The sequence below is a fragment of the Abrus precatorius genome, unplaced genomic scaffold (assembly GCF_003935025.1).
Source record: "Abrus precatorius isolate BTA unplaced genomic scaffold, Abrus_2018 Scaffold3, whole genome shotgun sequence".
Lineage (NCBI taxonomy): Eukaryota > Viridiplantae > Streptophyta > Magnoliopsida > Fabales > Fabaceae > Abrus > Abrus precatorius.
The window spans coordinates 18699278-18771366 of NW_020874373.1; the positions used below are offsets into that span (position 1 = coordinate 18699278).

Sequence of the window (72089 nt, forward strand, 5' to 3'; positions counted from 1 at the left end):
CATTCAAATGCAAGTAAGTTTCTTGAAGCTTTGTTCTCCAACTTCATTCTTCTCAATTATATTTGGTCTAAAGTGTATGTTTTGCAATACCCAAGGGAACCTTCACCTTCAAACTGATTTTCTCTACCGGGACGTTGTGCCTCTTCCTTAGATCTCTAGGAAAACTTGATTTAAGAGACTCATTTCTAAGTAAGGGGAGTATTCTTGTGCTTTAGTTTTATATACATATATAGTGATCTTAGGAGAATTTGAATAACCTATTTTTGTAATAATCTATAATTTTTATAAAATCATATGGGAAAAATGTATTTTTGGTATAAAGAAAGGTTTTGAGTTTATTTGAAACTAATGAAATTAGATTCTTAGAAAAAGATATGGGCTAGAGTAGCATTAAGAAGTTTTAGAACTAAGTCACTTAAGACATATATGAGTTAAGTAATAAAGGACACAAAATAATGAACTTTAGGTTAGAAGACCATATTGAGATTGTACTAGTTGGACTGAGTCCTGCCCTTCAGCATATTGTTTGATTGTATGCTGTGAGATTTGTGGTAATTTCTATGCTAGATTGATATATTATACTGATTATATGGTGTGATGTTGTGTGATAACTTTCTTAGTAGACTAGTATAATGCTATATATATATATATTTATTTATATATTTATATATATATGAATTGATAACTGTAATATATTTAGATTGAGTAAATTCACATGAATAATTGAAATGTTGATTAATTTTGAAAGTATGTGATGTATGAAAGAGAAAGAAAGAGATGTATGATTATGATGCGTGGATCAAAATAACTTGAAAAGGATGATTACGATATATATTATAACACATTGAGGGGTGTATTATAATATATTTTATGATCCACAAGTTTATATAAATCATAACTCACGTATTATGACATGTTGATCAATAAAAAGAATATGGAAATAAGAAATGCTAAGAGAAAGAGAATAAGTATAGATAGTACAGAGATACACAGGGGTATAGAGTCCGGAGAAGATTTGAAAAATCTTGGGGAAATGAAGATGGTGAATGCTAACAATAAAAGGGTACACAATAATTTGCTAAAAAATAGATATTCACAAGCCACACCCTTATTTCTTGATGAAACTCTTGACTATATCTTTGCTAAAAGGGGTCGAGGCGGCACACGTGTATCCATGATGTTGTGGCCAACTAGCAGCTATCTATGTTATGAAGTCCTCAAGGGATCTCAGGGGCAATTATTATGAAAGTGTTATAGGTGTGAAATGGTATATATAGAATTTGTATGATTATTATATATTTATCGTAACAGATCGATTTATAATGTTATGATATGTGTGTTGTAGTACATCGACTGGTGTGACTGAGACACATGTATTGCGACATATTAATTGAAATGATATGATACATGTATAATACCATACAGGTTAACATAAAAATGTATGTATAATGAGTGAATTGTTGTATATGCTCTGATTGATAGTTGTCTTATTGCATGTGTTTGGATATGATGAGTCTTAATATCAATTGTTCACTATTGGTTAGGAATTAGAATAGGATATTAGACAATAACTTTAGTTTCTTTTAAAATAATTTATAATAAAAGAGAATTAGTGGGGTGGGAAATACTCACTCTTGCTGATATTTTTTAGGTAATGAAGGAAAAAGAAATGGAGACGGTTGATCCGTTCTAGGGTCATACTCGTCAAGGATTGTGGGAAAAGAACTGCTCATATAATTAATTTAATGTAATAGATGTATAAATCCATTTATGTATCTTTATTTCATTGACACATAAATTTTAAATTGATAATAATTGTAAATTCGTCAAATTTTATTAGTTTATATTTTCATATAGTATCATTTTTATAAAGTTAATAATTTCTACGAATTTTCTTAATCATGTTTTAATAATATAAGTCATTAAAGTAAATTATTTATATATAAAAGAAGGATGTTATAGCATCCACCCTATGCCCTCTTGCTTGCACGAGAGGATAGTTAGGGCGACATTATTCTTTCTCGCCTGGACGAGACCCATCTTGCCTAAGCGAGAATGCTCTGAAACACCTTGTTCAGAAAGGCTTGTCTTACTTAAGCAAGACAAATCACGCATGAGCAAGATCATCTGCAACTTCTCAAAAATGGAACTTTTCTATTTAAAAACAACAAATAATAATAAATGAAATAAATATGCTATAATTAAATTTGAGGGTGTTACAAGTCAAATCCTCCCATGTTATGATGGAACCATATGTTCACCTTTTCCGTGATATAGAAAGGGAGAAAGCAAAGCATAATAGCATCATTGGTAACCTCGTTGTACTTTATAGTACTTGTGAGCAAGAGAAATTCTTAATATTGTAAAACAATCCTTAACGATAGTGCCAATAACTTGTTTGTGGGCAAGTGCACTTTTTAGAAAGTAATAAAAGGTTTTAAAATAAGTTTCGAGAATATTGTCCCCTAAGGATTGTTCTCAAGTACCAAGAATACCTTAATTTAATTATTTAAAATAAAAAGATGCATAATGAATTAAAATAAAGAAGGATTCAGATATAAATGTAATTAAAAGGAAATAAAACAATGCAACCTATAATAATAAACTACTTCGAGATGAATTCTAGGGCATGAGTTTACCTTTACACTTCTTTATGTTCACTTTTAGATTAATTCTAATTTCAATTTTTTTATGATTGCTAATCATTCCTACTAAATTTATTAACCCCCAATGGTCATGCAAAATAAGGAAGAGAAAATGTAAAGAGCCTATAAGCTTGTTAATTTAGTATGATTGAAAGATAAAAACTAAGTTTAATCCTCTTAATTCTTTGTTTCATTTTACCTTATAAATTTATTAACTATATGTGGTATGATTATCTACGATATAATGAATTATGGTATGTTTAAAAGTTGTCACTTTTGAACATACGAATATAGTGTAATAAGATAAACATCAATTAAGAAAGAAAATTGAAATTATTATCAAATAGAAGTTGTGTAATGTATTGCCTCTTGCTCAGGCAAGAATATAAGAAAACTAGGTAAAACGATTGACTAGTTTTCTTGCCTAGGCGAGGAGGGTCTCACCTAGGGATGGAAACAAATCAGGCCAGGTCAGGCTTTACTTTAAACAGACTTGACCTGTAACATAATTATTAGATCTGAGTCTGACCTAATATCTGTTAAAGGCTTTATTTTCAACCTAGCCTGACCTAGCTTGCCCTGTTTAGGTGGCCTGGCCTGGCCTAAAGCCTGTTAAAAAAATTTGTTACAAAAAAAAAATATTAATATTAATGAAAATATAAATATTTCATTATCAAATTAGTTTACATATTTTTCTACTTTTCATCTGTATAATTGATAATTACTAAATAATTCTAATAATTTTTAAAATATTATTTGAGCACTAATTATAAATGTTTCATATTATATAAATTTTTATTTATATTTTTTATTTATTTTTAAAAATTATTAAATTATTAAATATTTTAGTTTTTTTTAGATCATATTTTTTTTTAAAGACATCTTCTATTTAATAAATAAAGTCATAGTAAACACATAAAATTGATCACAAAAAATAACATTCACATAATTTGTTGAATCAGCTAAAAGAAAATTATTATATTTTAAAAAAATAAATTTAATGTGATGTGTGTGTGTGTGTGTATGTATACATATATATAATGACAATAATAATAACTATTAAATTAAAGTATAAATAAAATAATTACAAAATATTTAATTTTATTTATTTCATTAATTTGTTATTTTAAATTAATAAATACACGTAAAATTAACAACACTATAACATTAATATAATATAAAAAATATTACTGATACAATAAATTAAAATATATATTTATATATAAAATATAAATTGATATATTATCTAATAATTTAATTTTTTATTTATGTAAATATTTATAAATTATTAAATTTCAAATGTATGTTAATAACTATCATTAAAGTATTAAAGATTTTAATTATTTTTTAATGATAATTATATTTTGTTTGTGTAAAGATATCTTATATTTAATAAAAAAAATTACAATAAACAAATAAAATTAATAAAAAAAATAATACTCACAAAATTTGTTGAATCAGCTAAAAAAAATTATTATATTTAAAAAAGTAAATATTTATATTATAAAATTCAAGGATGCAAAAAAATAACATATGAGCATAGTAAGAATTAATAAAATTTATATTTAAATTAAAATAACTTATATTTCTAAACTTTTATCTTAATAAAAAAATATGTAATAAAACTTTATATATATATATATATATATATATATATATATATAAAGACAATAATAATAACTATTAAATTAAAAAAATAATTACAAAATATTTAATTTTATTTATTTTATTAGTTTTTATTTTAAATTAACAAATATATGTAAAATTAACTACACTATAACATTAATATAATATAGAAAATATTACTGATACAAAATTAAAAAAAAATATATATATATATATATATATATTATAAATTGATAAATTAATTAATAATGTAATTTTTTATTTATACTTTTTTGTAAATATTTATTAAATATTGAATTTTGAATGTATATTAACAGCTATATTTTTTTAAAAAAAATCTATTTATATCTATGTTAAATTTGTGAAAAATAATTATTTAAAATTTGACATATTTATATTTAGGTATGTTACTGTGTGCTGTGTATTTGATATGTAAAATTTTTTTATAAGTACTTTACTCAAAAAATTTATACTAATAAAAATAAAATACATATTAAGTTACAAAAAACATATATTATTATATATAATTTATTTAAAATTATATTTTTTATATTATTTACTATATGGTCCTATTATATATATATATATTGTATATAAAATTTTTTATTTTATTTTTTGATTATTTTTTAATAAAATTTTAGTTTCGAATAAAATATAATTCATATTTATAGAATTTTTATTTATTATAAAAAAATAATTAAACATAATATATTAATATAATAATTAAATAGTAATAATAATAAAATTAAGAATATAACAAATATATTAATATAATTTTATGATTTCATTTTTTAATTTTATTTCGTTCAATTTTAATTGTGTCTTGTTTCTGTTCAAAGATTTAACCACTCTTTAACTTATTTAAATGTAACAAATATGATAATTTATTATTTAAAAAGTGTAATCGTGTATTAATATTTCTAATAAAATATAATTTTTATTTATTATAATTATAAATAAAAAGAATTATAACATAATATATTAATTTAATATAAAAAAATTAAAAATATATTATTAAATAACTTTATTATTTAAACATATTTTGACAACTGTATTTTTAATATATATATATATATACGGGCCGACTTGTTAGGCTTAACAAGCTTTGAAAACAGCTTAGGCTTGGTTTGTTTACTTAAACAGATCTTAAAAAAAACTTAAGTCTTGTTTGTTTATTAAAAAGGCCAAGACAGGTCAGGCCTAAACTAGGTCAGGTTGCAGGCTCCTGTTAGGCGGCCTGACCTATTTTCATCTCTAGTCTCACCCAAGCTAGAGTAGGTTTCGCTCAAGCGAGAGTGTGCGAATTTGATAGGTATTTAAGGAACTTCAGTCCTAAAAGTTTTCTTTTAGAACCAAATAAACCCCCCTTTCATTTCTCTCTATTCTCTCACATTCTCTTCTTATAGAAAACTTTCCTAAACCGTAAACCTCTTCCAAATTCGAGCTTAAATGCCTATTCTATTCGATTCCAAGTAAGTTTCTTGGAGTTTAGTTCTTTAACTTCAATCCTATTTTTGTGTTTTCTCTTTATCTAAAGTTTCCCACTTTGTAATACTCAAGGAAATCTTGATCTTCAGGATAAAATCTTTCATAAAAAATCGTTGTACCTCTCTTTTGGATGTCACAAAGAACTTGATCTTACAACCTATTTTTAGGTAAAGAGAGTTGATCCTTAACCTTAACTCATATTATGTGTTTTGACTTAAAAATTCCAATTGTTTCCATTTTAATTCATAGAACCTTGATGTTTCTTATAACCTCAGTATTTAGAATGAAATTTTAGGAATGAAAAACCTATTTTTTCTTATTTTAAATAATAAAGCTTTAAGGATTCTTAAGGTTTGAGTGTTAAGAATGGAATTTTTGAGTGTAAAAAATTGATGATTTATTTCAAAAAAATACCTAGATAGGATTTTTATAGCAAAATTTATGAATAGAAATAGCTTTTAAATTTTTTTTATGATTTTTGTTATTATTATTATGTACATACAATAAATTATGTATTATTTTTCTGAATAATATGTGTTAGAAGATGTTAAACCTTAATTTAGATTATTTTATTAAGACTAAGAGAGTGTGATATCTGGTAGTATATTTTTGAACCATTCGATTGGTTTGAATCTAAAGGTGTCTTACCTTTGGCACATTACATTGATTTATATGATGTGAAATTGATTGTATGATATTTTCATTTTGAGAGACTTGTATGATAGATATCAAAATGTATAGTATTAAATGATACGTTATGGTGATTTTGGATTTTTTTTTTGAAAGTTAATGCTTGTTTTAAAAGGTTGAATTCATGTTATGATAAAAGAAAATTATAGAAAAAGAATTGATGAAATGTATTTTATTATGTATATGTGAATTAAACTAAGTTTAGATGTGTGAAATCTTAGACATGTTTTATTTAATCAAATGATCAGAAAGAAATGAAGAAAAGTAATGAAAGGAAATGGATGTGAATATTAGAGAAGTGCTGCGAAAACATGTATCAAGAAAAAGTGATGAGAATATGTATAGATAGTCACAGAGATACAGAGGGAGTGTGAAAAAAAGAGACGATTTTGAAAATCTGGGAAAAACAAGGGTAGTGGATGCTTTCTTTGATTGCGCATAATCAATGAGATTAGAAGCACCACAGACCTCACATTCATTTCCTAACCTAAAATCCTGATCATGCTTTTACTAAAAGGGATCAGATTGTCACATGTTGTATCTATGTTGCAGCGGTTAACCAGCAACTATCTATACTTATGGAAGACCTCAAGAGATCTCAGGAGCAATGATTGTGGAATAGTGAAATGTGTGATTATAATACGTGAGTTATGATAAATTAATTGATGTGATTATAATACTGCTCGATGTAAGAATATATGAAATGATATGAGCCTAGTATATGTTTGAAAGTATTGATTATATGGTTATTATCATGTTTGATTTGCTGTAAAATTCGTTAATACAATAGTTGACATTATCTTAGTGCATATTGTATTAGATGATATTTCTATATTATATGATTTATTTATGAAATAAATGATTTAGTGGGCAGAGAATACTCACCTTTACTAGTTATTTTTAGGAAGTGAAATTGAAAGAATTAAAGGAAGGTTGATTCGTCCCAAGATCATATCCTCGGTAAAGAAAAAGGAAAGACTACTGTGTTAGGATTTAAAATTATTCTAAAGATTGTAATATTTTATAAAATTTCTATTTGAAATTGACAAGGATATGAAATATTTTAATGTCAATTCTAGAATTTATAATACTTAGTTAAATCGTGTTGTAACTAGTAATTTAAAGTGTTTGTAATATTGATAAATTATTTTGATTCTAGTCTACATTTAATTTTAGATAGAAATTTACTTTGTAAGAAATAATGTTGTTTATGTTTTAAGCCTATATGTATATATTATTAATTAAGTAAATTATTAAGATGAAAATTTAGTTTTCTCTTTTAATAAATTGAAAATTTCAAAACTATTTCCTTTTTAAAAGTTTTGAATATCTTTGAATTTTCCTAAATCAAATAATAGGAATACAAGTTTTACTCTTCTTCAATTCTTTAAACTATAAATATAAAAGAAATTCACTAAATTTTCTTTTCTCATTATAAATTATTATCTATATTGAATAAATAATTAAGGATGTTATAGTAACTTTTTGAAAACATCAATAAATCTTATCAAATTCTTTGCCTTGTTTTTTCAATCTTAGGGGAAAATGGATGCTAACATAAGGAGATGATGCCTTTTTTCTTGTATCTTCTTCACAAATTTACTTTTTACATTTTCAATAGGACACATTTTCCTTTTCCATTCTTTAACTTTATAAGAACAAGATTGACTTGTATTTGAAATCTCTTCTCCATTTTTCTACCTATCATCTCTTTGTCTAAGCAATCGTGGACAAAGTCATCAATCTTTTTTTTTTTTCATAATTGTTAATTGAGGTGGTACAAACATTTCTACTCCTTATTTTATTTGCAGTCATGTTAGTATGACTTTTTTAATCAATTATATACATTTTAAAATGATAATTCTATTAGTAAGCATTACTACACAACACAAGGTCTTAATCCGTGATTTTTGTTTTAAGAATTACAAATAGAAAACTTGATAAGATATAGATCCATAATTAAAATGATGGTAACTCAAAGGCGATAAACAATTAAATTTAAAAAGAGGTTATTGGAAGAAGATAAATGAAAAATTTAAGGTAATGTTAACCTCATTTGAGATGAGATGTGCAATAAGGTTAGAAGAGTTGTAAAACTATACTGAGAGAATCTAAAGATTTTGGTTTGAGATAAGAAATCTTTGTGGTAGAATGAAAGTGTGTAAAAAAAAATAAGTAAAGAGACAAGGAAGTATTCTAGAACTTTATGTGTATGCAATGATGCAAAAAATTGTGCAAACAATTAGTATGTTAGAAATAAGACAAGGAAAGTTGTCAGTGAGGCATGACCCAAGGGTTTTGAGGATCTTGATACAAAGAATAGGGAACAAAATATATAAATGTTTATTAAAAATAGTAACAAAAAATACAAAGATTTAAATCAAATAAGATACATCGATATGAAAAAGAAAAAGTTTAGGTTACATAGCAAGATATTAAAAAAGGATGAAAGATATATTTTTATGAACTTTTCAATAAAGATCAATTAGAAATTTAGAAGGTTTAGAAATCCAAGCAAATAATTAAAATTTAGCATTCAATCACAAAATTCAAGTTCGAGACATGAAAGAAACCCTTAAGATGATGAATAGTAGTAAAGTTATTGTCTTTGATGGTATTCTTATTAAAGTTTGAAAATAGATGATAGAATAAAGTACTTTTTGCTAACTAATTCATTTAATGTGATTTTAAAAAATATTAAATAAGTAGAGGAACACTTCGATTCTTATATACAAAAATAAATGTAATATTTAGAATTATGTTAAATATAGAGAAATAAAAATTATTAGTCATACTAAAATAATGAAAAAAAAGTGATTGAATATAGATTAAGATAAAAAAAATCTAAAATTGTAGAGAATCAATTTAACTTTATACTAAGATGATTTACAATAGAGGTTATATATGATATATGATTGAGTAAATACAAGTGTGATAACTTTCAAAGGCATGAGTAAGAACTTTCTTATAAGAATATGTTTTATCGGGATTCACCCTTAAATTCTTTCTTATTTCATCTAATCTTGATTGTGCTTACTATTAAAGACAAATAAAAGATTGTTCCTAAATGCATATCTATTGCAAATGACATAATCTTGGTTGATGAGTCGAGGGAAGAGGTTAACTAGAATTTAATTTCAGAGACATATTGAAATCAAAGGATTTTCACTTACATTAGAGTAAAATAGAATATATGCATTACAATTATATAAAGAAATGACATTAAAATAATTTGGAAGTTAAAATTGAGGATGGTGTCATATTACAGATTTTTAAATTTAAATATTTTGAATATATTTACATAATGGTGAAAATTTTAACAAAAATATTATATATGATATAAACTGAGTGATTAAAATGAAGAAAGAAATTAATTTATTTATGAATGTAAAGTGTTGTAAGAAAATAGTATGCAGGAAGAAGATGAGAAAAAGAAAATTGAATTTTTGTATATGTTCACTTCTTAAATAAAAAAAGCTCAATACAAGAATCTATAGACTTAATTGATTAATCATGTTTGTTACAAGAGGTAACTAATTATCTAAATATCTAACTGTCTAACCAATTTGTTCTAAAAGATATTGAAATGGAAATTACAATTATGTGACAATTATAGTTCTTCACCTTCCCTCAAAACCAATGTCTTTACAGAATGGACACTGAGTTTTGGTCTTAGACTTAGGAATATGCCACTGGATGGTGCCTTGGTTAATAAGTCTACAATCTAAAACTGTGAAGGTATATGGCTGACTATGATGTCTCCTTGTGCCACTTGTTTTTGCATGAACCATGAGTCTAACTCAAAATGTTTAGATTTTGAATGTAAGATAGGATGTCTTTTGATCAGTACTGTACTTTAATTGTCACATTATTAATGGTGCTTCTGAGGACATAATTTGAGTTCTGTAAAAAGAGATTTGAGCCATCCAATTTCTGCTACAACTACTGCAATAGCTCAAAATTTTGCTTCTGTCATAAACTTGTTGACAACATGCTACTTCTTGGCAATCCATGAGACCAAGTTTTTGCCAATGTACACACAATATCCTGTGGTTGATCTCATATCAGTTCTGTAAGATGCCTAATCTGGATCTGAGTAATTAGTGATGTGCAAGTTTTCTTATTTTTAGAAGAGAAGCCCATGATTTTTTGTATCATTCAAGTATCTAAGTACCCTTATTGCAGCCTTTCATTGTTCTTCTAAAGGCCTGTGCATGTATTGACATAATTTGTTTACTACATAGGAGACATCTGGTCTTATTATTGTTGCATATTGCATTGCTCCAATAACACTTTTGTATAGACTAGAATCATGAAAAATAGTTGTGCCATCCACTATGAACTTGCAATTTGGAGCTAACAATGTCTTGATTGGTTTGCTTTTCTGCATATTAACTTTCTCTAGTAAGTCACTTATGTATTTAGTTTGATTTAGAAGAAGCTTACCATCCTTTATTCCTTTGCTTGTATGCCAAGAAAATAATGTAACTTTCCTATGTCTTTCAATGGAAACATACGGCTCAATCGTTGAATAATGTGTTGTATCAGGTTAGGTGAGCTGTTTGTAATTAGTATGTCATCTATATAGATAAAAAAAAATTAGTAGAAACAGCAGGAACAAAACTAACAGATTAAAGTAGAGGCTAATTTTGCAAACCAAACTCTTGGAGCTTGTTTCAAGCTATAGATGGCCTTTTGTAACTTATAAACTAGATCAAGATTTTTGTTCTTGAAGCTTGGAGGCTGTCTCATATAGACCTTTTCTCTGAGAGGTCCATTCAAGAAGGCATTATTAATGTCTATTTGTCTAATAGACCAGCCCTTAGTTAAAACAATAGAGAGTATAACACGTATAGTGACAGATTTGACTACAAGACTAAAAGTTTCACTGTTGTCAATTCTCTCTTTTTGATTAAAATCTTGGGCAACTAAACGTGCATTGTATTTAGAAATAGAGTCAACTGGATTTCTTTTTATTCTAAAAATCCACTTACAACCTATAGCTTTCCTGTTCTTTAGAAGGGTTACTAGTTGCCAAGTTCTGTTTCTAATGAGAGCATTAATCTCTTCCTACTTTGTTGTGCACCATTTTGAGTTGTCCAAGGCTTGATTCTTTATAGAAGGCTTTATTTTAGACAATAGTGCCTTTAGTTTGAAAATGTCTGCTTTACCAGGTGTTATCATGGAGTATGTATTTGTTGTGGTAGTTTGTGTATGGATAGGCTCGGATGGTGGAGATTCAGAAACTGGATGAATAATGTTTAGATTAGGTGCACTAGGTACAAAAGTATATCATACGGTTGTGGTAGGAATAACAAGAATGCTAGTTAATTTTGTAAGAATAGTTCCTATAGAATATCATCGTTAAAGAAGTTGTTAGTCTTAACAGGAAAACATGATTTATAAAAAATTATATGCCGTATAATATACGTTTTGTCATTTACATTTATGCATTTATAATTTAATGAAAATGCATGGTTCTGACCTAAAATCCATTTTATGTTTGTTATAAGGTCGGATGTAAGGATAAAAAAGGCAACCAAAACATTTAAAAATAAAATAATCAGGTATTCTATTGAATAAATTTTCAAAAGGACTTTTTATTTTTAGAATAAGAGAAGGTAATCTATTGACTATGAACATAGCAGTAGAGAAAGCATGTATCTAATAATCAGATGATAAATATGATTCAACTAATAAAGTCAGACCAACCTCAATGATGTGTTTGTGCTTTCTCTCTGCAGAGCCATTCTACTCGTGAGTGTAAGCACAACTCATTCTATGATTTATACTATTTGCAGCTAGATAATTCTTAAAATGTAGATATTCCTTAGCATTATCAATTTATATGCATTTGATTTGCTTGTCTAATTGTAACTCTATCATATTTTTGAAAGTAAGAAAAGACTGTAATGCTTCAGATTTGTTATGTAAAAAATAAAGCCATGTAAATTTTGTGCAGGCATATAAACAAGACATATTACCTATGATCATTATATGAAGGAATGGGACTTGGTCCCCATATATCAGAGTATATCATTTACAATGGTTGAGTATATCAAGTCTCAGGCATAGAAAATAAATGCTTATGTATTTCTCTAAACAACATGCTGAACAAACACTAGTAATATTAATAGAATATGATATATTACACTAATTTAGTACATGTCTAGTAATTCTCTTAATGCAGTGTCCTAGTTTATAATGCCATAGATCAAAATTATTCAAATCTATAAAACTAGTAAGGGCAGTAATTGATGTTGAATTGGAACAAGAAACTAGTTAAAGATCTTCAAAAGCATATAGTCCTTCAGGTGATACATCTCCCTCAAGCAAGACCTTCTTGGTTTCCTGTGATTTCATGAAATATTTTTCAAGGTGAAACTCAAAAAATACTGCATTATCTCTAGCAAACTTTACTACACTAATCATATTTTTTGTTATTGCTAAAACATGAAGTAAATTTTTCAAATCAAATAAATTTTTAAATTTAAAAGACATAAAATTAAAATTTCCTTTGTGGAGTTATGCTAAGTTTGTTGTCATTTCCAACTTGAACTTTAGAGTTACCATTGTAATCATATCTGTTGGTGACATTATTAATGTCATGAGTATGAGTAACATCAATGTCAAGATACCAAGTATCCTCAAAGTTAGAGATATTACTTGAAAAGGTTAGCATTGCTTTAGGATTGTGTGATCAGTCATGTGAGTTGTTGCAGCATTAGAAGATTCTGAATTAGGTAATTCTTCATCCTATCGATGCCAACAATAGTATACTAAGTGTCCAATCTCACCACATAATTGACATTTTGGTCTTGAGCCTCTGCCAACATTTTTCAAAGTGAAATTGGATCTATGTGTTCTGCCATGGCCTCTTCCGTGCTTGCAGCCTTGACCTCTTCCTCTCGAAAAGGTGAAAGATTGGTTCTTAGCCTTGTTCTGCTATTGAACAAGATTTGCTTGCACCAATGTGGTGTCTTTGCTATGATGCCTCTGAAGCCTTTCTTCTTGATGCATCATAGTTGTCTCAATTTCTGAGACAGTATAAGAGTGTGTCCTTGTGATGCATGAGGTAATCATGGAGTCATATTCCTTTGCAAACCATCAAAAATTGCATCAATGTGCCCCTCAACAAATAATGGAGAACCTATTGCAGCAAGAGTTTCTACCAATTGTTTACTTTGAACAGTATAAGAGTGTGTCCTTGTGATGCATGAGGTAATCATGGAGTCATATTCCTCTGCAAACCATCAAAAATTGCATCAATGTGCCCCTCAACAAATAATGGAGAACCTATTGCAGCAAGAGTTTCTACCAATTGTTTAATTTGAACAAGATATTCAAAGATAGAATTACCTTTCTTGATGTTTCTCAATACAAGCTTGAGTTGTTTAACCCTAGCTTTGGTTTGACCAACGAAATAGGTTTTGAGGATCTGTCATATTTGGTAACTCCATTCACAACCCACGACTTGCACTTTGAATTGTGCATCCAATGACTCAAGAATTCAAGATTTCAATAGGTTGTCGTGTTGGTCAAAGTTCTCGAAGGCAGTGTTCATGATTCCTTTGGCTTCATCTTCTATGGAGAGATAATCCTTAATCGTGGATTCAACATGTTTCATCCACGTTAGGTGATTATCTTTGTTCAATTTGGTAGAAATCGCAGAAGAAAACGTTCAAAGGATAAATGTTGTGGACTTGAAAGTCATTGATGGATCTTGGAGACTCTGATGATATCATGTAAAAGAACAGTGTGAAAGATGAAGACAAGAGAAAGAAAACTGAATTTTTGTGTATGTTCACTTTTCAAATCAAAAAGGCTCAATACAAGAATCTATAGACCTAGTTGGTTAATCTTGTTTGTTATAAAAGGTAACTAATTCCCTAATATTTAACTGTATAACCAACTTGTTCTAAAAGAAATTAAAATAGAAATTATAATTAAGTGACAGTTATAGTTCTTTCAAGTATCTATCAAAGTTAGAAAAAAAAATTATTGAATTGCAATATAGTCAATCTTCCTCTATGAAGTGCATGTTAGGTTTTAAAGAGGTTACAAAAGAAAAAAAAGCTAGTAATAAAATTGAGAATGTTAAAATCAGTGTGTGACCATTGAAAAAAGATAAAATAAGAAATAATTTACTATAGGAAAAGATTGAGATAAAATCATAAAAGAAAAGATGATAAAAATTTGGTTAAAGTAGTTTGGACATGTAAAAAAATACCGTCAAAAGTGCCAATGAAGAAGGTTAATTGCATAAATTTTAATCTTATGAAAAAAGTGTAGAAGCCAAAAAGAATGTTAAAAATAATTATAAATAAAGATTTTATAATAAAAAATCTAAGAATATTGGTTTTTATTTATACCAAATCCAGTGACTTCATATGATACGTGTAGCCAATTTGTTGTTTTGTTAAACTTCTGAATGATAAATTTGTCTCACAAGTTTTAAACTCTTGGATGCATTACACCATATTGTCGCTTATGACAAAAGGAAAATATGTGTAAGACATAATAAAATAATGAAATAGTTTTTCACAAGATCAAAACTATCCCAAATTAGTAAATATTTTTTACATTTCTTGATAAATAGTTTCTAAGAATGTCCAAAATTGTTTTAAATACCCAATATAAAAATCAAGTCAACATCGAACTTGAAATATTGAAGTGATGTTCTGACCAAAAACTTAAAAGAAACGAGAAGAAATTTATACTGAAGCGAAAACGAGAAGAAATTTATACTGAAGCGATGTTATGACCAAAAACTAGCAACATTTAAAGTGTTGTAACCTGGCACCCATTGCTTCTGGACCAATATCTATATTTTACTATTCGTGTATGGATTGTTCAGTCCCATCTTCCATAGTTCATTCACTTTAATTACATTTATAAGAGATTGATGACTGTAGTAACTGGAGGAAAAAAAGACTACAGAGGATACGGATTTGTTTTATTCGGTATGACCAAGGTAGTTACGAAGCACCGTCTACCTCTCTGGTATTGTGAAAATAACAGTAGTAGAAGGATGGTTCAATTTCACATCAGTGTTTGGGTTGATAGAAAGTTTTTTTTTTTTTTGTAAAAGTTGTTTCCATCTGATAGCTTGGTTTGAAAACAAAAACATGACTACTCTTATAAATGAATTATTACTTTCCATATGCTTGCATCAGAAATTCTGTTAATGTTTCATATCACACTTGCACTGCGTTTTTTTCCTACGCGCCCGCCCAACATAAGTGCAAGGAATGAGGCTGTTAATATTAATAATTTTGGATACAAAAAATAATTTCTTAAATTTATATTGAACATCGTTTTACAAGGCACATTCATATCCCTCCCAGACAAAACCCAGTACAAACGTGTGCAGTTCTTACCAGTTCAACCCATAATCTTTACCAAAATATAGGTGAGATTAACACTGATCAAGCCATGCGAAAATATTAAAGAGCTGCAGACACAAGAAATGTGCGAATCCTCTGCAACAACTCTGCCTTTATGGAATCAGGAACAGAAGCTGCAAAAAACAAGTTTGACAAGTTCTCTATCTTGTCAGTTAAATTCAGTGCAAGAGAAAATCAACACCATGATACAATTTTTCAGCTTCCAATGTTCAAACACATAATACTCTGCTCATTAAGATACTTCAACCAAGTAACCACCATTTTTCTAAATGCAGAAAAGAAAAGCAATTCAATTTATGAAACGATTAATTTAGTACCGCGTCCCTTTGGAGTGATTACATGTACAAGTTCATCAACAGTAACATTATTCCTCCCTTTCTTCTTCACAACATCTCTGCAGTAAAAGAGCACAATAAATTTCAACTTTCAGTAGTCACACAAAAAAGAGACATGTTAAAGCACAAACATGAAAAAGGTGGAAACAGTCAGAAAAGAACAGCAAGGAGAGACAAAACGTCAAAGTTGAAAGAATGTGCAGCGTGGGAAAATATCAGATATTACCATGAAATCATGAACAATTAAGTGCTAACTAAAGCTTGTACCAGTGAGCCTAAAACAACATACACAAAGCAAGCACCAAGCCAAAAGTAATTCACTAATCCCTTCTGTCAAACAACACAGCTTAAATAAAATTAACGCTGCAGCTTATATGGCTCCACAACAACAATAGTCTCATCCTATCGAGTGAGGTCGGTTATATGAATCATACAAAGCCATTAGGTTCGGTCAACAACCAAATTCCGGCATATATTACTTACATACAACGAGATCCCTTTTAATAATATATCTATATGGCTGTACAATTAAAGAGGACACCTTTGTTGAGCCAGTACAATATAAAACAACTTGAACTTGTTCAGAAAAGGACACAATTACAGGGCTAATGAATTTTTCATTTATGATTGAAAAGAAGCGACTTAAATTATTTGATATATTAACCCAAACAGCATATGTGAGATGCCTAAAGTGCCCAGGATTCATGAACAATTCATATATCTTTGTTTATACATATTATAATAAAGAGAATAAGCAAAGCTGCATAAGAGAAAATAATTGTGTGGTGGCTCCCTGAATTACAAGTACCCACATAGAAAACAAAGGAGTGAGCCTTGTGCTAATGCTGAGAATGGGAAAAGTTGAATCTATAAATAGAATGGCAATGAATATTTAATTTAAAATGTGAATCATTCAGTTTTGCCTTTTAATTAAAAAAACAAAAATACCTGCAAAGAGCTTTCATTTCATCCTTCCAACCACAATCAACAAGTCTTTCCCTCAAGAGCTCCATGAGGCGCTCCTTCTCTCCAGTCTCAATCAACTTAAAGAACACAAACAACAATCGTAACATCAGAAGTGTAAAACTTAGCAATTCAATTAAAGAGGCATAGAAGAAAAAGAATGAGACCTTGATGTTGATGAGTTCTTGAAGAGTGGGTTCCCTTTCGACTACATCTGGTGTCGGTGGTCGATTCACCGATGCCTTTGTCTTCCTTATTTTCAAAAAGCAAACCACAAAACCCAATCAATGACTAACATCTTCATTTAAGAAAAAGGAAGCAGTAACCATGATACAGATGGTGAGTGCTCACATGGTGGTTCAAGTTGAAGTTTCTAGCAGAATGGATCCTACTATATACTTGTCGATCGCTCCGGGAACCTAAACGCACTGTTGCCTATGCCCTATCTTCGTCTTAGCGTTCTCTACTGGGAAACGATTCTTTCTTTTTCACCTTAAAACGACGAGGAATTGTATTCCGGAAACTGGAACCGCGTTATATTATTGTTTTTTTTTTTTTTTCCATTTCGTTTCTTTTTTCCGTTATTTTTCATAAATATCTTCTCGATATACCTTTGAGTTCAGTTTTGAAAATGAAGAAAATATTTTTTAATAAATTTTTAAATTTATAGTTTTTAAAATAAAATAATGAATTGTCATAAGTTTAATGTCCTATTAATTTATATATTTTTATAAATATTCTATGACTTTTTAATACAAAAATAAAAAATATATATTCTCCTTTTTATTTTTCTCCAAAAGTTCAATTCCAAGTGTATGTTTGATACACGATTGAAATCAATTCTTTCCGTTTGATCAACAAATGAAATAATTTCTTTCAATGGTAATATATGTTTTAACTAGAAAATATATTCGTTTTTTTATTAGATTAATTTATTTTAAAATATAAAATATATAATTTAAAATAAAAATATATATATAAATATAATAAAAAATTATATTATTTTTAAAAATAAATTATTATTTAAAATTATCTAAAATATGTATAATTTAGTATTTTTTTAGTATAAAACAAAAAAATGTAAAAATAATATTTATATTATTTCATAATATCATAAATTATTTATTATTATAAAATTTTAAATAAATAATTATAACAATAAATTATTAAATATAATAAATTTATTAATATACATTATAAAATTTAAATAAAAGGTCTTATAATTTTTTATTTATATATTTATTGAATTAAATTTATACGATAAACTATCTATTTATAATTATAATTTAAAATTATTAATAAAATTTTACTATATAATTATTAAAACATAATGTCATATTTTTTAAAAATAATTTATTAGACTAATATATAAAAAATAAAGTATTTATTCAACTAATATATGAAATTTTAAAAATCTGTTTTGAATATCAATATGTACAAAATTATATGTTAATATTTAAAAATAAAAATATATTAAATTTTTTATATATAAATAAAATTACCATACAAAAATATCGTAAATAAAAATTAATAATATATAATATATACATTGAATTTTAGAAGTTTATTTTTAGATAAAAAAAATATAGAATTGAGTTTTTTTTTAAATGATTAAATTATTTTATATTTTTTATAACTTAATAAAATTAATATTGATTGATATTATAAATAAATTAATTTTATTTAATAACTAATTAAGTATAACAAAATTATGTTATTTAGATTATAAAATTAAAATAATAAATTTATTAATTTTTTATATAATTATTTTTTAAAATAATTAATACAGTTTGTTTATTATTTATCATTTTAATTAAAAATATAAATATATCTATAAACTAGTTTAATAATAAAATAATATTTTAAAAATTTTATTAAAAGAACAAATATTAATTTAAATCAAATTTAAAAATTAAATTTAAAATGTTATATAAAAAGAAACATAAATTAAATAAAAAATAAGTAAAAACAAGTATATTATTATTAAGTCTCTAATTATTTTAAAGATATATAAATATAACTTTAATATAAATATATTAAAATATTATATCGTCATTAAAAAAATAAATGTGTTCTAACTATTTTGACACAAATATAATAATTAGAGATTTAATTTTTGTTTTTAGATATTTTTTTTTTCTATCTCTCTCATACATTATCTAATTTTAGAAAAAGAAGTTAATATTGAGTGAATCTGATTTAATTTTTTTAATTAAAAAATGTATAATTTTAAGAATATAACATAATAAATAATTATATTAATAAAAAAATATTTGTACTGATTTCTTATTTTTATGTATAATATCTGTATTTTGATTTATATCTTGAAAACTAATTATAAATTCACAAAATGACTAAATTTTTTCATTAGAAAATACTCTTCTTTGTGTTTGTAATTGAATGTTATCATAAAAAATTTCAAAAGCATTAGAATTTATATTCCAATTTTAAAATTTTAAATAATCATATAGTTAGAATATGAAATTCTAATAAATAAATATAATTTGATATGTTAATATAAAAATATTTTTATAACATTTTAAACACTAACTTCTATTTTTCTTGAATTTAAAGTTTTTTAATAGTTGTAAAGATTTAGACTTCGTACTCATAAAATTTTAAAATAAATAATATATATAGAAATTAAATACAACATTTGAACTTAATTTAGAGTTAAAATATTATATTTTCTTTACTTGTTCATTCATTATGATATAAAATTATTAAATATAAAAATAGAACAATTAAATCATATTCATTTTTATTGTTATAATATTTAATAATTTTTAATTTATTTCAATTATTATAATTAATTAATTTTAATTGAATAATTTTAAATTTATCATCATCATTATATTATTTTATAAAAAAATGTAACAAAATCATTAAGTATGAATATTGTTAATTTTTAAATTTAAAAAAATTAAATTTGTCATTATAATTATTATAATAAAAAATATAAATAAAATATTGTCTATGTTAATAGGTTATACATAATTTTGATATATAAATTTCTATTAAATTATTTTCTAAAAAAATTAAAATAATAGAAGAAGAGAAAATAAGAGTAGTTAAAAATTTTCAATTAATATTTAGGTAGAAACTAAAAGAAAAAAATTGTTGTATTTAATACAAAAATTAATCATTATATTAATTAAATTTACAGAGATATCGATATAATATAAAATTTATGAATCATATATAAAACTTGTCCAAGAATAAAGTCAATACATAATATATAATAATAAAATAAGGAAGATATATATAATAAAATAATAAAAAAAAATTATAAAAGATTTAAATGTTTGGTGACATTTTACTTTTCAAACTCTACATAATATTAAAAGTATTTATACAATATTGTAATAAAAATGGTTCAATCTTCTAAATCTTCCATTATTACCTTTTGTTCACAATTTTTTATTTTGTCTTCCTTAAGTTACAACCTAAAAGAAAATATCAAATATAAATTACTAATCTAAGAAATTTGAACAATACATGATAAATTTATAATTTATATATTAATTTTTTCCCTTTCTTTTGGTAAATTTGGTATTTCCATAGTTAGAGATATAGGTGAACATCTTATTGCCAAATTATTATTTTTTTGTTTTTGCATTTGTATTGTCTAAACATTCTTCCTTCTTAATATGTAAATATAAAAATAAAGTTATTCATCATTGTATTAGAAACATTATAAATGAAAGTAATGAAACTCTAATATAATTTTCTATATTACCTTCACTATCGGCTTCACAATTTTATTTGCAGTGAAACTTTATCTTCCACGACTTTTAAAGTAAGTACTCATTTTTATTTGAACAATATGTAAAGTGTCAATAATCTTTAAAAGTTGTGGAGACAACTTTAACACTTCACCATTACTTTTAAAAAAATTATCACATAAAAATAGTTATATGTTTTAATATATTTTATTTATATAATCAATTATTTGATAGATTGTTTAGGAAGTTAGAAATTAACACATTTACTTATAATTTTAGATGTTACAATAAGATTTGTTAACTTTACTTGTACTAATTGTTCAACAACTTCATCAAATGAAACAAATATAGTTGAATTTGTAGAATTTTTAATATCAAGCTCAAGACAAAACCTGTAATGTATATAAATTAAGGTAATAATATATAATTTAATTTATTTTAATATAAAAATTTAAAAATTAGAATACATAGTGATAAATAAATTACATTGTCATTGGATACTCTACGTCTTTATAACAGGATTCACATTTTAAATTTGTAGTTGTAAAAGTATTTTATTTTTTGTTGTTTTAAAATTCACACATATAAATATGACTTTATATATGATTCACATAGTTATAAAATAATAATCACATTTAAAATATGTTGCACACATAAGGATTGTTTTCAACCACAACAAATCTATCTTTATTCTGTCACTCAAAAAATTGTTATACAATATATGTCACAACCGGGCGATCGCAACGGTACGACGGATGACAAACTTGTTCCAAAATATCAGAGGAGTCACCACCAAAGTTTATTTTTAAAAAAAAAAACCTTGGAAAAACTTAAATATAATACGATCTTTGAAACCAAAAAAATGAGTTCGGGAGTCATTTACGTGTAGGGAAGGTATTAGCACCCTACAACGTCCGTTTAAAAAACGGTTACCTAAAATTAATTGTACAAAATTATTCTAATTTTGAAAAATATTTATTTAACCCCTAAACATTAATTATTTTATTTTAGAAGAAGAAATATTATTTATTGAAATATTATTCGGGTTATTTAAAAAATATTTTGACTTGACGGGTACGGTTCTCACTCCTACGTATCTCCGGATGCAATGGGGAACTCAAAGCCACGTAGTTCTATCTAAAAATTATGAAATTAGTTGATTATAATTAAGTTTAGTAAAAGAAAAATTTATTTTAGAATTAAAATCATTTTTCGTAAAAATTATAATGTTTAGGATACAAGATAATGCAATTATACATGTACCCTACGAGAAAATAATACAGAAAGTGAAGGAAGATCACACAACTATACTGCAAATCATTAAGAAATATTTTATTCGTAAATGGAGTATTTGAATTTTAATTTTGATTATGATTAATACTGAAAGAAATTTAAGATAGCGTAAGCTATACATAAACTTTTTATAATTTATTAGACTATCGAAGGCAATGTAAATTACACATCGATATTATAAAAATTTATAAAATGAATAAATTATAGTAATTTAATTTATCAAAATTTGAAACATGACTTAAGAAAATAAAAAATAAAAAAAAATAATTTTATTTGAATTGATTAAAGAAGATACTCATTTAATAAAAAACATTAAAAATTTTATTTGATAGATTTATATTATATAAAACCTAAGGTAACGTTGGTACACATAGATTTTGACAATTTATAACGCATAAAGGTAGAATCGCTACACATTAGCATTATAAATTATTTCTTAATAAAATAATTTAGATTTAAATTAGTTGATTGATTTGTAAATTAGTATTTAGAAGAGAAATACATCTTGCATTATTATTAAAGTGATTAACTAATTAATTAATGACAATATGTGATAAGTTAATATTGCATAAAGTTTTGGTAACGTAGGTACACATAGACTTTATCAATTTATAATACATGACGATAGAGAAGTTATACGTTAGTATTATAAATTGATACAATTATATTATTATTTATTAATTAATTATAAAAAATAAGTAATTTAGTATTCACAATATAAAATAAAATAATCATAAATATAAAATTAAATCGCATTAATATGATACAAATATACAATAAATAAAATAAAAGATAACGATCCTTAAAAAGAAGATATAAATAATGAAATATAAAAAAGGAAATAATTTAAAAAAATCAACTCAGATATGATATTGTAAAGTAAACAGTATCAAGAGATTTTAAATAAATAAAATAAAATAAAATAATTTAAACAAAGTTAACATAAAAAAAAAAATAAATAATAAAAACTCTTTCATTAAATAAATTAATAATTATCATAATAACAAATAATAATGATGATGAATAAATAAATAAAACTAAAACAATAAATTATATGTTGAACTAAATAATGATAAAAATAAAATAAATAAATAAATTCGGACAAAAAAAATAAAATAAAAAAATAAAAAAAGGATAAAATGGTCTCAAATTTTAAATTTTCAAATTTGAGAGGGAAGGACTTTGGGGTTAGGGATGTGCTTTTTTCCAAGAAAAACAAAAAAAAGGTTATGAAAGGGTGGAGGTGAGGTTAATGGAGGCCATGGTTTTGAGTGGTGAAGGTTATTGAGAGCAAAAGGAAGAGGAATGAGACAAGGTAGGGAAAGAGTTTTTTTTATGGTGAGTTTTGTGTTTGTGGATGATGATAGATGGAGGAATGAGTGGAGAGGTGGTGAGACATGGATATTTGAAATGGTGGTTTAAAATATTTTTTTATCATTTGAGATTGATTTGATATAGGAAATGTTTATTCAAAATATAAATATGTATGAAGAAGAATAATGTGTAAAATGTATGATGAAGCTTACTTGATGTTCTTAAAAATTTTTGCTTGCCTCTTATTCTTCCTCCTTTCCACTAACCTTTCTTTCTCTCTATTTTCTCTTTTTCTCTCCCCGTTTTAGAATGCCTCCTCTCAAAAATTTTTTAGCCTCCTCTGATGTCTCTCCCTGCTCCATGGTCCTCTTTTCCTTTTATTGTTAGGGTTTTCACAAAAGGCCCAAAATTCTGAATTTTTCTTTTTTTATGTATAAAGTAACATTGGTTCAAGAATTTAATTATTTGTCATATTCTATTTTCCTTTTAAAAATTAATTCTGAAAATTTCCTATTTTATTAAGACAAATTTTTATTTTTTTGTTTTTTTTTTGTTTTTTGTTTTTTTTTAAAACCTTTTGATTCCATTCTTCTTTTGTAATATTAAAATTCAGATTTTTTATTTTTTATTTTTTCATTTTTATTTTTATTTAAAAAAAAATTTAAATCAAAATTTTAGTGTTCACAGTTGCCCCTCTTTACTCATTTTTTATCAAAAAATATGTATGAACAAGTTTCATATTAAAGTGATAAAAATTGAGTAAAGAAGTGAACTAATTTTGGTTTAAAAATGATAAGATACATAAAAAAAGAGTCAACATCAGAAGCTATTAGAGAAACCATGATTTTTGATGGTTTGTGCTTAACAAATAATAACAAGAATTATGAGACAACATTATGCTTTGACTAAAAACTAAGATTGCCCGGCAGATAATGGACTTTAGCCAAAAATAAAAGTTGCACGTAAAGTAAATCAAGTTCTAAACTTTTGACAATAAAGTAAAAGGAACCAGTCAGGTTCTGGGGTTTTGACAAAGAAGTGAAATGTGCTAGTTAGATGCTGAGTTTTTTGAGAGAAAAGTAAAATGTGTCATTTAGGTTCCGGACTTTGATAGAAAAGTGAAAGGTGTCAGTCAAGTTCTGAGACTTTAACAGAAAAGTGAAATGTGCCAGACAGGTTCTGGGCTTTGACAGAAGAGTGAAATGTACCAGGCAGGTTCTAGGCTTTGACAGAAAAGTAAAATGTGCCAGTCAGGTTCTGGGTGTTGACAGAAAAGTGAAAAATGTGCCAGTCAGGTTCTGGGCTTTGACAGAAAATAAAATGTGCCAGTCAGGTTCTGGGCATTGACAGAAAAGCAAAAAATGCCAGTCAGGTTCTGGGCTTTGAGAGAATGCGAAAGATGCTGTCAAGTTTTAGGCTTCGATAAAAACATAAGGGACCAGGACAAGAAAGGTAAAAACAAAGACAGAAAAATAAACGGTTGATCATGTTCTGGATTGCAAAAGAAAATAAAAGGATAGTCATCCTCTGAACTTTAATAGTAAGAGTAAGACAGAAAAATAAAGACATCAATCAACTTCTGAATTTTGATGAAAATTAAAGAACTCAGTTAGATCATAGTCTTGGACTGCACATAAAAATTGTAAAGTAGATAATGAATTTAAATTAAACTTCACAAGGTGATAATAGATAAAAACAAATGCATGCTAATGTAATGATGCGATTGCATAAACTGGATGAATGTTAACACTTGGAATGAAATTTACTGAATGATGAGGTCCAACGCAATAATAAGACTTATTAAATCAAAACAAGCTTTGTCCCTTTTATTTTATTTTATTATTATTTTTTATTTTTTTCGGGGATGATAATTCTTCCAACCTTATCGAAACATGCACATCAAGGTTCATGAATGAGTAACTTCTTTAGTCAGGATCAATTCTTTCATGAAATTTGAGCTAGGTAAGACATCAATCAAATTGGACTGCCATCTATTTTTGCATCGTCAAGAGGAGTCAACTTCTTCTGTCATGCTAAACTTATCAGGAGATTCATCGAACTTACTGTGTGAATTTTTAAGCTTCCAACTGTAATCATATTTTCTTATTACCCTTTTAACAATTTGCATGTTTCCTTTTAGTATATAATTATTGGAATGACAATAAAAATTCTATTGAAGAAGTTGAGTAAACAAAGTGGTGTATATAAGCTGAATGGAAGGTGACTAAAGACAAAGATAAATATTTTTGGAACATAGGAATGACTGTAATAAGGAAATGGTCAATTTACAAAGAAGACTTATGACATGAGTAACGAAAAAATACATCAAAGGATCGAAATGACTATGAAAATAGTGAAATATTATGCCGATTAAGTGACGTCTTCCAGATGAACAGTGCTAATCTCTCATGTAAATTGATCATCCATTAACAAAACTGCCAAAATGAAATTACCCCAGTAAGGTATTTTGAATCCATCTTTCGTTTGACTCAACTTTAACCTCTCAAAATTTGCCCTAGTTTAGTATTCTAGTCGATCATATTTCTCGATTTGAAGCCCTTTCTTGCGACTGAAGTTAGTGCCCCTATGAACCGCCCTTTTAGGTTTTCAGTTCAGTGTAGTATTTATTTGACCTTAACTTTTGCCTGAGCCGCTCTTTCGAGTTTTCAGCTCACCAGGTCGCTCTAACTTTTGCCTAGGTTGCCCTTTCGGGTTTTCAACCTAGCGAGCTCTTTTTTTTTTTAATTATTTTTTCCTCTTTTTTAATTATTATATATATATATATATATATATTTTAAGCATAGTATTTTTTTACAGCATCAGAATTGATGGGGTTTGGAAGATCTTGTCCATCCATGTTTGTGAGGATTAGAGCCCCTCCTGAGAAAGCCTTTTTCACCACATATGGTCCTTCATAATTCGGGGACTACTTGCCACGATAATCTTTATGCGTTGGCAAAATCTTTTTAAGTACCATATCTCCCTCACTGAATTCTCTCGGGCGAACCTTTTTATCGAAAGCCTTCTTCATCCTTCTCTGGTATAGTTGACCGTGACATAACGCATTCAACCGTTTTCCTTCAATGAGATTCAATTGATCAAAACGAGATTGCACCCATTCTGCTTCTTCCAATTTGGTCTCCATTATTATCCTTAAAGAGGGAATTTCGACTTCAATAGGAAGTACTGCTTCCATTCCATATACCAAAGAGTATGGAGTTGCCCCAGTTGAAGTACGAACCGAAGTTCGGTATCCATGCAAGGCAAATGGCAGCATTTCATGCCAATCCCTGTATATCACTACCATCTTTTGGATAATTTTTTAATATTTTTATTGGCTGCTTCAACTGCTTCATTCATCTTTGGGCGATAGGGAGAGAAATTATGATGTCGAATCTTGAAGTTGTCACACAATTCTTTCATCATTTTGTTGTTCAAATTAGTGCCATTGTCTGTTATCAACTTGCTTGGGAGGCCATACCGACAGATCAAATCCTTTTTAATGAATCTCACCACCACATTTCGGGTCACACTAGCATACGAGGCAGCCTCAACCCATTTTGTGAAATAGTCAATAGCAACTAAAATGAAGCGGTGACCATTAGAGGCTTTAGGCTCAATGGGTCCAATTACATCAATTCCCCATATTGAAAAAGGCCAGGGCGATGATAAGACATTCAAATTTGTTGGAGGAACATTAATATTGTCAGCATATGTCTGACATTTATGACATGTCTTTACATAACGAAAGCAATCGGCCTCCATCGTCAACCAGTAATATCCCGCTCGTAGAATCTTCTTTGCCATAGCATGTCCATTAGCATGAGTCCCAAATGAGCCCTCATGAATCTCTTCCATGATCTTTTGTGCCTCTGAAGCATCTACACATCTAAGCAGAACCATATCATGATTCCTTTTGTAGAGCACATCTCTGTTTAGAAAGAAACTCATTGCTAACCTCCTCAACGTCTTTTTGTCATTTTCAGCAGCATTTAATGGATATTCTTGGTGTTTGAGGAAATTTTTAATGTCATTATACCAAGGTTTACCATCAGATTCTTCTTCAACCATTTGACAATAGGCAGGATGATCAAGCTGTTGCATCTTTATGAATGGCATATCTTCCTTTTGACTTACTACAAACATTGATGACAAAGTGGCTAAAGCATCGGCTAATTGATTCTCCTCACGAGGAATATGCTGGAAAGTAATTTCGTCGAAATACCCCACCAATTCCTTGATATAGGTTTGATAAGGGATCAATTTGGCATCTCGGGTTTCCCATTCACCTTTCAGCTGGTGAATAACTGAAGCTGAGTCACCATATACCTCGAAAATTTTAATCTTTGACTGTATAGCTGCTTGAATTCCCATAGCACATGCTTCATATTCAGCTACATTATTCATACAATCAAATAATAATCTAGCCGTGACTGGGATATATTGCCTCTCTGGGGAAATCAGTATAGCACCAATCCCGTGTCCGAGTGCATTAGAAGCACCATCAAACATCATGACCCATTCATCTTTTACTGAAGATCCTTTCTCGTTAAACAACGCCATTATATTTTCATCAGGAAATTCATACTGTATTGACTGGTAATTATTCACCAGTTGATGAGCTAGAAAATCTGCGAGAGCACTGCCTTTGATTGCCTTTTGAGTAACATACAAAATATCATATTCTGACAATAGGACCTGCCAACGAGCAATCCTTCCAGTAAGGGCTGGTTTCTCAAAGATATATTTGATTGGGTCCATTTTTTACACCAACCAAGTCGTGTGACTCAACATATATTGCCTCAATCTACGAGCTGCCCAAGCCAAGGCACAACAAGTTTGCTCTAACAAAGAGTATCTAGCTTCATAATCGGTGAATTTTTTGCTCAAGTAATAAATGGCGTGCTCTTTCCGACCCGATTCATCATGTTGACCTAAAACACACCCCATGATCCTTCTAACACTGTCAAATACATAATGAGCGGCCTCCCTGACACTGGCGGCACTAGTATCGGGGGATTTTGTGAATACTGCTTTATCTTCTCAAAAGCTTCTTGACAATCTTCATTCCATTCCATCGGCTGATTTTTCCGTAGCAACTTAAAAATTGGTTCACAAGTGGCAGTTAGTTGGCATATGAATCGAGCAATATAATTCAGTCTCCCCAAAAATTCGCGAACCTCCTTTTCAGTGCGAGGAGGCGGCATTTCCATGATTGCTTTTGCCTTGTCAGGATCAACCTCTATTCCCTTTTGACTTACTATGAATCCCAACAATTTGCCTGATTTCACCCCAAAGGTACATTTGGCAGAGTTCAAGCGTAATTTGAATTTCCTCAACCGCTCAAACAACTTGTGTAAATTCATAACATGGTCTTCTTCGGTCCTTGATTTGGCAATCATATCATCCACATAGACTTCAACCTCCTTATGCATCATATCATGAAATAATGTCACCATCGCCCTTTGATATGTTGCCCCGGCATTTTTCAAACCGAAAGGCATGACCTTGTAGCAAAAGGTGCCCCAAGGTGTAATGAATGTGGTTTTCTCCATATCCTCTTCAGCCATTTTGATCTGATTATAACCCGAGTAACCATCCATAAAAGAGAAAAATGAATGTTGAGCTGTATTATCTACTAGCATATCAATGTGAGGCAATGGAAAATCATCTTTAGGGCTGGCTCTATTTAGATCCCGATAGTCAACACACATCCGAACCTTTCCATCTTTCTTGGGAACTGGCACAATGTTAGCAACCCATTGAGGGTATTTGGCCACAGCAAGAAAACCTGCATCAAATTGCTTCTTGACCTCCTTTCTAATCTTCAATGACATCTCAGGCTTCATTCTCCTTAATTTCTGCTTAACTGGGAAACACTCTGGTTTTAGTGGCAATTTATGCTCGACTATGTCAACATCTAGACCTGGCATATCTTGATAAGACCATGCAAAGATATCATTATAATCATGCAAGAGTTTAATCAACTTGTCGTGCTCTTGTTTTTTCATGAGGGTGCCTATTTTGATTTCTCTCTTATCATCCTCAGTCCCTAAATTGATTGTCTCAGTGGGTTCATCATGAGGTTGGATCTCTTTCACTTCTTGATCAACCAATCTTAGAAATTCTGAGGGTAAATCAACATCACTATCATCTTCGACAGCTTGATTAATGGGACAATCAAAATTAGTGGATGAGATATTAGCACTGTTACTTTCAGACATGTCACTTTCGAATCTGCATTGTGCGAGAGTTGAGACAAAAAGAAAATAAACGACAAGATTCAACTGATAAAGAAAAAGACACGAAAGATTACTGAGAATTCAAATCGCATTTCATTTAAATATACTTAAAAGGAAACATGTGTCCTAATTTACAAAAAGAAATCATATATCAGCGTTTTCAAAAAGTAATGATATCCTAAAGCTTTGAAACCAAACAATAAGATTAACTTCAAGGATTACTTTGAATAGCTATTAAAAATCACAGGTAACTCAATGATCTCCCAATTGCCAACTTCTGTGTTTGGCGGGCAAGTACGGACTAGGTCCACAACCTCTTCTTCAGGTGTATCCACGTCAGCAGCAGCAGCCACTGAGTCTTGAAACTCAAATCCAGCACTATAGAAGCTTTTCAGAAGATCACAAATGGGGACCCCTTCAGTCTTAGGCTCTCTACCTTCTAACCTGGCTAATCTTCTTTCTTTCTTTTCCTCCATGACTCTTCTCTTATCAGCTTTAGTGGGCATGTATCCCAACCCAAATCTATCCTTATTATCATGGAGCTGTAATCAGTTTGTTGCTTTCGATATGACTTGCCCTAACATGTATCCATACTGACAACCTCCATCGAGCATGACTTTAGCAGTCATTATGGATGTATTAGACAATCGAGGCTTTAAGATTGGAGCTCCCTCTCCAACATAAGTAGCATTTGCAATCTCTAAAGCCTGAGAAGAGGTCTCTAGAGCTTCTTCAGCAGCTTCAATATAAGGAGTGGACGAAGGCTTACTCACCAACACATCTTCTTCACCATAGACAATCACCAACTTATTATCAATGATAAACTTCAGTTTCTGATGCAATGTGGATGGTACAACTCCTGCAGAATGAATCCAAGGCCTCCCCAAAAGACAGCTATAAGCTGGCGCGATGTCCATTACTTGAAACAAAATCTGAAAAGTGCAAGGACCGATTTGGATTGGGATTTCAATTTCTCCAATGACCTCTCTTCTTGTTCCATCAAAAGCTCTTACTATCATGGCACTGGGTTTCATATGCGACCCATCATAAGGTAATTTTGACAATGTTGCTTTTGGCATCACATTCAGAGAAGACCCATTGTCAATAAGCACTCTAGCAATAATGTGATCTCGACATTTCACAGAAATATGCAGTGCTTTATTGTGCTCCATTCCTTCGGCAGGTACTTCATCATCAGCGAAGGTGAGATAATTGTTTGAAACAATATTACCAACAATGCCTCCAAACTTGTCGGTAGTGATATCATGGCTGACATGAGCCTCATTCAATACTTTCAAAAGAGTCCTCTTATGTGGCTCAAAGTTCAACAGCAGCGATAAAAGAGATATCCGTGCTGGAGTTCTGTTTAATTGTTCCACAACTTGATATTCACTTTGCCGAATAAATTTCAAAAACTCACAAGCTTCTTCATCTGACACTGTTTTCTTTATTTCAGGCATTTTCTCTTCGTCAGCGTCTTCAAACTCGCCCACTTTGGCTTTCCCTTTTGAGGATCTCTCTATCTCTTTTGTTCGCTCCTTTCTCAGCTTCTCAGGTGTGTAAATACGACCGCTACGGGTCATCCCACCAACACCAGCAATGTTTGAGACGGCGACAGTATCAGAATTGACACCTTGTGTTTGGTTTTCCTTAAAATTGCCAACGTAAACCCCTGCACCATACTTCCATGGTACTGCTTTGTTGTCCTTGTAAGTGAATGGAGCCGGTACTTGTATAGTGATGGGTCTAGGTCCATTGGTAGTTGGGGTATTCATACATTTGGTGTAATGAATGACCAAAGGTTTCGGGAAAGCCGAGGATTGCCCATCGACAGTCAAAACTTCATTTTTCTCTTTAGGGTGTCCAATTTGGACCAGATGCTTGTCCATCAAGGTTTGTAGAACATGCTTGAATTCTTCACAATCTTCAATGGAGTGGTCTGCATCAGGGTGCAAATCACATATATTTCCTTCATGTACAAAACCCTTGATCAAGTCAGTCTTGCACAGCTCAGCAAAAATAATCTTAAGAGAAGTGGTAACCTTTTCAACTTTCCTCTTTAAAACATATGTAGACTCTTCCTCGACGGCATTTACCGATGATCCTCCATGCCTGGGTAGGGGATTACTCCTAATGTTAGGATTATCCTCCTTGAAATTTAGCCATTTGGCATTAATTAAGTCTTGCACTTTGAACTTTAATGCCCTACAATTCTCTGTTGAATGACCAATGCCACCAGCATGATACTCGCACTTAGCGTTTGGGTCATACCCTCTTGGATAGGGCGGTTCTACAGGTTTCATTGGGCAGGGTACAACTAATGAACTTTGGAATAGGCGAGGTAGTAACTCAGTGTAGGACATGGGGATTGGGTCGAATTGAACTTGCTTCCTTTCCTGATTGTTTTGGGGTCTTATTTGGTTGGGATTTGGGTTTTGGTTCCAATGCTGGGGTGGTCTCATGGGTGGTGCTATGGGAAAAGTAGGCGGAGCAGGTTGGTAGGGTCGCGGCTGATAAGATTGGAGACTTGGATTCTGTGAAACAGCATTGACATATGGGTAAGACATTTGAGGGACAGGAAATGTGGGTTGGAATTGAAAAGGTGCAGGGTTAGGTCTGATGAAAGGAACTTCTCTTGGGTGAAAGGCTATAGCATTAGTCTCTCCCTCCTTCTTTCTTCCTGGACCATTTGTAAATTTCTTCAAACTAGAGGGTCCGCTCGAATTGTGAAATATCTTACCACTCCTCATTCCTCCTTCCACTCTTTCTCCGATAATCACAATATCAGAGAAGTTTGACGAAACACTTCCAATCATTCTATCATAGAAAGGTGATTGAACAGTATCAATAAACATAGCCACAATTTCTTTTTCAGACAAAGGGGGCTCCACTTGAGCTGCAACTTCTCTCCATCTCTGGGCATATTCTTTAAAAGTCTTATCCTCCTTCTTTAACATATTCTGCAGTTGTAATCTATCAGGAGCCATATCAATGTTGTACTTATATTGCTTTAGGAAAGCATCAGCCAAGTCTTTCCAACTACGAATACGAGTACGCTCAAGATGCATATACCAACTCAAAGCTCCTCCAATTAAACTGTCTTGAAAAAAATGAATTAGCAGCTTATCATCATGGGCATGTGATGCCATCTTTCTACAGTACATGATCTGATGACTCTTTGGGCATGTTGTTCCTTTGTACTTATCAAAATCAGGCACTTTGAATTTTGGAGGAACTATCACATCTGGGACTAAACAAAGATCTGCAGCTTCCCCAATGCCATAGCTGCTCCCCTCGATAGCTCTCAATCTTTCTTCCAATATTTGTAATTTTTCTCTGGATTGGAAGTGCTTCTCTGAGTAATTGGGCTGGGGTTCTTCTAAGGTCTTATGGGAATGGAATGGTGATATGGCTGGGTTTCCATTAAGGCTAGGATTAGTGATTTGTGGTTGGTGGTGGATCGGTTGGTTTGGGGTAGGTATAATGTGGGGTATATGAGCTTCTTGGGGATGGGTATTTTGAGGGTAAGCATATGATGGGATGGATGTTTGGGTTGGTTGGATTTGTGGATCTGAAGGTTGTGCAGGATTGGGTTGATTTAATGGCTGGCCAGTGTTTTGTGGGTTCTCAGCTATTGGTGGCGTATAACCTTGGGGAAGGCCATATGGGGGAAATTGGACATCTTGTTGATTAAAAGCTTGTTGTGGAGGCCTTTCTACATGCAAGGTCAAAGGCACCATTGTTTCATGAGGAGGAAAATTTTGGGACGGTCCTTGTGTAGGGGTAAAACCTGGTGGATAGGTAGGAGTGGGTTGTGCTGGAGGTGCTTGAATAGGGGTCCCCTCTGTGGTTCTTCTCTCTAAAGACTTCAGTGCCTCTAGGATTTGTGCCATTTGTTCTTTCAACTGATTAACATCGTTCCTCAGTTCTTCATTGTGCTCCTCTAACTCATCCACGATCCTTGCTTGAGCACGAGTTCTATAAGGATGCTTTAGAAAATGTTTCCCCGTTATATTTGTTTAATTTTTTGAAATAGTTTGTGAGTGATGCAATAAAAAAAATGATGCAGTCAAAAAGAAGTTAACACAATGAAGAACATGTTTAAAGAGAAAATTGAAAACTTGAAGAATCATCACAGCTGTTGAACATCTTTAAGTTTTTCTTTTAAACAAGAATTAATGTGGGACCATCACCAAAATATAAAATTTTCTTAATTCAAGTGTATCATCTCATTGCTACTTGATCCCACATTAATTTTCATTTTTCTTAGATATTCAAAAACTTTGTGATCCTCAACCTATGACTAAAAAGAAAATGATGAGAAATTATTTCAAATTTTGTATTTGTTTCATTAACATAGGATCCTAGTAGTCATAAGGATTAATATTGATTCTAAACAGATAAATGTCCATATAAGAATCAACATTAATCCTAAATGAATCAAACTAGGATTTTTATTAATGAAACAAATATGTGATGACTATGATAATGCGAGAACAATATGAATCACCACCCTTTTTAAGTTTTTTTTTCCAGTTTTTTCTCTTGATAAATCTAAATTGATACTTATAAGGGTAATGCTTCACATGACAATGCAATTATGTAAGAAATTATGCAAATTGTCATCCTTAACCTTATTTCAAAACTGATTTTAAATTTATTACAAGTGTCGCAAGGATGACAATAAGCATGATATTCAAATAAATGATATGCAATGATAAATGAAATGATGATGATGTAAGAAAAAATTAATTAAGAGAATCATGTGAATTACTAGTCCTTATATTATTCCAAAAAAAAAAAAATCTTCTCCTTTTTTATTTAAAAACTTTAAGGCACTAATAATTCACATAATTTCTAAATGAATAAATAAGGAAAGAATACCCCCTTTTGTGTCCTATTTCAGGTCACCTAAAGGGTCTAACTTAAAGATCTACAACTTTCTTTTACGTGTAAAAACTCACAAAAGGTGGCTTGTAATCCTAAAAGGTCACTAGAGCTAAGATCCAATCCTTGATGTTGACCACAACAGTAGGGAGTCTACTAGACGCGGGACATCAAGAAAAGGTCAAACTCTAACTAGGGTTTTCACGATAGCCAAATAGGACGTGCATAAAAAATGACACCGCTACATAACCCCTCTAATCCTAAGCATACTCAGACCCGGGCATAGGGCCCCGCTCAAAGTGTGTGATAAATGTGTAAGTGGTAGTGTGTGAGGGAGCATACAAACCTTATCAACTCAACAAAAATAAAAAGCTGCAAAAATTAAACAACACAAGAATATACAAATTATCAATAGTCATCTACCCTAGGATTAATAACAATATCAATATGAGCATACAATGAGATTACGCAATTCATACACGAAATACATGCACGAATAAAAGAAACACTACAATTGACTCAAATAAATAAAAAAGAAAGGGATTAAACAAATAGAAACAAAATAAGACAAATTCGCACGATCAATTATCAAAGGCTTGACTCTCTAAAAGATTTCCCCAGTGGAGTCGCCATCTGTCGCAACCGGGCGATCGCAACGGTACGACGGATGACAAACTTGTTCCAAAATATCAGAGGAGTCGCCACCAAAGTTTATTTTTAAGAAAAAACCTTGGAAAAACTTAAATATAATACGATCTTTGAAACCAAAAAAATGAGTTCGGGAGTCATTTACGTGTAGGGAAGGTATTAGCACCCTACAACGTCCGTTTAAAAAACGGTTACCTAAAATTAATTGTACAAAATTATTCTAATTTTGAAAAATATTTATTTAACCCCTAAACATTAATTATTTTATTTTAGAAGAAGAAATATTATTTATTGAAATATTATTCGGGTTATTTAAAAAATATTTTGACTTGACGGGTACGGTTCTCACTCCTACGTATCTCCGGATGCAATGGGGAACTCAAAGCCACGTAGTTCTATCTAAAAATTATGAAATTAGTTGATTATAATTAAGTTTAGTAAAAGAAAAATTTATTTTAGAATTAAAATCATTTTTCGTAAAAATTATAATGTTTAGGATACAAGATAATGCAATTATACATGTACCCTACGAGAAAACAATACAGAAAGTGAAGGAAGATCACACAACTATACTGCAAATCATTAAGAAATATTTTATTCGTAAATGGAGTATTTGAATTTTAATTTTGATTATGATTAATACTGAAAGAAATTTAAGATAGCGTAAGCTATACATAAACTTCTTATAATTTATTAGACTATCGAAGGCAATGTAAATTACACATCGATATTATAAAAATTTATAAAATGAATAAATTATAGTAATTTAATTTATCAAAATTTGAAACATGACTTAAGAAAATAAAAAATAAAAAAAAATAATTTTATTTGAATTGATTAAAGAAGATACTCATTTAATAAAAAACATTAAAAATTTTATTTGATAGATTTATATTATATAAAACCTAAGGTAACGTTAGTACACATAGATTTTGACAATTTATAACGCATAAAGGTAGAGTCGCTACACATTAGCATTATAAATTATTTCTTAATAAAATAATTTAGATTTAAATTAGTTGATTGATTTGTAAATTAGTATTTAGAAGAGAAATACATCTTGCATTATTATTAAAGTGATTAACTAATTAATTAATGACAATATGTGATAAGTTAATATTGCATAAAGTTTTGGTAACGTAGGTACACATAGACTTTATCAATTTATAATACATGACGATAGAGAAGCTATACGTTAGTATTATAAATTGATACAATTATATTATTATTTATTAATTAATTATAAAAAATAAGTAATTTAGTATTCACAATATAAAATAAAATAATCATAAATATAAAATTAAATCGCATTAATATGATACAAATATACAATAAATAAAATAAAATATAAAGATCCTTAAAAAGAAGATATAAATAATGAAATATAAAAAAGGAAATAATTTAAAAAAAATCAACTCAGATATGATATTGTAAAGTAAACGGTATCAAGAGATTTTAAATAAACAAAATAAAATAAAATAATTGAAACAAAGTTAACATAAAAAAAATAAAATAAATAATAAAAACTCTTTCATTAAATAAATTAATAATTATCATAATAACAAATAATAATGATGATGAATAAATAAATAAAACTAAAACAATAAATTATATGTTGAACTAAATAATGATAAAAATAAAATAAATAAATAAATTCGGACAAAAAAAAATAAAAAAAATAAAAAAAGGATAAAATGGTCTCAAATTTTAAATTTTCAGATTTGAGAGGGAAGGACTTTAGGGTTAGGGGTGTGCTTTTCTCCAAGAAAAACAAAAAAAAGGTTATGAAAGGGTGGAGGTGAGGTTAATGGAGGCCATGGTTTTGAGTGGTGAAGGTTATTGAGAGCAAAAGGAAGAGGAATGAGACAAGGTAGGGAAAGAGTTTTTTTTTTATAGTGAGTTTTGTGTTTGTGGATGATGATAGATGGAGGAATGGGTGGAGAGGTGGTGAGACATGGATATTTGAAATGGTGGTTTAAAATATTTTTTTATCATTTGAGATTGATTTGATATAGGAAATGTTTATTCAAAATATAAATATATATGAAGAAGAAGAATGTGTAAAATGTATGATGAAGCTTACTTGATGTTCTTGAAAATTTTTGCTTGCCTCTTGTTCTTCCTCCTTTCCACTAACCTTTCTTTCTCTCTATTTTCTCTTTTTCTCTCCCCGTTTTAGAATGCCTCCTCTCAAAATTTTTTTAGCTTCCTCTCAAAAATTTTTTAGCCTCCTCTGATGTCTCTCCCTGCTCCATGGTCCTCTTTTCCTTTTATTGTTAGGGTTTTCACAAAAGGCCCAAATTTCTAAATTTTTCCTTTTTTATGTATAAAGTAACATTGGTTCAAGAATTTAATTATTTGTCATATTCTATTTTCCTTTTAAAAATTAATTCTAAAATTTTCCTATTTTATTAAGACAAATTTTTGTTTTTTTGTTTTTTTGTTTTTGTTTTTTTTTAAAACTTTTTGATTCCATTCTTCTTTTGTAATATTAAAATTCAGATTTTTTATTTTTTATTTTTTCATTTTTATTTTTATTTTAAAAAAAATTTAAATCAAAATTTTAGTGTTCACAATATACTTTTCTTTCATTTAATATACTTTTGAACCTGTAAGAAATACCTCGTCCTATAGAAGCATGTATATAATTGTTCTATAAAAAAAATTAATCAATTAAAAAATTTAGAAATAAATTTAGTTAGTTATCATAGAACAATATATAAAAGACAACGTAATTATAATTTATTAAAAAAAATAATTTTTTATAAGAAAAAAAATAAATCTAATACATTTTCATGATATTCACATTTTTATTTTCCAACCATTTGTTGTTGAATTCAGATTATTAAGAAAAGTCTATTTATCTTCATTGAAACTTGTTGTTCTCTTACAAAAGCATGGAAAACATCAAAGTAAATAATTACTTGTGATGAATACAAAAGAATAATAATAGATTTGATACAAATTAATTATTTAAAAGAAATTCAATACATGATATCATTTAAAAACAATACAGCTTTATGCTAACTTAAAAAAATAAATTGAAATATACTACTTATTTTATAATTCAATAAAATAAAAAATATCAAACTCGAAAACACATGTATTTTTGTGGATAGGTAATTTTTAACCGCTAACATGATTACAAAATACAAAGAAAAAAGATGACAAAAAAAAAATATCAAACTCGAAAACACATATACTTATGTTAATAGATAATTCTTAACTGCTGACATGATTGTAAAATACAAAGAAAAAATATTACAATAGAAAGAATGTTAAACAAGTTTTTAAAAGTTATATAAACAACTAAACATGACTTATATAAATAAAGAAGAAGTCTTACTTAGAGATATATGAAAAATCATAAAAAAAAATAGTATAATAAAATTTGTCTTTTTATCTATATAATAGTTAATAATAAAATATAATATAATAAAATTTTTAATAAAATAATTTAAATATATAATTTTTTTGGTTAGAAATTTAAGTTAACAATTTTTTACTTTAAAGTAAATTTTAATTTTTAAAATATATATTGAACTATATATTATATTAAACTAATTAAATAGATAATTTAAATATGTAAACTTATTTTTTCATTAAAAATTTGATCTAATAATTTATAATAAAAGTAATATTTTTATAAATGATTTTTTTTAATTCAAACTACATTTTAGTATTTGCAGTAAATATTGAAATATAAATTATATTAATTTAAATAATAAAATAATTTAAATATATTAAATATTTTTTTATTAAAAATGCAATTTAACAATCTATAATAAAAGTAATAATCTTATAAGTATAATTTTTTAATTCAACTCATACTTTAGTGTTTGAAGTATATATTGAATTATAAATTATTTTAAACTTAAGAATCAGATATAATTTTAAATCGTAAATTATGAAAAGTATTATAATTACTTTTAATAGATAATAATTTAAAACAATTTAAAGTATGAATATTTAGGTTATCGTTTGTAAGATAATATAACTATCAATTCTAATAAATATTTTTTAAATATAATTCAAAGATAATATGTATGAATAAAATATAATTTCAATTTGTAAGTTATAAGTTTTAAACAATAATAAATAATGAATGTAATTTTAATAAAAAAATATAAAAATAAAAATATCTATTTTTTTACAGTTATACTTAAGTATAAAGTGAGGATAAATAATGAATTATATTAAAATTATGAAAATTCGTTTATTTTAATATTAATTATAAAAAAAATAATTTTTGTGATATTACTCAATAATTCTTTTTTTAAGCATTTGTTTATTTTTGAACTAATTGAGTATTTTTCATTACAATAAAAAAATATTCTAATATAATATAACTATCAATTCTAATAAACATTCTTTAAATATAATTAAAAGATAATAAGTATGTTAAATACAATTTAAAGATAATAAATATGAATAAAATGTTATACGTTTCAAATTTTAATGTATAGAGTAATAAGTAAGTAGAGTTAATAAGAATGACTTTATAAGTTCTGAATTTTAATGCAATAAAATATTATTTCAATTCGTAAGTTATAAGTTTCAAATTTTAATGCATAGAGTAATAAGTAGGTATGTAGTTTTAATGCATAGAATAATAAATAGGCGTGTAGTCAATTTTACATATAGATATAAAAGATAGATAGATATAGAAGATATAAAATTGTCTAAGTTGATTCAAAATTATGTGTTTGTATACACTTAGAATTTTATTTGTAAAATTATAATATCACTTATACTACTTGTATATGTGTATCATTTATAAAATTATCTCATGCAACTATTTTTCCAGGATTTTTCTTTTAAGTAGATCACTCTATCATGAGACAATATATTGTTTTCAAAGAAATTTTACTTAGACCTATAATAAATGTAAGTTTTAATATAGAAAGAATTTAGATATTCAAGAATTCAATTATATGAATTTGTAGAATAAATAGCTTTTAAATTTATATTTTATTATTTTTTATGTATATATTCTCGTGTCTTATGTTCTCTTTCGTCATATAGTTTTTATATTTTAAATTGAATAATATTTTAATAAAAAGTTGTATAAAACAAAGAAAATAGAATATAATATATTTACTAAAACCACAAAATAAAATGCAATTTTAAATAAAGTTGATTTGTAAAAAAGTTATAAAATTTGTGGCATTAATGATCCCAAAAAAAAGGTATTAAACATGTAAACTCTCTTACGACAATTTGAATATGAAATGAACTGTGATAATTTAAGAATTTTAACAGTTATGTGATGAGGTATTTGTTGTTTTAAATAAATTTTATCATATGTATTACAAATGCTAAGTTTTATTTAACGCTTTCTATAAATAAATAAACAGGACAAAAAACAAACCAAGCTAATTCAACCTACTTTAAATTAAATTTTTAAGTAAATAGTTTATAAAACACGTAACTTCTATGTTTTAAATCAAACTTTATTTACAAGTATGAATGTCAAGCTTACAAAATTGAAGTAAATGGATTTTTTTTAAAGTTATATATATATATATATATATGAATTACTTGTTCAAATAAATTCTTCTAAGCATTTTTTTAATCAAATTTAAGTCTATGAGCAAAATAATTGAATGTAAAAAAAATAAAAACTTTATAAGATAAGATTCGATAATTTTTTTTTTCTCAAAATCATTTTAATCTAATATAACCTATAAATTATAAAAGTAATAATTTGAGTTTATTGATCTCAAAGTCAGTATGTGTCATTATGTTTATGCAAAATATATATATATATATATATATATATACACACACGCATGTAGTAATTGTGATTTGTTGTTCAACTATTCTTTTAACATCTATAAAGTAGGCAACAACTTCTTAGATTAGTCAATTAGACTAAAGGAAATTATGACATGTTATTGGTAAGGGTTTAATCAATAGATTAGCAAATTGATGATTGGATGGAATATGAGAGTCATGCAGTTATTTACAAGTTCTCGAACAAAATGATAGTCAATGGCAAGATGTTTCATGTGGAATTGAAAAACTAGATTAGTACAAAGGTAGGTTGCATCAATATTGTCAAAATGAATAGTATGGGTAGGGATAAAAACACTTACTTTATGAAGGAGTTGTTGTAACCATAGAACTTCAGTGGTTGTGAAAGTAATGGTGTGATATTTAGCCTCTGTTGAAGAGCGAGGTACCGTAGACTACTTTTTACATGATTGAAAATTTGCATTTTGGCTAAGGTAAACTATATAGGCTCTAGTGGACTTCTTATTACAAATTTTGTTAGCAAGGGTTTAGCCAATAAATCAGCAAGTTGATGACTAGATGGAATATGAGATATGTAGTTTTTTTTTTTTGTGCTAGTAGTTCCTAAACAAAAATGATAGTCAATTGCCAGATGCTTCATATTGGAGTGAAAAATTAAATTGACACAAAAGTAGATTGCACCAATGTTGTCAGAATGAATGGTAAGGATGGGGACAGAGATGCCCAATTTATGAAGACGTTGTTGTAACCATAAAAGTTTAGTGGTTATGGAAGTAATGGTGTGATATTCAGCCTCGGTTGAAAAGTGAGCTACAATAGACTGCCTTTTGCATGACCATGAAATTATATTTTGGCGAAGGTAAACTATATAGGCTCTGGACTTCTTATCACCACCCCAATTGGCATCGCAAAACACTATGAGATCTAACTTGGGAGATTTGGTCAAATGTAACCTATGATCAATTGTGGACTTTAAGTAGCATAAAACACACTTGAGAACTTGCATGTGGAGTGACTTAGGGGACTACATGTGTTGGGATAGTTTGTTGTTAGGGAAAGCAACATCTAATCTTGTGGGGGAGAGATAATGGAGAGAACCTACTAGGTTGTGATACAATGAGGCATCACAGGTGGTGGAATCAGGCTTTTCCATGAAGGAGAATGAGGTGGACATGAGGGTGGAGACTTATTTGGCATCTGCCATATTTGCCTAGTGGAGAAGGTTACCGATAAAATGATGATAGGTGAGGAACATACCAAAGTGTGTGGGTAAGAGTTCCATACCAAGGAAGTGACTAAGAGCTCCAATGTCTTTGAGAAAGAATGTCTTAGCTAGAGAGCATTTGAATTAGTTGAAGAATGAGACATTTTCTTGGTTGACAGCAAGTCATCAACATATATGAGAAAGTAAGTCACTGTGGCACCATCTTTGAAAATAAAATGAGTGTTATCTAAATAATCTATTATTTACATGTTATAAAATCAAGGGGGTAAATTTATATGAATATATATATTTAGGGACAAAATCTTTTCACACTAGTGTAACTCTAAAAACTCTTACACTTGACTTGAGTCTTTTATTTAACTTACATCTAATAGGTTATAATTTATTACTTCACTGACTGTTAGATATATTTTAAATAAAAGGCTTACATTGAGCGTAAGTTTTTAGACTTACACTAGTATGAGAAAATATTTATTCATATATATGTATGTATATATATATATATATATATATATAAAACTAAACTATCATTTTGCATTATGCATTTTAGTATCTGAAAAATTAAAAATATCACGTTAGTTTCTGACTTTCATTTCTATCGGACATTTAAGTCTCTAGACTTAGACGTCGTTAATAAATAGTAATTGAATGCTAACATGTCACGTTAAGTGACATGTCATTGCTTTAGTGTCAAAACAATGTTGACATGTCACTTAACATGACACGTGTCATTAATTACATGGCAAAAAATGATTTCGTATGTAATATAGTGTATTTTTTTTGTTTCATTTTAGTCTTTGAGATTATAACTCATCAGACATTTTAGTCCTTAAAATTGTCACCGATGAGCATTTTAGTCCCTAAGATTGTCACCAATAAGCATTTAGTCCCTAAGATTATAACTCGTTACTTTATAGGTTTATTTTGCTTTCATATTCATATCTTTCTTTTGCATCCTTTTTAGGTTGTTCTTGTGTGAATGTGATTACACATTCTACTTCTTTATAGTTTTCCTTTGTATATATGCATGCTTTCAAATTCAGTATTTAGGCTTCATTTGAGAACAAAATCTTGAATTGTAAGTGATAAAATTGTTATTGGTACGAGCGCAATCTATTACATGAGTGTGACTTGAATATGATGTGTTGGGTTTTGAACAATAATGACTGGTTTTGATAATGCTGCAGTTTACAATAGGTTAGGACAATGACAAAAGTTTCAATATGAATTTTCTATCATTTGACAAGTGCAAGAACTCAAATTCATCTTTCCTTCCCTTCCCCTTCTTACAAAACCACCAACCATCTTGCAAATGCAGTTTCACATGAACATTTTCTATCATCTTCTCCTCTAGATTTTTTTTCAACAGAACCTCCACCATCCTTCTTCTCTTTCTCTCTCTTAGGGACTAAAATGTTCGTCAGTGACAATATTAGGGACTAAAATGCCTATCAATCACAATTTCAGGGACTAAAATACCTGACAAGTTATAATTTTAAAGACTAAAATAAAACAAAAATATATATTATACCATATATGACATTTTTTCCACGTAATCAATGACACAACACGTTAGCATCGTTTTACCACGTAACCAATGACATGTCAGTATTATGTTACTTTCTATTAATAGCGTCTAGATTTAGGGACTTAAATATACGACGGAGATGAAAGTCAGAGACTAACGTGACATTCTAAATTTTTTAGGAACTAAAATGCAAGACGCAAACTCTCTAAGACCAAAATGAGAGTTTAGTCATATATATATATATATATATATATATATATATATATATATATATATTAAAGTCAAATCCCAAATAAATATTACTTTCATAAAATTCTCTTATAATTTTATTTCTTAATTAATTTACTTTCATTTATAATAACGATTTGTAGATCACTTTTATAAAATTAGAAATATGAATTTTTTATTTACTTCTATAGTGAAATAAAATAAAAGCTTTTATTTTAAAAATAAAATTCAAATGAATGTTTTCAATTATAAATTCTTTAATGTTTTATTCATAAAAATAAAATAAAATAATTAAATTTTTTAAATTCACATGATTTATAATAATAATATATAGATTATTCTATCATTCATATGTTATAAAATCAAAATGATAACAATTTAATTGCATTATCTAGTACCTTATTCATGAGAATTATATTAAATTTTATATATATATTTTTTTTAAATTCACATAATAATTAAAAATAATGATATATAAATTATTATATCATTCACAAATTACACAATTATAAAATAAATTTTTTATCTTATTTTTATATAAAACTAAAAATAAAAAAATATATCTATCTTTTAGTCATTCTAACGTTTTTAAGGAGTTTATTTTCTTTTTTATAAAGCTCTTAATAAGACTTCTATTTTCAATTTCATACCCTTTAGAAAAGATTTTTTTTTTTCTTTCAGAACTATGTAACTCTAATTTCCTAATTGCATTGAAGAATCCTATCAAAACCCATTATTTTAAAACCTATTTTTTTTAGTCTTGATGTTACAAAGGGTTTAATTCTCAATTACAGTAATTATTAGTTTTATTTTCTTAGGCTTTTTTTGTGAGTTAGTATCAGATGAAAAAAGGAGGGAAGAGGAAGATTTGTTTGAGAGTTTTTAAATGTGAAGAAGAGATTTAATAAAACCTCTTATAAACTCATGTTTTTAAATTCTCTTAAGTTCTGGAGTTTTCCATTAAACCCTACTCCCATATTCCTCAAATCCTTCTCTTTTCTCTCTCTCTAGAAACAAAATCTTAAGAGTTGTTTAAGAAGGGAAGTTTTGGAAGAAAGGGGAGGGGCAAGTATAAATTTATATTTCAAATAAATATATTTAAAATTAATATTTTTTAAAAATAAAAGATATATTTAATATATTAACAAAATTTTAATGTATTAATAATATATTTAGTATCATAAATAATTTATAATTCTTTTAATTTGAAATTTAAAAATATGTCCCACAGTTCTTCTGGTCTCTTCTTTGAAACAAGTGATAACAAGCCAACTTCCATTTCCATCTCATCTACTTAACTGCTGAATGTAGCTCTTTCATGTTGCTACAATAAGTCCTGACACTTGAACAATATTTGATCACCCAAAGCAAGCACACAAGTAAGCACATAACTTACATATTAAACTTGGTATTTACAACATAATGATAAGATTTTGGAAGTATGTTGTCTAATCTCAGCAGCATTATAAAAGGCTATACCTGTACATTTGCTACAGCCAATACCAGGTGTTGGTTAGAACTAACAGCTTTTTAAGTATCTCAGCTGATATAAGGGGGGCTTCAACACCAAGCACTTTATTGGGATCCCTTACTTTGGTACTGCTCTTACTCATGTAAAGCTGATATAAGGGGCTTCAACGCAGATCAGGAATAGCAGTATGCCTTATGTGCTTGCAACTCGGATCCGATAATATGTCATTTTATGGTATTATTACCATCCAATTTTACGATACAGCAGTAGCATAACAACACTTCATTTAGAACCATAACTATTTCCATAATGTCAATATCGATTGACCAAGAAGTGAGCATTAGTTTATAGTTGAATCAGGTAAATTATCAGATTATAACTCACTTCCTCACCTTTGGTTATCGATGAGACAATCAAATCTGTTCCACGACGACCAGTATTTGCTATATACAAGCCATGATAGAAAGTTAAGTGGCAACAAGGCTCCACCCTGGTGCTTTTTTGAGTCTCACTTCTTTCATCATTTTTCTCAGTTTCAAAACTTCCTGCCACTGTCCCGCCTCTGCATACATATTCGACAAAGCAACATGAACTCCATGATTATGAGGTTCCAGAGCAAGAATTTGTTCTACCACTCTTTCAGCAACCTCAGTATTTCCACTATTCTTGCAAGCCGCCAACAAAGCTCCTAAAATAACCACGTCAGCCTTCCATGGCATTCCCTTTACGAGTTCCACTGCCTCTAGCAACTTACCTCCTCTCCCAAGAAGATCAACCAAGCACCCATAATGCTCAATCTTTGGTTCAATTCCATACACCATCTCGATCGAACTAAAAATCTTGCGACCAACATCAATCAAGCCACCATGACGACAAGCAGACAAAACCCCTATGAAGGTAACATCATTGGGAACAACAACCTGGTCCTTCTTCATCTTCTCAAAGAGACAAAGAGCATCTTCAACATGTCCATGAGCAGCCAACCCACAGATCATAGCATTCCAAGTAACAACATTCCTCTCCGGCATTTCATCGAACAAATTTCGAGCTGTCACAATTGCCCCATTCTTTGCATACATATAAATCAACGCCGTCCCAAGAATCACTCCCACTCCACCCTCTTTTACTCTCACAAACTCATGAATTTTTTCTCCTAACTCAAGACAACCAGAACGGGCACACGCCGACAACACCGAAGCCAAGGTTACATCATTAGGTTCCAAACCCTCACCAACCATCTCATCAAAAAGCGCCAAAGCCTCATTTGAACAGAAATTCTGAGCATACCCACAAATCATCGTGGTCCAAAGACTCAAACTTCGGTCCGAAATTTCATCAAACGCAAAGCGTGCATCGTTAACATTACCCGAAACAGAGTAACCTCGAACCAAACCATTAACCACGTGCAAATCGCGGCTCAAGCCGAATTTCAGCACGTGCGCGTGAACCTGTTTGCAAGCTGGCAGGGAACGCAAGCGGGAACACGCTTTGAGGAGAAAGGGGAAGGTGTGTTTGCCGGGGAAAACGCCGTTACGGCGCATATTGAGGTAAAGGGAGAGCGCGTGGGGAGCGTGGGGCTGGGCGCGAATGAGGGTGTTCCACATGAAGGAGTTGGGTTGGTGGGCGGAGTGGAAGATTCTAGAAGCGTGGGAGAGGTCTCCGAAGGGGGAAAGGGCGCAAGAGGAGATTAAGCGACTAACGGCGAAGTGGTCGTTGATAACGGCGGAAACGATCATCTGAGCGTGCACCTGTTTCAGCTGCTTCATGCTGATGCATTTGTCCGCGACGAGTGCGAGAGTTGAGAAGGTTCTTAGCAGCGATGATTTTGACTGCTGAGTGAGTTTCAATAGTAGACGAGTAGAGTTGCAATTTTGGCGGCAACATTTGAAGCCGTTCCTTCTGCTGCTTGACCACATTATACTACCCAATTCTATGTTCAACGCTAAGCCAGGTAGGAGAAAGGCAATTAGGCACACTTGCTTTGTCCGTATTCTAATTTTTTTTTATTTAATGTATATGTAAATATCGTTTTAACTTTTAACTCCCTATGTCAATAATATAAAACTTAATCAGTAGTTATGTGAAATAGAAAATTAGTTGGCTGCATAAAACTCTATGAGAATATTAGAATGAAGAATAATGTGTTTATAAATATTTGTGAAAAATGAGGTGAGCCTTGAGGAAGCAGTTGCTATGTTTCTTATAAACTTAGGTCATTGGGTAGTTGTTGAACGATTCAACGTTCCTTACAAACTCTAAGCAAGTAGTTTATAATTATTTTAATAGCAATTTGTGAATTGGGTACAAGAATTATTAAACAAATATCATGGGCAATCAGAATTATTTTCCTTATTTTAAGGTAAATTTTTAAATGTGTTTAGAATATTTCATTAATATGTCAATATTTTTTTAACTATTATTGATATTGTAAATGTAGTCATTTATCTATCTGGGCTCTTGCATCCAACCAAAATGCTTTTCATGGAAGAAAAGTATTGGTAATTCAAAATGTTTTAGCTGTATGTGACGTTCATATGCTATTCACATTTATTTATTTTTTATTAGAAGGGACAACAAATGATGCAAGGATGTTTTTAGATGCTTTAACTCCTCAATAATTTTTCAAAGTCCTATGGAGATATACTTATTTTTTGTATATTTAAAATAACATCTTTTTTAAGTAAAAATACATTTGATAATCATCTAATGAGTACATTATTTAACTGTGTAAATTAATTTTATCATGTGAATTCTAGATTTTCCAATTTACATGACTATATTGCACCATTTTAAAAGCAAAGATATCATCTGCATGATTTTTGTGATGGAAATAGACCATTAGAAAAATAAAAATTATTCAACTATAGATACTCAAATTTTTAACCAAAATAATATAAAAAAAATAAAAATACTAAAATAGACCTGTCCCAAAAATATTTACGAAAGTAGACCCATTTACTGTTACGTACAGAATTTGACTTCCTGAAAACCGAATTCTGGCCTTCAAATTTGTGTCCGTACAGTTGATTTCCAAATGGAATTCGGTTTTGGGGCAACCGAATTCTATACATAAATTGCATATATGTTCTTGTATATAATAAAAAAATATTATCTAATATTTATGTTTATATATTTATATTATGTTAATGTGTGTGGCAAATGCGTCCCCTGATTTTGTAAATTGCTTCAAATGTGCTGGGAGAAAAACGACTTCTGAGAGAGGTTGAAAAAAAACCGCTCTTCAAAGTCGACTTCTGAGAGCGGTTGAAAACAAACAGCTCTCCAAATTCGACATATGAGAGCGGTTACAAATGAACCGCTCTCCAAAGTAGACATATGAGAGCGGTTGAAAACAAACCGCTCTCCAAAGTCTTACAGGCTTTGACCTCGAGAATTTGGAGAGCGGTTCAAAACCAACCGCTCTCAGTAGTCGAATTTGAAGAGCGGTTCGTTTTGAACTGCTCTCAGATGTGAACACGCAACATAGAAAATTGAGGGAATGTATTTGTCACACAAATTAACAAAATATAAATATTTATTTTCACACAATATAAAAATAAAAATATAATTGAAATAATAAATTTTATTTTATTATTTAAAACTATTTTTATTATTAAATTTGACAATATATAATTATTATATAAACATAAATATTAGATAATATTTTTTTATTATATATAAAAACAAAAATGCAAATTATGTATGGAATTTGGTGGGATTTTTACAAAAATAATATTAAAAAAATAAAAATTATAATAATAATTGAATAATTTTAAATTTATATTTGATAAAAATTACAATAATAATTTATTTAATTTTATATTTTTATAAAATAAATAAAAGTATTAAATAATAATAAGATTATTTATTTAATTTGAGATATTAATCTTTATTAAAATTTATACATAATTATTTATTTAAAAAATATTTTATTAATATTAATAAACATTATTAAATAATATTATGTAGATATATATATATTAAATAATAATATATTTAATATAAATTACTAATACTAAAATTTATAAGTGACAATGACATTCATAAAATTAAAAATTACATGAAGAAAATTTTAAAGTAATAACAACAACATAAATCAATGACGGGAAGTAGAAGCTTGAGTAATGTTTAGACATGTCTTCCTTGTGTGACCAGGAGTGTGACAATAAGAACAATTTTTTTGCCGACTTTGTTGTTCTCTAATGTCCATCTCTGTCCTTATCCTACTAGACTTGGGTCGACCCTTTGAAGTTCTTTTCAGTTCTGGATTTGGACACAAAGTTGAGCCAGTGTAAGTTGGCCAATAGTCTTCATGTCTGAGTTCTCCAAACTGACCTTCGTATACCTTAGAAACTTGTTGTAAGGTATACACGGAAGATATGTATATGTCAAAGTTGTGGTGTGCGTATAAGCATGAAGCAAGTACATGCGAGCATGGGATGTGAACTTTTTGAAACTTGCCACAATCACACCACATTTCATCTAACCGTACTGTAAATCTTCCTACGGGTCGAATTTCTGTCGAATGTTGCATTTCTTCGACTAAAAATCTAGTGCTTGTTCTGTCAAAGGTGATGACTCTATGAGTGTTTGCGTTTGACTGTGCATCTTGAATTGCTTTAGTTGCAACCTCCGAGTACATATGTCTAGCATTAATCATTGCATTTACTTCTCTGCCTCTGTCAATGAAGAACTTATTGCAACGGGTGTATGTTGCCAGGACCATGGAGCAAATTGGCAAGTTTCTGGTTTTCTTCAAGACCGAATTGATTGACTCCGCTAGGTTTGTTGTCATGTGTCCCCAACGTCGTCCATTGTCCCATGCCAGTGTCCATTTTTCCCTTGGGATGTTGTCCAACCATTGTGCAGCTTCAGGATTATTATCTTTTACTATGTTGTAATAGTAAAAGAATCTCGGTTCAGTCATCCCATATGCTGGAAACAAGATTACAAAAAAAATTAATATAACTAGCTAAGCAATTGTATAAAATATTAATAAGAATATAAAGTACGTAAAAAATTAAAATTACCCATATTGACGACATCTTTCTTCAGTGCAGCGTTTTTAAATCGTCGCATGAAGTTTTGTGCAATATGTCTAATGCAATAGACATGGACAGAATTGTTTTCTGTCCAACCACTTCCATTTTTGGAGTATGCACTTCTTATGGCCTCGTGACGATCCGAAATGAGGCACAACCCCTCTTACGGAGTTACGTACCTCCTTAAGTTTTTCAAAAAAAAGAACCATGCATCGCTAGTTTCACCTTCTACCACAGCAAAGGCAATGGGGATTATGTTGTTGCGGCCGTCTTGTGCAACTGCCACTAATAAAGTCCCTTTGTATTTGCCATACAAAAATGTTCCATCCACTTGAACAATTGGTTTGCAGAAGGCAAAACCATCAATGCATGGCTTGAAGGTCCAAAATAACCTCTTGAAGAACACATTCCCCTCGTCAAGCAAGCCACCCTTGTATGCTGGTTGTGTACTCAATTTCCAGATGAAGCCTGGAATATACAGTTGCATTGCAAGCAACTGTCTAGGTAACTTATGGTATGACTCCTCCCAATTTCTGAAGATATTTTCAATGGCATGTTGTTTCACTAACCATCCCTTCCTATAACTGATTGTGTAACCCATTGTGGACTTTATGTGGGCTAAGATTGTTGTGATGGGTGTGGATGGATCACTCTGTATTATTTCACGAATCCCATGAGAAATCATTCGTGATCCCAAGTTGTTATGATCCTGTGAAATGAGTGGGGAAGCACATGTGTGGCACCCGTCAAGCTTCATTATTTCCCAGTGTTGCTCTTTGGTGCGCAATATTGCGCGACATCTCCAAGAACAGTCGTTGTGAACGCATTCCACGACAAGCCTAGTTGTGCTTGACATCTTCACCTTATAAGTGCAATGATTGACAATGTGAAATCTATTTATGGCATCTTGCACTTGTTCTTTTGTTAGGAAGCGCTGCCCAACAAATAGTGTTCCAGGTGGATACACTACCATTTCACGTTCAAGTACATGGCCAAACTCAGAGTCATGTTCTTGTATTTGACTGGAAAAATCTAAAAAATGTGGAGGTACGTTGTATAATGGTAATGGTTGTGATGGTGGAATATTTGGAAGTGGGAGGGAGTCTTCTTCATCATCCTGCTGTTGAGATAGGATTTCATCTTCGTCCTCGCTGAAAGGATCAAATACTTCATTGGGAGACCCACAACAGCATGTTCTTCAATGGGAGTTTCTTCAAGAGGCTGAGAGGGTTGGGTTTGCTCAAATGGTTGTGAGGGTATTTCATTAAGGTCCATGAATTGACCAGTTAAAAGTTGTGTGTAGGACTGAAGGTCGGAATTCATATCATATGTTGGAAAAGATGGATTTATGGTTTCGTAAGTTTGGTAAGGTGAAGATGAAGGCGAAAGTTGTGGTGGCTGTGTTTCGTTTGCAGCAAATGTAACATATAATTCTATACCTGATTGAAGTTGATTTGAATCGTGGATGTTGAACAGTGCTTCAACGTCTTCATCATCATTTAACTCAACACATGTGTAGTTACTAACTCCTGGGCCAAGTCTAATTGGGTAGCGAAAATGTATGGTTGTCACCCTTTCATTTTCGTTTCGGTTGAGTTTTGTGTGGATGATTTTCTTGAGCCTTTGTAGAGTCACTCCTCTCTTTAGATGTACCAATTTAGCTGATGATGAGGTGAACGTGACTCCTTCATAAGGACATTGGTTAATGGCACCATCAGAGTGAACAATGACATAGATTGAAGACATTTTTAGAAGGAGAAGGTTCACAAGAACAAGGAACAAGCTGAGAAGGTTAAATGAATAAAATGAACATGAATATGTCTATTTATAATGGTAACATTGGATTCTCAGTCATTCAATGCTTCACCACGTTTTACGAGTGAGAGTGACTTATCAGGTCACGCAGACCAAGAGATAGTGACTTCTGAGTCACGCAGACCAAGAGATAGTGATTTCTGAGTCACGCAGACCAAGAGATAGTGACTTCTGAGGTCACGCAGACCAAGAGATAGTGACTTCCCAGGTCACGTAGACCAAGAGATAGTGACTTCTGAGTCACGCAGACCAAGAGATAGTGACTTCTCAGGTCACGCAAACCAAGAGATAGTGACTTCTGAGTCACGCAGACCAAGAGATAGTGACTTCTCAAGATTCCAAGGCTACTCTCTCATACCGAAGTTTGTCTATAAATATGTTCATCCAAGGGCACAGGTTTTCATTCAAACTTGCGTCCATCTTTGTTCTTCGTTTCTCTTTATCTTTGATCTCATTACTAAAAATGTTGCTCTGGAAGCAAAACGAACACAGGTCCGCCTTTATTGGAAGAACGGTAAGTTTTATACATTACCATTATGTAAATCAATATTCTACATATAATGTTACTAATTTATGAATAACTGCAGGAAACTGAAAACATGATTTCATCTTTCTGTCATTCAATGCCAGAACCCAGTCCTCTAATTGTACCCATACTTGAACAACTTGGTTTTGCTGGGGTTGCAAAATTAAGGCATCTTAAGGTGGATCATGCATTGATAACAGCTTTGGTCGAGAGGTGGAGACCTGAAACTCACACATTTCATTTTCCAACAGGGGAGTGCACCATAACCCTGGAAGATGTTGCACTACAACTCAGGCTAAGAGTTGATGGTTTACCAGTCATTGCTCCAACAATGTTTGACTGGGAGGAAATGTGTGACAAATATCTCGGTATCGTACCAGTCAAGGGAGAGTCACTAATTGGCTCTATGGTAAAACTGAAGTGGCTGAGAGACAACATGTTGCCATTACAAGAAGAATCATCTGAAGAAGAAGTTCACACTCATTGTAGGGCTTACATACTAGGTTTAATTGGAGGTGTTTTGATGCCTGACAAAACAGGCAACAAAGTACATCTTATGTATTTAGCTTTATTAACTAATCTTAGAAGAACAAGACGATATAGTTGGGGTTCTGCTTGCTTAGCTATGTTGTACAGGGAAATGTGTAGAGCCACGGAAGTTGGTAGCAAAACAATGGGTAGTTGCTCATCACTCTTAATGTCCTGGGCATGGTATCGCATGCCATATATTGTGCCAATTTCTAGTAATTTACCAACATACCCTCTCGTGTGCAGATGGAGTGGGGGTAGAGTACTCAACTTTCGAAATAAACCTCACAATGATGTTGCGGGGTACAGATCAATGTTTGATCACATTCAAGCTAATCAGGTAACTCTTCATATTTATTTTCTTATCTTTTATACATCATCTTAAGTAACAAAGTTAATTTTATTTGTAGTTTTTATGGGCGCCATATCAAGACTTGCAAACATCAATACCCATGGAAGCATATAGAAATGTCCAATTGTGGACTTCATGTACTGCCATCCTTTGTTTTGCAATTGTTGAATGGTACCAAACAGATAGAGTCAAATTACAGTTTCGTCTCTTCCAAGAAGTCCTTTCTCCACCAAATAATTTGAATGACCTCCACAAAATTGACATGAGAGGAAGACAGGATGAAAATTGGGTTACAAGACATGCTCAATGGATCGAGATATGGAACAACAGACGTGAGCTGACAATAACGGGTCATCCAATGCAAGGCCCATTGTGTCACACACAAGAATACATGGAATGGTACATTGCCAATTCCATCTATTTTCTATCTGTGCCACCACTACTACAAGATCCAAGGAGGAGTGACCAACAATTAAGGACTACCAACACATTTGAAATCGGTACGACTTCCACACTGTCGTACCACGAGACTGCATTAATTTCTCCGAACATTACGCTAGAAGCAAACATTATTAATACAAGACATTCGTCTGCAACAACATCAGAGGATTTTTTTACAAACTTATTTGGAGTTGATTTTACAACTCCATCTTCAGCACAAACTTACATGCAGTCTCTTTACCAACCAGATTTTGCTAATGAACCTGGTAATTCATCAAATGCATTCCAAGAAATACACCTTCATGATGATCCAAATCCTCCACAAGTTCATCCTGAAATTCCAGAGCAACAACCACAATGACGAAACCCACCATGTCACAGACGTCGCCCTCGTTGTGGAACTGGCCACCATTACAGAGATAGTTAATTATTAATGTTGTTATGAATTTGTTATCATCTTTGTTAATGCACTTTGTCTTCATCAATGTTACCTTAATAATATGAAACCGTTAATATTAAAATATTTGTCTCAAGTATAAATAATTAACTTATAATTTAATATTTTATTTACTTTTTAAAAATAAATTTTTTTCTCAAATAAAATTTATTTAAAATTATAATCATAAAGTTTTAGAGTTTAGGATATTAAAAATTATAATATTAAATAATGTCATTTTCAAACAAAATTAAAGTATTAAAAATTATAATATTAAATAATGTCATTTTTAAAAAAAAACTAATTTAATTTACGTGAATGTCAGAAGGCATCTTTATTGGTTGGGATGAGACAAAGCTCGTTTGGAAGTATGTGAGATGGCTTGAATGAGAAGAGAATCTAATGTTGAGCGTGACTGACTAGTGACTATCTATTGGTTGGGAGGAGAGAATTGTGTCATGGAGAGGTCAAAATCACTCGTAAGATGTGATATGGCATTGAATGACGAGGAATCCAATGTGTCATTATAAATAGTTATATTCGTGTTCATGTTCTTCATTTGGGATACTGTTCGGGATACTGTTTATTATGATGGACCATGCGTCAAATTGTCATTAACTTTACGTCAGGGTGTTAGGAATCAATTGCTTTATGTCAGTGCGTCAAATTGTCATTAACTTTACGTCAGGAATCAATGACACCGCGTCAGTGTGTCAAATTGTCATTGACTTTACGTTACCAAAGTTAATTTCAACCATTGAACACATTATAAACGATCCTGACCATCCTTTTTTTTTCAAGCACCTACTTTACAAATTGTCTATAAAAGACATATCATGTAGTTAACAAACACCACACATTCATTACAAAATATAACATTAACATCCAAAACTTTAGATGGAGGACTTCGGTATAACAAACATCGACAATTTCACAAATTCTCATCTAGCTGTTACGTTTGCAAATGGCCAGATTACCCATAATCACGAAGGTGTGAGCTTTCAGTGTTCATCTCCAAAATTATTTACGATCCCACATGAGTGCACATTCGTGGAGCTGAAACAAAGAATTTGTAATGCTTTAGGCATTGATCATAACACCCAGTTCACTAACTTGTACTATCGGAAACCAAATCACAATGGTGAGGGTTTAGTTATATTTGAAGCTTTTTCTATTTTAACTGATGTTCATGTGGCGCAGATGCTTTCCTGGAAATCCAATTTTCCAGTCTCTTTGATTATTGAAATTTATGTCATCTATCAAAGATCAACAGAACAAATTATGACGCTTCTAAACCCTCCAGCCCCAAGCTCTTCATCAAACCCTCAATTCATCACTTCTAGCAAAGCTATAATATATTTTGGGGGACATATCCAGCATGCCACCATCATGAACTGTCCACATGGTTATGGCCTTATGTTTAAATGTCTTCACCCAATAAGAATGATCATCCAACACAGCTGGACTTTCAATCAATTGTTTCAAGAGGTAAGTGAGGTACTAGATTATGGAGACAGGAAACAAATTACAATAATCAATTATAGACGATCGATCTGGGTCATCAACCAAAAACTCGTCTATGATTGCATAGAAATAAAAAATGATTCTGATGTACAAATGATCACACGATGGAAAAAAATATTTGAACTTCATTCAAGCATTCAACGTACACATAACTGGTCAAAGATTGAATTGTTTGTAGAAACAAAAGACCTATGACCCCCAACACTTGAAGAAAGACTTCGTGATTGGCATAACAGTAAGTATATTGACCATCATGGAGAGAAAAAATATGCAATAGAAGATCTTTTCTAATTTTTAACCAATTAAATGTGTATTTTGTATTTTCTTTTCTATTTCCATGTCTGTTTCATTTTATTTTAATTATGAAAGTTTCATTTAGTTGTTGTTTATCTTCTTTTATTTAATTTTTTATCTATAAATTCATTTCATATTATCTAACAAAAATAATCTTAATGATTTCATTTAATTAATTTTGCATACAATAAATTAAAAAACAAAGATATTATCATAAATCAAATTATTTTATTTTTATTAATATCATTTTACAAACTAATTTATTAATTTTTAAAAAATTTAATATTTTATTTTCATTAAATATAATTTTATTATTTAATTTATTAATAACTTTTATATTAATATATATATTAATTAAATAAATAAAAACATATTGAGAAAAATATTATTAGTTAGGTAAATAAATATTAAAATGGGTGATTGAGATAAATAAAAAAAAATTATTCAAAATAATATTATCATATTACCAAAGTAGACGTACAGAATTCGACTCCCCGAAAGCCGAATTCTGGTCGTTAAACGGGTGGCGAGAAAGGCGACTTCTGAGAGCGGTTAAATTAGAATCGCTCTCCAAAAACGACTTCTAAGAGCGGTTAAATTAGAACCGCTCTCCAAAGTCGTTAAATACGAACCGCTCTCAGAAGTCGACTTCTAGGGAGCTTCGTCAGGGAGACCCTCTCTTACCCTACTTATTTGTTTTGTGCCTTGAGCGTTTTGCACATGCTATTACTTTTTCTATTTCTAATAATAACTAGAGACCCCTGTTTTTTGGTAGAAATGCTCTTCACTTATCTCATATTTTCTTTGCAGATGACATCATTCTTATATCAGAGGCATTTAAAGACCAAGTTCAACTTGTAAAGTCTATCATTGATAATTTCAGTCTGGCTTCTGGTTTCTCTATGAGCAATAACAAGACTAAAGTGGTTTTCTCCCTAAATGTCAACAATCATATGACCCATTCTCTTGGTAGTCAGCTTGGTTTTACTATTAGTACAGAGTTGGGTACCTACTTGGGGGCTCCTATCCATATAGGTCATCCTAACAAGCATGCCTACTCTTTTATCCTTGACAAGATCTAGAAAAAACTCTCTAATTGAAAAATCCATTCACTGTCTATGGCTGGTCGTATCACTCTTGCTCAATCTTCCATCTCTGGTATCCCAACGTATGTTATCCCGTATGCTCTTCTGCTCCCCCAAGGATAAGTGGACTTGGCTTCAGGAAGCTTAGAGATGTTAATTTGATATCTATGATGAAGCTAAGTTGGAAGATTATCACTAATCCTAACTCTCTTTGGGCTATGGTCTTTTGGCATAAATACAAATGCAGATTTAGTTATGATCCTTATGCCCGAGAAGTTCAAAATGCTTCACCTACCTGGAGAGGGATATGTAAGGCTTGACCTTATATGATTTCTAATGTTAAGTGGAACATTGGGATGGTCAAACTACAAAATTTTGGTATAATAAATGGGTTATTATTGATCTCACCCTAGAAGACTTGGCTCCTATAGGTATTTCCTATGATATGCAGGATATTTGATGAATCCACTTTTTATTATATTTTTACTTGCCTTTTTGGTGCTCCTTGATAGAAAAAATGGACTTAGATAGTGCAAATAATATAGAAATCACATTTTGAGTAAATATCATAGGTTTATTAATTTTTAGTTAATTTGCATTTAATTACATAGATATAGATTGCAATTTTAATTATCTTGATAATTTTGCAGAGTCCCCAAGTTAATTCTGAGATATCTTGACCTTTGGATGAAAGTTGCCTCCAAAGTAGCCACTTTTAGGAGCAAAAGTGGCAACTACAGCAAGTCTAGGCATTAAAGGTTCCAAAGTAGCACTTTCAAGTCCAAAAGTGGCAACTCTAGAGAGCTCCAGGGACGCCAAATTGGAAGCATGATGCGCGTGGCCACTATTGCCTTTCAAAGTGGCTACGCGCATCCAAAGTTCCCACTTTCAAGTCCAATAGTAGCAACTCCAGGAAGCTCATGACGCCACTCTCTGAAGCATGATGCGCGTGGCCACTATTGCCTTTCAAAGTGGCTACGCGCATCCAAAATTTCCACTTTCAAGTCCAATAGTGGCAACTCCCGAGAATTGTCAAACTTACGAGAATTGTACGTGGACACTTTCAAGGCCCAAAGGGGACACTTTCAAAGGCAAAAGTGGACACTTTGCTGACATGTCATCCACATTTTAGGAATTAGGGTACGGGACTTTTGACACTTTACACAATTTTTTCTTTGCCAAATTGAGACATTTTCCCAGAACATTGGAGTCTTGGGTGACAGCCAAGGGTCTTCTATAGGTTTTAATTTCCAATTTCCCTCTTGATTTTGATTGAATTTACATTAATGTTACTTACGTTCTTGCATTTGTTTCTTTCATTTGTGAAGCCCATCCACATGGAGGGCTAAACTTCCTTGTAATTCCTAGTCAATGCACATGAATCTTGAATTCTTGGGATTAATTGCAATACAAATCTTTCTTTCCTTGAATTTATTAACCCCAATCTTTGAATGAAATGGAATTTGCATGAAGGGAACATTGCTTAATGAACCCTAAATTACCCAACGAGATTCTAATTCAAAATTGCTTAATTTTGATTAATCCTTGAGGTTGCTTAATCTTAGGAATAAAGATTGGAGCCCATTAAGATGCTTAATTTTAATTGAGATGTTAAAGTTAATTTTCGCTTGTTAGATTAACTTAATTCAAGGGTAAGAAAGAGGATTATTGAATCATTTGAAAGAATAATGATGGAATTCATTGATTGACTAGAAATTACTCATTTTAATTGATTGAATTTCACTAGTTTACATTTTGCTCTTGATTAAAATTTAGAAATTGACAAACCTCCCCCCAATTTACTTGCTTTAAAATATATGTTCACACTTGTTCGATGTATGTTTCCAACCAAAAATTCCTTGGAGACGACCTAGGACAACACCCTAGTACTACATTTATTTCTTTGCATATTTGATGAGGATTAACGACAATCTTTTGCATGACGAGTAGCTAAATTCGTTTCATCAATATTCCTATTGCTACTTATGTTCTCAATGATTCTTGGAATTGGAATCTTATGGGTCAGCATATCAATTCAGACACTATATCTTTGATTGCTAGCTATCTTGTGCCTCATCCCTCTAAAGGCAAAGACTTCCCTTCTTGGTCCCTTACAAGTAATGGGCAATTCTCTTTTAAGTCTGCTTACAATTCCTTTCTAGGCTTCAAGGAAGATAGTGCCCCTAATAATATCTTCAATAATATTTGAGATTGGGAGGGCCGTCAGAAGATCAAGACTTTCCTTTGAAAAGTCGCCCATGGCCAGCTCTTTACTAGTGAGGAGATGAAGAAGCATCACTTTTCTGACAATGATAGTTGCGACTATTGTCATGATGTCACCGAGACAGTAATGCATGTTCTTCGGGACTGCTCCCTTGCTAATATTGTTTGGTCCTCTTTTGTTTTGCAGGATTTTTCAGTGTCATTCTTTAGCCTTGGACTTCATGGTTGGCTAAAAGCTAATCTCAATGGGAGCATCAAAACGCAGGAACTGCATTGGAGCATGCTATTCGGTGTGATTGCTTGGCAACTTTGGAATGCTAGGAAAGATCGCATATTCAAGTATTTTCCTTCTGTCCCCCAAAACATCATTCATCAATCAATAGACTATGCAAGGTTGAGCCATCCTCTCAATAGTTCTTCTATAAGGATCTTGAACAGATCCTCTAAATCTGAGACCTTTATCTCTTGGAGTCTCCCCACTACCGGCCTCTTAAAGCTCAATATTGGCCTCTTAAAGCTCAATATTGATGGTTCAGTCTCTCATTCTCCTCTTAAAGCTCAATATTGATGGTTCAGTCTCTCATTCTCCTCTTAAAGCCACTTGTGGAGGAGTTATCTGTGATGATCAAGGTAGATTGTGTATGAGTTTGTTTGCAAGATCGGTACATGTTCTGCAATTAAAGCAGAACTTTAGGGCTTACTTGAAGGCCTCAAACTTATCAAGGCTCACAATCTCCAACGTGTTGTGATTGAGATATATTCTAAGGTAGCAGTGCATCTCGCCAAGTTCGGTTGTGACATCTCCCATAGTTGCTTTCCTCTTATTAGAGACATTTGTGACCTTGCCAAGATGCCTAATATAGATGGCATTTTCCATATCTTTAGAGAAGCAAATCGGAGTGCAGACCATCTTGCTAGTATTGCTCATTATCATATTTTAGAGAATTTCATTCCATTGTATCTCCCCTCTTACTCTTGTTCCATTTCTTAGGAAGGAGACCTATGACCTTGCTTTCTCTCGTCTTATTGACTAATTTTCTTGTGCCTTAGTATTCCCAATAAGTAGAAAAAAATTATGAAAAAGCATATGTACATTTAAATTTGTATTTAATAAATAATTTTAGTCTTAAATTTTTTTTAAAAAAAATTAAGATATATATATATATATATAAAGAGATAAAATATTTGAAATTATAAAAACATATGAGAGTTTAAATTTAAATTTGATAAATATAAAAAATATTTTTAATTTATATTAAAAATATATAACTTATTGCTGGTTAAATCAAACACATTTTCATTATTCTCTTGAAAATGAAAGTCAAAATCAAATATGTTTTTCTTAATCTTACACATTTAAAAATAAAAACTTTTCAGAATTTTTTTTTTTCAATAACTAAACTGGTCCTCTAATTGATCCAACTATAGATAAATCCGTTTTCTTATTTTAACCATTCAGAATATTATGAAATAAAACAAATTACAGGAGAGAATCTTTTTTGTGTTACGTTTGGATCACGAACACCAGGCTTCGCCTTGAACCCATTTGTTAATGAAGGGAAGAAGTCAACAGAAAATGAAGTGGCGCGAAACAGGTACCATAGGCACGATGTGGTCACAACAAGCCTTACGTTAACAACAATCTTAAACAATCCAACCCCACGGTGTGCATTGCGCACCCTTTCTCCCTCCCAAGCTAACCTGCGCTTCTTCAACTCCATGGCTTCCATGCCTTTCTCCACTCTCTGCCTCTTTCACAAACCCAGTGCTATCACCCTCCGCTGCCTTGCTTCAGACAGGTTTAGCTTCGGTGCCGGTTCGGCGATAGCGTTCGGAAAGATTCGGAAGAACCGGAAAATCGGAATATTCCCCATTTGCAGAGCAGGTTCTGCTCTCGTCTTCCGTGACCTCGACGCCGACGATTTTCGCCACCCTCTTGATAAACAGGTGTGCGTCCCTTTCCCAGTTTCTTCGTAAATACTTTATTTAGTCCCTGAAAAATATAGGATGTCTCATGTGTGTTCCTCAGTGATATAATATAAATCATGCCTAAGGTTTCTGAATGTGTATTTCAGTTAAATTAGTTCCCATGGCATTAATCTCGCAACCTAATTTTACCGATGAAATAATTTGGCTATATTTAGAGACCAAAAATGTAATTTTAATGAGTCTGTGTCCGTTACTCCGTTAAATAACCTTAAGTGGACTAAATTATATAATTTTTTTTCATTTGAGTTTTTATAGATAAAATCTCATTAATCTGTTTAAAATGATGCTAATTAAGCCATAGAGTAACTTCGAAAAACTCAATTTTAAACATTTGTTTAAGTTATCCGTAAAGTAAATAAAAATGGGTTTTGTTAACCTCAACCCAATAAAATTGTAATTTTAATGCGCGAGTTTCAAGGTTTGAACTTATTTAAGTGTTTCTTGCAGTGTTTCATTTCTTTCATGATTTTTGTTTATTGGGAAGCACTAATGCTTTGTGGTCTGGTTTTCCTTTTATTCTGCAGAATACGCTGATACTGAGAGCAATTCCGGGATTGAATGAACTAGGAAAAGCTCTTCTAGGTAATAAACAGATGCATGCCACGTGTTCTAACTTCTAGGTTGTGTGGTTTACTACCGTTGGATTCCGCTGAAATACTATACTTGGTTGAACTTTGATTTTCATGACTGTAAATTACAAGCTGTTTCTGTCGTTGTAGCAGATGGTGGAGTTTTTGCCTCTTCGATTCTGGTTTTGCTGATTCTTAGAAAATCTTGCAAATACGAGTTTGGGTTATGATGTTTTATGTTTGTGAAACTAATGGGCAGCTTTGCTTTAGTTTTCATTTTCATTAACTTTTTCAGTTGAATGTTTTATTCAATTACATATCAAGTTCTAGACCGATGGTGGAATTCTTTTTTCCCTCATTTCTTGAAGGAGGATGCAAATGTATTGACTAGTGTACCTAACTTGAGTGTACTAAGCTAATACAATATTGACACATCATTAATTCTTACTAAATAGATCTTGCATTCATTGTGTACTAATGATGTCTTAAGACAAAATATTGCTCACTTTTTTCCCTCCATTCCTTGTAATTTATCCCATCAAAGATGGCAGAAAGAATTTTCGGTTCCTCGGTAATCCACTTTCTGTCAAAAATTTACATTCTCTTCTCTTCCATCATTTCTTTGAGTGTTGCGATGGATTGTCCCATCAAATTCTTATGCTCTTTAGTTTTCCGCTGCATCTCTAACTCCTTATTCAAAACCATCTTCTTGCTTTACCCAAATGCATTGCAGGTGTTTTCTGCAAATAAATTGATTTCTTTCAAGATTCTTGTGTAGCTCAACTACTTGGGTGACAAAAATTCACGAACACTCCAAGTTGAAATCAAACATCAAAGGTTGAAATCGAGAGTCAAGATGTTGTCTCATCCACAGCTCCATATTGGAGCTCTGATACCAATTGATCGAATCGTGGTACCTTTATTAGTAAACACAAGAAGGAACTCCAGACTTTACAGAATAAAACATGTACACTCAACAGTTCTCTGAGAGATTGCACCTCCTAAGCCAAAGCCTTAACTCTCACAATTGACAAGCTGATCTATCTCTCTACCTCCCTCTTATTTATAAAGGGAAATATGCCTTATTTCTTCTATTATCTCAATTTGGTCAACAACTAACTAGCTAATATATTGTAACAAAGTGCTAATGGCTCCCTACCTAACCTAACATATCATAACTAACTGCTAATGGGGTTACCTAACAGTATGTATGCTTTCAGATGCATAGCCTTTATTTCAGTTACTCAAGGCAATATATGTTTGAATAATCTTACTCTGTAAACTGGTAGAGTTGCTTTATGAAATAGTTGCCTTTAAATGAATTGCAGGAACTGTAGCAGAGCAGGTCATGCTCCTTGAGAACATTGGGACATCTGTACTTGTTTCTAAAAATCAGGTATAAATAACACTTTAGGAATCTACTTCAAGGAGTACTTGAAAACGAACGTTATGAGGCAGATATGCAATATGATACATAAAAAAATTACCTGCATTGAATAATTTTCCCCTCTTTGTGGAAGTTATGAGGTTTGTTGTAATCCATGGTTAGTAACTTACTATGTGCAAAATGGAAAAGATACAGTCATAAGACAATTGTACCTGCAATACATTAACATATTTACAATTTTACACAAGTTCAAATATGTCCACGTATTTGCATCAGAAAACACATGCGTTCTGGCAAAGCTCTATAATTATCTTCGTGAATTTCACTTCTATTTGTTCCTCATAATGAAAAATCAGAGTGCATTCCATTGTTTATGTACCTTTTATGTAAGAATGTACATTTGCATATGCATAATCATTCTTCTTAGAACAGTAAATTTACTTGTCTCTCTAATTGTTATCAACTTAACCATGTTGGTTGTTACTAAATATAGAGCTGTGAAGTATCTGTACATCACATTTCATATTTCCACTCTGTTGAGCTGTATGACATAATTTATCATTTTATCACTCATAGTTCAGTCAAACGAAATCTTCTTATCTGCAATTCAACAATGTTTGTATGTTGTTAGGCTTTATTTTATGCAACTTGGATCAACAAATATTGCAATTATGTTTTCTGCTGACTTGTTGCCACCCAGTGTCACATCATATAAATTAATAAATTTGCTTCTTGTTTTGTCAGCTTCCCGATCTTCACCACTTAATGGTTGAGGCTGCAGAAATTTTAAATGTTGATGCCCCTGATCTATATGTTCGTCAAAGTCCTGTGCCAAATGCATATACATTAGCTATCAGTGGTAAACGACCATTTGTTGTCGTTCATACTAGCCTTGTGGAGCTCCTGACAAGAGCAGAATTGCAGGTTCTAATTTGTATAATTGTTACATTTTTTGTAATTTTCAACCCAACTCCCCAATCTGCATTTTCCATATTCCAGAAGCAACAATATAGCAGAAGTGTGTCTTTGAGGGGGCATGTTGGATATAGGAGCCGTTACATGATATATATATATATATTCTTCTCTTCCAATATGCTTAATCAATATATTAGTCAAATTGTCTTTTTCTATCTTATCCATTAGTCTGCTTCCAAATTGTTACTAACTTGCTCTCAGTTTACTTTAACAGGCTGTTTTGGCTCATGAGTTGGGTCACCTAAAATGTGATCATGGTGTGTGGCTTACGTATGCAAATATTCTGACCCTTGGAGCCTATACTGTACCTGGTAGGTGATATGGGGCATCTTTTTTGTTTTTTATTTTTTTAGTAATGTGTGAATACTAGCGCATGATATGTGTTGCGCATATGTTGAAGTAGTTAACTATGTTGGATGATAAAGGTTGGAGAAACATTTTTTGTTTGACTCCTGGGGATTGAACTGGGAATGAAATCCATGTCACTTTTACCACTAATTGCATATAACAACCATGAAGACTTGTCTGTGATGCAATATTTTCAAACTTTTTCCTTAACCTTTGAAAGCGTAGCTTATTTTGACCACGGATATATATCTAACTCTAGCTGTTGCAGTTCTTATTTTGATATTGGTGAGATCAAGCTGTTTTTCATATTATGTTCTACAAAATTATTCTTTTGTAACTAATAGCATTTGTTGTAGGCATTGGTGGTATGATAGCTCAGACTTTGGAAGAACAGTTATTCCGCTGGCTTCGAGCAGCTGAGTTGACTTGTGATCGTGCAGCACTTCTTGTGGCTCAAGACCCCAAGGTATGCTGATGTCCAAATTCATAATCTGTCTTTAGATTTCTTATTTACATTATTTAATTATAAAATTTTCATTTCCCAACCCCGCAAGAGGTCGTCATCTCTGTCCTCATGAAATTAGCTGGGGGATGTCCATCTATGGCTGATCAACTAAATGTAGATGCCTTTCTGGAGCAAGCTCGCTCTTATGAAAAAGCTGCGTCCAGCCCAGTTGGGTGGTATATAAGGTTTGTATTTACCCGTGTAGGGCACCAGAAAGTTGGGTAGAAATTTTTTCTTTTAGAAGCTAAACTTCTTCTACTGATTAGGAATGCACAAACAAGGCAACTGTCACATCCTCTGCCTGTTCTACGTGCTAGTGAAATTGATGAATGGTCAAGAACTCCAGCTTATAAATCTCTTTTGAAACGTGGAACTCAGACCAAATCAGTAAAACAAAATGTCTAGCAGTGCCTAATGGATTGTGTTCTAAATACGCAACAGCTAAAGGTTCTTTGAGGTTAGTTTCTTAAAAGTTATAACAATTTTCTTTTACTTTTCTGAACTTCATCCAATACGGTAATATGTCCAACAATAATTATTAATCTGTTTGTATGAGTTATAGGATAACTGAATACATACTTGTAGTTTGTAGACTAGATAATACATACAATATATGAAGGGATTTAGCTAGATGTATAAAGTGAGAAAATAAAGACTTATTCTTAGTTTATTTAAATTCAAGTATTTTATAAACATAACCAATTTTAGATCAACAGTGAATAATGATAAAAATACGAAGTCCACATTCTTTTCAGCAGTAGTATACTTTTTCCTACCTTCCTACTCCGTTTAGTGAATACTAAGTATGTGATAAGCGTAGGCCACCTTTAATGAAAGTTTACCAAAGGAAGTGTAAGAATAGGACAGCTGTAGAGAATTTGAATTGTCAATCATAACTGTATTAGTTATAACTGTATTTTGTTTCATACTCTATAAATAGTTAGTTAGAAAAGGGAGAAGAGATCTTTTGGAGGAATCAGAGATTGGAGGGAGAGGCTGGAACTCTCGAAATTCCAATAGGAAGGTGTTGTACAGTTTCCTATTCTCTTCTCTTCTTCAAAGAAGATCCAATAAAGAAATCTATTCTTCGATCAGGACCTATCAGTATGTGCCGGTAGTGTTGGTCTTAGCAAACGACGAGCCATAACCCTCACTTATGTTTCCATAGAATATCCATTTTGAATGCTTGCTAGCAATTTCATTTCTCACTGTTTTATTATACTTTATGGAAAATTTATCGCATGGTGGCAGATGTTCGAATGGTTTCAGGAAGCGTTAGGATTTATTGTGGATCTAAGGCTGCTGCAAATCTCTCACACTATTACTGTAAATGTACAAAAATGTGTATTCACTGTAATGTATTAATCAATCTGTAAGTAGAATTTTGATGAAAAGGTTTTTTATTTCGTAGAAATATTGACCCTTGGAAAGGAAAGTATTACTTGTTTAATTCTAGTTAATAAAATTTCTCGGAGAAGCTAGAATACACTATGATGTAAGTTTTATGACTGAATTTTTTATTAAGTGTTCCCAGTGCACTCTTAGATTTTCACAAAGGGGAGGGTCGCTGGAGAAGACATGATCGACCCATTGCTGCCACCCGTTGGTAGGCCCCTTGACGGGCCAGAAAGGAAGAGGAGCACGAGGGAATGATTGTCTCACGAAATGACAACGCAACAGGAAAGGGGCCAACTCGTGAAGGAGACGATCAGCAGGGGCGTAGCGAACGTTGGCTTCCTCCAAGTATAACCCCTCTCCAGCGAGACCATTTGCTTCCTCTAACTCCTCACCAGGAAAGTACTACGGACAGGGTTGAGGAGGGAAAAGGACATCACTAAGCAGCTTCTGTGTAGTGTCCCAAATGTCCCAAATGCCAAAAGAGATGCTACGGGGATGATTTCGAAAGCGGTGCTGGCGGAACTGGCCGCTGAACCGCTGCGAGAACTCGAAAATCTGGGGCAGTAGTTTTAGTAGACTTGGTTCAAGCCATGAAAAGAAGTGGAAAGGCCAAGTTTGTAAAGAGAACAGGGTGGAAAAGGAGGAAGAAAGAAAGGGTGGTTAATAGGATTTACAATAAAAGGGGGAAGTTGCAATTATGGTGAATTTAATGTACAAAGTAATGATTACCATGTACCTCGAGAGGGAGGGAAGTCTGTTAAGAGAATTTAAATCCAGCCTATGGTTACCGCTTTTGCCATAATGGAGTGTGGTGAGAAAGGTTTAGTGGGCATGTTTTTAGGAAGTTAAAATGCAAATAACTATAGAAAGAAAAAGGGGGTTTAAAAGAAAGAAGCCTTAAAGAAAGGGGCTGCTAGAAGAATGCATCTGAGTATAGCCTCCATACTCAAATGCAAAGGGGTTATTGTTCGGAGAATAACGAATAATGAAAAAGAAACAATAACATTGGTGAAAGTTTTAAAAAGGGGTTATTGAGTTGCAGTGAAAAAGAGGCGGCAGCCAGCTTCCCAACACATGTCATCTCAGCCTCTCGCTGGAAGCTCCATACCGAAAATAGCAATACGAAGTGACATGCTGGGGGAACTAAAAACCCATAAATAGGCAATGAGTAAAGGCAGCAGGGAGGAGTTCATACTCATTTGATTCTCCTTTCATCATCAGAATTGTGGTGAAAGAGGGTAGATGTAGAATAAAAAGGAGAATGGCAAAGGGAAAGAGACACGCTATTGTACATGCACTTCGTCAAGTTTACGAATCCAGAACTCTTAAGAATTCAATAATATTTCCATTATTAAACATGTCTCTTCCACTAACGACGACGTCGTTTCTGAGACTAAGGCTTTCAATCCAGTGAAAGGACGCATGGAGGCTATCATTTAAAAAATATCAAAAATTAAATTTTAACAAAAAAATTTAAGAACTAATTTCGAAGAGTACTGCTGTTATAAGAAACAAAAATATAATTGTTTTTTTTTAATTTGATTAATTTCCTTTATTTTGTAAAGTATAATAATATTTAATTATGTATAAATTTAACATAAAAAATATAATAAAAAAGGCTATTTTTATAAGAATATCAATGATTAATTTTCTCATTTACTATATTAAATAAATTAAAATTAGTACAATTTGTAATAGGCTTAGTTGCAAGCATAAAAAAAATATTTATTTTTATTTTTAGTTTTTGATAAATATTAAGTATTTTGCGATAAATCTTTATAAATTTTTTTTTGTTAAGATTTAATCTTTAAAATATTAATTCCTATTGTCAACTTTGTATTTTAAATGTTGAACTGATTAATGAAAAAGTTAGCTAACTCATTTATTTTTTTTTAATTTTTTATTATTTAAAATTAATATTTATAAATAATATATTGAACATATTTTACATAATTAAAAATAAATCTCTTTTTCTTTATTTTTTTCTTTTCTCTTCCTTCTCCTTCTCAGATATTTCACTCTCACCCACAGCCTGAACCCAACCTCTCCCCATCCCCACTCCTCTTTTTTACAATTTAAAAACTAATGAACCTCAAGCATTTTAAAAAGAAGATTTTGTATAACTCACATCATTAGCTCAATCAGATTTATCAATATTTGTAAGCATGATTTGTTTACTAGAAATGGGATATGGCTATAGCATCCTTGCAAGAGCATAAATAAAAATATCAACAAATAAATGAGTAATTAATTATCAATAAACTAGAAAAAAAAAGTTGCAAATTCAATACTACAAACATCTAAAGGAGTGTTTAGTATCCAGAATCTTTTAACTTTCTCAGAAATGTTACTTAAAAAGTTTTTTTACTCATGTTTGGTGTAAGATACAAGCAAATATTCCCAAGAATGTGAGATTTTTAAGAAACTTGAATTGTGAGGAAATTGGAATTTTCATTTTCCCATCTCAATATATAGGTATCTTCAACTTTTTCAGAAATCTGAAAATTTTGGACAAAAATGCCCCCTCTTTATCCCACTTCACTTTACTAATTCCAAATCAGTTTTGCACTTTCTCTTCTCTCTACTTCATTGGTCTCTCTCATGCTCTCTTATCTATAGCTGCTCTGGTCCTACTCTTTGTTAAGCATGTACTCTTATTTTTGTTCATTTCTCTCTCTTAATTGCCATTATTTGCCTGTGCTGCTATGCTCCTTCTTTATTTATTTTTTGTTAGTTTATTTGTTGCCATTATTTGCAGAGCTTTATATGGCTTATATTTAAATTAAGAGTATTTTTGTAAAAGATAATATTTCCGAGTAAGTTTTTTTTAATACCAAACATGAGAATGAAAGAAAATAAAAAGATTCTCAGGAAAGTTACTTAGTAAACAAATATGAGTAACAAGTTATCCAGGAAACACATTCCTGAAAATCTCACTTAAAAATATTGTAGATACCAAACACCCCCTAAGATGCCAAAATAAAAAAGTGTTGGAAACATAGAACAAACAAAAGGCATTCAAAATGCAAAAACATGACAATATCATTACTAACATTATATAATCTTCTTTCATTAATTAAATTGAGGGATTCAAGGCCTTAGAAATTTACCCAGTACAATCAAAGTGAGGAAGCTTTGGACTTCAAGCTTGTCCTCTTTTCACGCAAAATAGCCAACCTTCATTGAATGAGCCAAAATTTTGAGTGCCAAGTGTTCCTGTTGTAGAAACACTAGTCTTCAAATCTCCACTCTGAAGCAGTGATGTCACTCTGATTGTCAAGGCAAGGGCTTAACGATAATAAACTCCAATAATATGTAGGCGCGGAAGCACTTGGTTTTATGAAGCGATTAGTGTTGCGAGGAATGCTTTAAGGTATTAACGAAAGAAAGCAGGCATACGGAGAGGGTACTCGGTTTAATTAACGTAACCAAACAGAGTAGGGCGTCGGTCTATTGACCGAATAGGTACTTGGCTTATCGAAGATCCTACACCCTAGGGTAGTCGGTTTAGTAAAGATCACATTAGGGTTTCAGATTTTTTAGGGTTTCCTCGAAGTGTGTGTACGAAATGAAAGGGTGGTCGATCTCAGCCGCAGATTTGGAGAAGATCTGTCAGTCTAGAAGGGGCACGACCCTTTGCTTGCTCGAAGCTACAGGTTCTATAAATTCGTGGTGGACCAGGCCTCTCTTCATGCTTGCTTGCTCTAAACCGAGGGGTATATATTGTTGCTCTAGACCGAGGCGTATTCATAGTTCTTGGAAGCCTACTTTGTTTCTTCCAGTAATTGTAAGGTACACTTTAGTCATCATTTTTTAATCTTTTCCATGGTTCTTTGTTATGGCCGAGTCTGTAGAATGGGAGGATTCTCTGTCAAACTCATCGATGCCGACTACTGTTGGTGAGGTTGAAAATGTTAGAGGAACCGAAGAGGGGGAGATTGCTCTAAGACCGAGTGGGGTGGATGGTGATATGGTAAGGGAGTGTAATGAGGGAGCTGAACCGTCTGGTGTTGCCAATAGTTTTGATTCTACTCAATCGTTGCCGAATGCTAGCCCCCCTAGGGAAAGGCCGACATTCCCCCTTGCTCGATTCCTGGGTATGAGTGGGTTCACGGTGAAGTGGCCGCCTACTTCGCGCGTTTTCAAAGGAATAGCAGTCTCCAGTCTTTTGTCGATCATTGTGATATATCGTTATAGGAGGCTTCAGATCCATATCCGATAACTATCAGTACCTGTCGAGGCGAAGACTTAGACAACCCCGACTTTGTGTTTTTAGGAGAAGGTGTTGGGATGGTTAACACTTTTTTTGTGTATGAATATATGTTTAGGGAATTAGGTATAAGACTTTCCTTTGACGACTTCCAAATGGGAGTGTTGAGAGTTTTAAACGTAGCGCCGACAAAACTCCATCCGAATGGGTGGGCGACGATGCAGGCCTTTACGATTTTATGTAAATTTCATTACATTGAGCCTAGTGTAGGTTTATTTCTTCATTTCTTTTATACTCGTCCTTTGGAAAGGGTGAGGTGGGTGTCGTTAATAAGGCAGCTTGACATGCCTTTATTTAAACCCTACACTTCCTCTTTCAAGGGTTTCAAGACTGGTTACTTCAAGGTAATCGTGCACCCTGTAGGTAGGAATTACTTTTTTGATAGCGAAGACAATCCACTTTTTCCTTTCCATTGGACCTGAGTACCTTGTAGGCATGATATTTTTCCCGAGAAGATGTTATCAGCGGAGGAGTTGTCGGCTTTGGAGTATATAAAGACACTTCCGAGGGAGCTCCCTGTTCGGTCTTTTATTTTGTTATTGAAGTCTCCCCAACCTCAGTTGGACATGGATGGTATGTTTCGCATTTTTGCCTGGACTTTGAATATTGGTTTATATTGATTTGACTTCTTATTTCTATTGTAGGTATAATGGCACAAAGAGGATCCGACTTGGGCTACCAGAAAGGTCTTAAGCTAAAAGCTCCCGAGGGCACCTCTCCTGCTGATCACCGACACCCGATCATAGATTAGATTCCAACTATAACTGAGGCCCGCTCCCCTCCTCAGGACTTTTCCTTGCCGAGGGTAGACCCAAGAAAAGGAAGGACAAGGGTAAGCAGAAAGAGGCTGAAAAGGGAAAAAGGCATAAACATGCCAGTGCAAGCCAACTGGGAGACCCATCGGCTCAAA

General features: G+C 31.0%; 3 protein-coding genes and 1 pseudogene across 4 annotated transcripts; 1 reads left to right on the plus strand and 3 right to left on the minus strand.

Moving 5' to 3' along the window:
• Positions 1 to 15536: 15536 nt before the first annotated feature.
• On the minus strand, positions 15537 to 17662 carry LOC113863400 (transcription and mRNA export factor ENY2). 2 transcript variants are annotated; one of them, XM_027496968.1, is made up of 5 exons: positions 17506 to 17662; positions 17322 to 17406; positions 17140 to 17234; positions 16174 to 16250; positions 15537 to 15969 (listed from the first exon to the last, which is right to left on the minus strand). In XM_027496968.1, coding segments are annotated over exons 1-5 (333 nt in total). In that variant the 5' UTR covers positions 17508 to 17662; the 3' UTR covers positions 15537 to 15895. The 2 variants fall into 2 exon arrangements, with proteins under 2 accessions (XP_027352769.1, XP_027352768.1); XM_027496967.1 differs by having other exon boundaries at positions 15780 to 15996; positions 17506 to 17653.
• Positions 17663 to 26280: 8618 nt separating this feature from the next.
• LOC113862285 lies at positions 26281 to 34512 on the minus strand (annotated as a pseudogene).
• Positions 34513 to 45271: 10759 nt separating this feature from the next.
• Positions 45272 to 47398, minus strand: LOC113863815 (pentatricopeptide repeat-containing protein At5g06540-like). Its single transcript, XM_027497536.1, has one exon. The coding sequence runs from the start codon at positions 47386 to 47388 to the stop codon at positions 45940 to 45942; it is 1449 nt and encodes a 482-aa protein (XP_027353337.1). The 5' UTR covers positions 47389 to 47398; the 3' UTR covers positions 45272 to 45939.
• A 12867-nt stretch (positions 47399 to 60265) lies between these two features.
• LOC113862286 lies at positions 60266 to 68261 on the plus strand. The gene is made up of 9 exons (XM_027495374.1): positions 60266 to 60368; positions 61198 to 61685; positions 62252 to 62309; positions 63625 to 63692; positions 64428 to 64607; positions 64873 to 64969; positions 65363 to 65472; positions 65563 to 65696; positions 65778 to 68261. The coding sequence occupies exons 1-9, from the start codon at positions 60266 to 60268 to the stop codon at positions 65914 to 65916; spliced, it is 1377 nt and encodes a 458-aa protein (XP_027351175.1). The 3' UTR covers positions 65917 to 68261.
• Positions 68262 to 72089: the final 3828 nt, after the last annotated feature.

Excerpts from the sequence above, each read along its gene's own strand:
- LOC113863400 (XM_027496967.1), bottom strand. Across the intron at positions 17,235-17,321 it reads AAGAACTCATCAACATCAAG|TTGATTGAGACTGGAGAGAA; the intron begins GTCTCATTCTTT and ends GTGTTCTTTAAG. Across the intron at positions 16,251-17,139 it reads GAAATGAAAGCTCTTTGCAG|AGATGTTGTGAAGAAGAAAG; the intron begins GTATTTTTGTTT and ends CTTTTACTGCAG.
- LOC113863815 (XM_027497536.1), bottom strand. The coding sequence starts at position 47,388 with ATGTGGTCAAGCAGCAGAAGGAACGGCTTCAAATGTTGCCGCCAAAAT.
- LOC113862286 (XM_027495374.1), top strand. The coding sequence starts at position 60,266 with ATGGTTCAGTCTCTCATTCTCCTCTTAAAGCTCAATATTGATGGTTCA. Across the intron at positions 64,970-65,362 it reads TGGAGCCTATACTGTACCTG|GCATTGGTGGTATGATAGCT; the intron begins GTAGGTGATATG and ends CATTTGTTGTAG. Across the intron at positions 65,473-65,562 it reads TTGTGGCTCAAGACCCCAAG|GTCGTCATCTCTGTCCTCAT; the intron begins GTATGCTGATGT and ends ACCCCGCAAGAG.